This window comes from Gavia stellata, chromosome 9 (genome assembly GCF_030936135.1).
Source record: "Gavia stellata isolate bGavSte3 chromosome 9, bGavSte3.hap2, whole genome shotgun sequence".
In the NCBI taxonomy this organism is placed as follows: domain Eukaryota; kingdom Metazoa; phylum Chordata; class Aves; order Gaviiformes; family Gaviidae; genus Gavia; species Gavia stellata.
This window is the reverse complement of record NC_082602.1, coordinates 21,876,883-21,948,971: the sequence shown is the minus strand read 5'-3', so window position 1 is coordinate 21,948,971 and position 72,089 is coordinate 21,876,883. Positions and strand designations below refer to the sequence as shown.

The following is a 72,089-nucleotide window of genomic DNA, read 5'->3' as shown; positions in this document are numbered from 1 at the left end:
ATGGGAAAAGACATAAACTGAGAAAAAGGTTACTGGGTGCTGAAATTGGTAAATGTTACTGTCAAAGAATACATTTACTATGCAATTGGTAAGATACTTGGTAAGTGAAAAGAACTGGGAGTATCTCTAGCCCTGACAATTTCATACCAAAAGCGGAAAGCAATGTTAAACAGGGGCCCTTCAAAAAGCAGAGTATTGACAAAAGTGCATCATTGGATACCTGCATGTTGTCGTCTGTCTTGGACATTTCAAACCATTCAACATATGTAACCACTATACTTGAAAGATAACTCTTATTGTGATTCACAGCAATGATCTACATGAAGATCTGGAGGTGACCTACATGACCTGCACACTACCCTAGCGACCACCCATGGCTGTCTGTCCATCTGCATGTTCCTTCTCATCCCCACACCTCCCAGTGAGCATTTGAACCATCTTTGCAAAGTGGAAAAAAAGTCAATCGGACAAACTGAGAAGGGTATGGTAATTAGGTCTGCGTTTGAAATGGAGAAAAGAAGTGAACCCGTGACCACTGGTGAAGTGTTAACCAAGGTGATCTGGGACAGGGAATCTCCACTGGGGCCTCTTATTTTGTAATTCCAGCCTTCTGTTTCTTTGGCTTTATTACCAATGCTCCCAAATCGGGATGTTCTGTTTTGGATCAAGCAAAATGTTCTGTTCTAAGCAAAGTAATACATGTGCTTGTTTATTCCAGAATCAATAAACTCAAAACTGATCTTAGCTGATCCTATATTGATCTTCAAGGTGTTTTCCCTACTTTGGCCGCCACATTATCATCATATTAATAGCCACATTATTCTTGCGACCTTAGTGCAGATTCACCAAGTTACTCTCCACGAGTGTTCAGCTCAATTAAAAATCACTCTGCATATTCACTTGCTTAAACTCAAGCAAGGCCTAGATGGAAAAACAGGGTTATCTTCAGAACTGGCTTCGGCATAACAGAAACAAGCTATAAGAAATCGGAGGGAGGAAAACAATTATATCTTCTTCCTTTTGCTAAGAAATGTAAAGCTATTTATAATTAAGAGCCACAAAAGCTCTTGAAATAAATTTATTTGAAAAGACAGTTATGCCAAGTGCAGATTTCCTTAAATAGGGAAGACTTTATATAGACAGTTTATCATATAGTCATTGGCACAAAGATAAACTAATTTACATGAGAAATAACCTCTTTTAGTAGCACTTGCCAAAACTGCTTGTATTTATTATAAAATTAAGTCCATGTGAACATTATACTTGGTTATACTTTGACCACACCAGGGAACAGATGCCTCTGGTTTTTCTGGTTGTGGGAATACAAACCTCCAAAAGCATTTTTATCTACCAGGTAATAGCTGCGATTTCAGACACATCCAAAGACATTCTTCATTCAAACTATAGTTCAGAGAATTCTTAATATAAAAAGGTGCCTCTCAGGAGAACCTTACCACCCAAGGCTTACCATACTTGTTAACACATTTAAGCCTCTGTTTTCTAGTCAAAATAAATTATATAAATAATAGCTGTAGACCATGGCAATTTAAACCAGTTTCTGATTTGTATGAGAAAGATCCAAAAGCCTTGAGAGAGCAGAAATTTGGGTGAGGCAGAGAAGACCTGCATGGAAAGTGTTGCTGCTCAGAAGCTGTGAAGAGTTCAGGACAGAGGGATGCTGAATAATTATAGAATTGTAAGATTAAAAGAGTTAGAAGAGCTCCTTTACTGCTCATACATCTGCCTGCTAATTCAGACTATCTCCCCACATCCAGGTAGCCACTTCAAATACAGGGAAGGTCAAGGCACTTTACAACAAGACCTACTAGCTAGAAACAGCAGAATGATAGAAATGGCAGTAATTGCCTAATTATGCAGTATACTCTTGGTTCCAATAAACCAAATTGCTTTATTTTCTTAATCACTTATTCCCAGCTCTCATGTTTCTTCTGTTGCTTTCCCCCCCCCTTTCATGGCTGTAGAAGACAAGTTCTTTGGATGGCTTAAAGTGATTTCAGCTCTTTGGAACTGGCCACTGATACTCAACACCATGTCCAAAACTGGTCACCTTACAGCTGACTCAAGCTGTGCTTTCCTGGGTGTTGATGAGGCTCCTCTTCAAACTGAGCTGTGAATTTCACTTGCCCTTCTTACAGCCCCACCGGGTTTGCTGAGTAGGATCGTTTCTAAATATTTTCACCTCGCAGAATATCTTCTGAGGGCTTCTACCTTCTCTTGAGGAGCACCTGAGATGGCATCATGTGCTGTCCTGCAGTAGCATCGCAAATAACAAGAGCGCAGTTACCAACAGCCGTTGCTTAAAGGCACTCTGCCATTTACCTGCTTCAGGTTTGAAGGGAACCCAGGCCAGAAGGATTCCTATGGAGATCAGACTGACTGGTCCCTTCTCAGTCTCAGATTTCTTTCAAACTGTTTAGAAGAGGCCAGAGTATTTAACTGAACCCACTAAGTTGTGTTTGTCTAAAACATCTTTTCAAGAAAGGCCCAAAGACATCAATTGATGAGCTTACCTGTTCCTGGAGTGTTATGCTAGAAATGCTTAAGCCAGCCTTCTAGGTCTAAAAAGCGATGCCTAGTTTCCCATTTGAATTGCCTTGCTCTCTGCACTCCTAAATATTGCTTCAGGTCTTGCATTTTTCATTAAACTCAACATACTGGTGTCTGACACATAACCCTGCAAAGGTGCTCAGAGACACTGCATTCCAGAAGCATTCCTCCCTTTTGTGAGTGTGACCTCGCATGCATTGCTGCTAGATACTGAACTTTGCATTTGTTTGCAGTTAAAACACATTTCAGTTAAATGGTCTCGGCTTAGCTCTCTGATTTACCTCTCAACATAACTTAACAACCTGAAACTTCGTGAAAGATTTCATGTAACCTTTCTCTGTTGTTTATAAAAAACACTGAGTTGTATCAGACCTAGCACTAGTCTTTATAGTTCCATTGGAAATACTGCTGTTTAAAGATGATTTTCCACTAATAACCGTTTTTGGGGATCTGCCAGTCCCTACACTATTTCTCCTAGGCTTTGCTATTACCATAGAGTGCTATTTCTTTTTGGTTGGTTGGTTTGGGGGTTTTTTTGTTTAGGTTGTTGTTTTTTTTGTCAAGTGACACGGTGAAGTCCCTGGAAATTTCGAAATTGCTGGGATGCCTTTGAGAAACATTACTGAATGGCATCTCTAGCTCAGTTTACAGTCCATAAGAGGAAGCCTCCTTCTCAGGATGTTCTCTCATATAAAAGTGTGTGGGTTTATTATGATGTTGTGAAATGCATAAATGAAGGGCATCTATAAACTCCCACATTAAAACAGTCAGCATCTAAGTGCTACTACGACTTGATCTGCCCCTTAGGACTGAAATTATCCCATGAGTGCTACAGGCACTGTAACAGAGGACTTTTTACCTGACAATGATTTAGGGTTTTGTGACAAAGGAAAACTCATCAGTGCACAAGGATACAGTCGGATTTCTGTGCCTAACACACTGACAGAAAAATCAGAAGTTAACCACCCTGGTCAGTGAGGATTACCCAAGCATGGCGAGCTCAGGCTGCCTTGGGAGAGGTTCGAATTTGACACCATGAGATACCGCGCGTGGGGACCCCGAGCTGGAGCATTGGCTGTAGGAGAGACGTCACGCTGCTCCATAAACAAGCTGGGGTAGCTTCGCCTGGTACCATGATGTGCTCTGGCATCCATGTTTGAGACACAGCTTGAGAGACTTTCTCTCTACTGTAAAGAGAAACTGCTAGGCTGATCAGAGACTGAATTCAGGTGCAATTTTTCCTCTACTAGGAGAGCCTGCTTTGCAATCATAGATCAGATTATGTCAGATATAAGGTGCAGACTGCTTCTGTAAATTGCTGTGTTTCCCCTGTATTTGACAGATTTTAACATTAAGAAGTATCATGCTAATTGGTTTACACTACAGATACTCCCGCAAAAGAGTCGATAATCCCTCGGTGTTCAGGACGGAGCCAGAATGCAACAGCCTTCTGAACCCTCAGCCCCACTCGGGGCTCCAGTGGAAGAAGGCACGTCCCCTCCCCACATGGGAAAGCGTAAGCAGCACGCAGGACGACAGCCATTTCGGACATTTCCTCATTGACAGGAGTCATTGTGCGGACTTTCTGTGCCCTTCAGAGAAAGATACACAGCAACGGGCTAAAATCCTCAAGGGATCAGTGCAGAAAATGTAGGGCAAAACAGATATGTGTCTTCTTCAAATCCAAAAGCACTCAAGAGACTGACTGAAGAAGAGGCAACAAAATTAATTTCACCTTATGGAGAAAAACCATGCACTGTTTGTGCCTTCAAGCAGACATTCTTTTTCATAAAAAGTCTGTCAACTGTTCCTTGCATTTGTGTTTGGTTTGAATTGTACTTTGCCTGTTTAAATTGCACGTGAGGAAAATTTCACTTAATTCTCTGATCCCCATTTCCAACAGTGCCAAGATCCTGTCAGAGGTAGAGAGAACACTGACAAGAAAAAGACAATTTGCAATAGGGCACCTTGGAGCAAATGAAAGAAGTTTTTTCCTTTCCCTGCACCGGTACATGTATCACGCTGACAAGATGTTCAAGACTCCTTTGTAACCAGCTTTGGCCAAACACTCGATAGGACAGTGTCCATAGTTCTGACATTAAGGCCAGCAGAAGTCTGAATGAGGAATATCATACCAACATTCACCGTCCCTCTCCCATAGGGGACTCACTTCTTCTGTGGCAGGTTCAAATCTAATTCTTTTCCAGAAAAACAAACAGTAGTACCTAGAATTGTTGATGTAAGGCCAACTTACTTCCAGGATTCTCAAATTCAGTAGTAAACAGTGAAATACCATAAAATGGGAATTCTAGATCTTACCAAAAAAAAGCATTAAGTTTGGAAAGAATCTATAAATTTCAGACTCTTAAAGTAAATTATAACACATACTTACAGCCCTTTTCTAATCATTTACACCTGATTTTGAGTTCAGGCTCCTTCTTCTCATCCTCCATGACACAGAGGGAAATTCTCCTGAAGATCCAATTATACCATATAGTGTAGCAGCTATAATTAAATGAGAGGAAGCTTGATCTGTGCTCTGTGCTGCGTTGTTTAAGAGATTTGTGAGTAATTGGCTTAACTGAGAACAGCTGTAAAGTTATGCTAACAAATCAGACAGAGCAAAGATTTGGCAACTGTAACAGAAATTGGAATTTAAAAGTCTTTTTCTTCCCCAAATACACACACACGTACACTTTAGTTTACCTTTTTTTATGCTGAAATATCCTGAAATTTAAAAAGGAGTTCCATAAAATCTGAATTTAAACAGTAAAAAATTCCAATAAATCTTACCCATAAACTGCCTCAGATTAACTCCTTTTGACACATCAACGTTTTCCAATAATCCTTTCTCCCATTCATTAATGGAAATTGGGACACCAAACTCTGAAGGAGAAAGTTTAGCTGAGAGTTGGGACTCTCCTAGATTTTTCAAAGATAGCCTCATGTCATTTTTCTAGTAGTTTTAATTAACACAGTTAAAATAAATCCCAATACCGCCAAAGATAACAAATGATGCTACACTACACATACTTTTTATCTATTTTTTTGAATCAAAAATAGATTTTCTCCTACATTTTTTTATAAGATTTCTAAGAGAAAGATATTTACCAAGGTGCACACCTCAGCACACATCAGATTGTAAATGAATTCAAGCCAAAAAAACGCTTCGTACACGAATTGTGTGAAGACAGAGATAAAGTAAGCTGCAAAACCTTTACTGGCTTTGCATCGTGATTTTATTTATCAGTTAACACAGGCTTCTAAAAGGGAGCTCAAATGGGCTGAGACAAAGGCAGAGCCGTATGATCTCTTCTGGAGTATTTTTGCTTGCATGGTTAAGATAAGTGACCAAGGTCCACATTAGGGACAGTTGTTAGATCCACATGAGCCCTTAATTTAGCATTGTTCCATGGGCACTAATATATTTGCCTTTTAAGTCCTCAGCTCAAGGAAATGAGCAACCATCAGTATCTGGGAAGAGTGGACAGTCCTTGGCTTAACCTCGGAGTAAGGCCGTAGTAAGGCACTTCAGCTGTCCTTTCCACCACTCCAGCTACCTGTTGGTACAACCAAGGAGAAGCAAAGCCTGTAACCAGGTAGGAAAAGGGGTATGTCTATCCCATCCCCAAACACCGTAACAGAGCAAACACTCAGCCAAGTGTTCCCAGGCAGCGTCAGCAGGAGCCTCCTTGCTTTGTTTACACTTTCAACAGACTTCAGGTAAAGCGAAAACCGCATTTGAAGGAAAGGCTTTTCTTTGCGGAGTTTAATGCAATTTCTCCCTCCTTCTGCATGGTTGGGTAGAAGGTGGGTCAGGAGACAGCTCTTGATCCATGGCCAGTATAAATCAAAGGGGCCACTGCTGGGCTGCACACAATCTCATTTGTCTGGGATCCCCAAAAGAGTTTGCCAAACACTAGAATATTAGCAGTTCTCACTTACCTAGATGACAAGAATTTGCCTTCAGCACTGACAAGTATTCAGAGACTATCGGGGCTGACTGCTTGCTGTGTTTCTGCAGAACTCTGCGGATTAAGAATTCACAGAAACTTTTCCCCAAAACAGAATTATAAAGGGCAGTACAAATGCTGCTCTCTCACAATAAACTGCCTGAAGAATATTCAGAGGTATCCTTTACCACAAATCTACATTTTTCATTTGTTCATAATTACATTTCTATGTATATAATGTTTCCATACACTTATCAATGTATCAGTGCTTACCTGAAGAATGTAAGAACCAATGCTGTTGCCTACCTCCACCTCAGAAAGAGTGTTACAGGATATCAGCTGTTCCAAGTAAGCCAGGAGCACATTAGCTCTTCAGAAACATTATTAACCATTTCAGAACTGAGCACTATTTTAGAATCCAGTTAGAATTCTTGTCCATAATTCCAACCCTCTTCCCATAATTCCTGAGACACCAACGGCACAACTAGTCATCCACCACCAAGAGCAGAGAAAACTTTTATTGCCTTTTTTACATGAAGCTGTAACTGAAATTCTAGTATGAGTCAATTCAGATATCTAGATAGAGACATACAGGCAGAAAAATAAACCAGAGCTGAAAATTAAGCTTAGCCTGGCAAAAAGGGAAAGGGCACAGGTAATAGACAGATCATATAATAACCTTCCAGAGCAAGGTTATTTCCACTATCTTTCAATATAGTTAGTGCATGCTAAGAAAAGGCTGGTAACACTGCAGAGGGGAGCGTTAATTTTCACAGAAAACATGACTGGTACAGGGTGATCCCCACATTCCTCCTGCACTCTGGCTTTTTCATCCTCTTTACCTTTCATACCACTTGCTCCCTCACCAGACTAGATAAACTTGGCTAGAGGTGCCTTTGCTGCTGACTGTAATTGTTTTTGTGAAACTCCAGCCTTAACCCAGAAGCAGAGCTCAGTACTGATGGACAGGGTGAGACACCTCGGCTTTCTTCCCCTGCCCTCCTGGCTGTGCCCCTCTGTTCTTTTACATCGCCTGTGGGGCCCTGCCACCAGCTGATCCTGCTCACTGAATCAGCAGAAACCCACCTCTCACGCAACAACACCCAAAGCATATGATTAGCTGAAACATCTTGAATCTCAGGTGTGACAAATCAAGATTTGCTTTGCAGGAGCACACTACAGCCACCCAGAAACATCCATAGTGAGCTTGCTCTAAGTTCTGTGTTTGAAAGCAGAGACATGCAGTTTGTAATGCTGCTCCATCACTCATCTTCAGCTGATGCTGTTCACTGAGGTGGAATCTTGTGGACCAAAGACTTTGACATTAGTAAGACAAGTGATCAGAACTACAATTAAGAGAATAACCTTGCTTTGTCCTAGAAGAGTCTGGTGGCAGCATTTGCTGAGAACTGATCTTTTTTCTAATGAAAAAAATTTACCTTAAGTTTTATCTGCTAATATTGGAAAACTATGGCTGGAGCATATCTTGCAACAATTCTTTTTTATTCTCTCTATAGAGTAAAATTATGCTCCAGTTTACATGAAGTAAAAATTCACCTCTTAGTCAAGAGAATTTTTATCTTCATTTATAGATTTTATTTACCGTTATGTATCCCTGGAGAGCCTGGAATCTCATAGTTAAAAACAGATGAAAATTACTTTCTTAGCTTTTTCTTTACAAGCACATAAATCTCATTCCGTGTACCAAATATTTGTCTCTAGAGAAAATACATATAAACTTCCCCAGAGATTACAAAAGCTCCACTAAAGCAAGAAGCTATTCTATCACATCTAATATGACATCTAAACCCATCCCAGTCCCCTGTGAAGTGGCCAATGCTTCTCATGCCCTCTGAGTTTGGCCAGTTCCCCTGTTGCACCACAGGGCAAGACACTGCCTCGGAGCTGAGACCATGCCCCTACTCACCCTTTCTACCCCACAGCATCAAGCAAGGGATTACGGTACACTGGGAAGAAAGATGTTGGCAGTCATTTCCAAATCAATCACCAGTGTGTCTGGTCTCCAGCAAGAGCCAGTAACAAGCAGCTGACAGCTATCACTGTTAAATATTTATGTCAGCTACGGCTGCTGAAGTACAGGCTGAAAGAGATCACATAGTACCTACCATCCATCAGCACAGCTGAGCTGATGGACAGGCTCAAGGTCCCATGGACCACTCCTGCTCCGCATGTGTTCTGTACCTTAACTTTACTTAAGAGTAATTTCAATGTAACTGAATAACAAGAAGCCATTCCCCAACCAGGGATCTGATAAATTTATGACGTGGCCACAACAGGGCACAAAAGCTCTAAATTCTCATACAGGACAAGGGTTACAAACAGAAGAGATGTCACTTAGACTAGCTTGTACAGAGGGAAGAACTACCCAAGCCTTTAGACATGCAAGCCCTCCTTGGTCTTGTAAGGGCAATTACATCCTTAGACCACCATGGCTACCACAAATCTTGTATGTTGCATGGTATATGTGCTATATATATCTATCTCCATGCCATCATATAGCATGGAAGATAAAAAAAATTGCTATATGAAGCAGTAACTAAAAAGCAGGGCATGCTGTAGCTACTTGAATTTATGTAAGTTGAAGTCCCATGCCCAGGAAGTAAAAAGCTAAGATTCAAGGCTAATTCTGGATATTCTTCCCAATGGCTTAAAAGAGAAAAACCTAAATGTCTTTACCTGGGGTTTGCATTCCCCAAAATAATCTTCTCCAAGTCAATGTCACCACTGAGTAGCATACACAGTTCGTCGTGTAGTTTAGCAGCTCATAGCACCCCTCTCCCTAAAGCTTTCTCTCTCCATCTCTGCAAGTCATTTGGACTCCTTCTCTTTCTTTTTACTACCCTCTTCCCTGCTCCTCTAAGTTCCTGGTTTAACAGGACTCACATTTGATTGACTTCTACCATGATGTTCATTTCGTCTCTTCACCATGGAGAGACAGGTCTATTGCTTCCTTTGCCTTTGCTCTGTAATTTACCAAGAAAGGCAGAAAAGTAGGTCAGACCATCTTCAGCTTTGGATACCTGGGATCAGCTTTCCCACCTTTGAGAGTCCTTTGTCTGTTCCCACAGAGGCACCATCCCTGTGCTGGTGGTGAGCAGCAACACACTCCAGGGGAGTGGGAGACAGCACAGGTGATTTCTTGAAACCTTAAATCTCATCCTAAACCACTGCAGCTCTCCAATGTCAGTGGAAAAACTGACATTAGAGGGCTGCTATTTTAACTACATTGAGCTCTAAACTCTTAACAGTTTAGCAACATTTACCAGATGATTCATCTGCCCCCACTGCCAGGGAAGCAGGCAAGGACGCACGACCAGAACCATCTTCTGTGCCACCTGTCCTACTTTAACTTACCATGGACTAATTTTTCAGCAGTCAGACAAGGACTGTCCCCATGGGAAAGCCTTGACAAGAGAGGAAACATTCCAGTGTCTTCCACTAACAGTTCGTATGAGCTTGGTGATACTTCTGTTCAAAAAAACCTTATGCCTGTCAGCAAAGGTGACTACGGCGCAACCCTGGTACCAGTTCTAAATCCAAGACTGGTCCAGATGAGCAATCTGCAGACAGCACATACAGCAATGCTGTCAGGCAAATCGGTCGACATACTGAAATGGCCTGCTTAATGCTGTTCCATCAGCTCTTTGGAAATCTTTATGAATTTCCTCAAATAACGCCACTACTATGCATTCCCTAAAAATATTAATGCAAGAAATGGGCCCTTACTGACAACACTAAGATAAAGTGGAAATAAATAGGAAAATAGGAAAAAAGTGGAAATAAATAGGAAAAGCTATCTGAAGAGCCAGCTTCTGCTCCCAGTATCAGATTGGCAGACAAGCTTCAATCTTACTTCAAATTCTTGCTGATTGAAGCACAATTGCTGATACAAACTCAAGAGCTATTAATATAGTCAAACCCATAAGTAGCTGCACACTCCCATCAAGCTATAAAGCAGCACGAAGTATCATGCTTGTGACTAAACCAGGCACCATATCCTTGAATTCTACATGGAAGTTACTCAGATTATCTGAATTATGAGGAAGAACGTGAGAGTAAAACTGCATAAAAACAGTACACAGCACAGCACTTTTAATCTCTAGGAAAGGGAGAACAAATGGAATAATGGACATTAAAAAATACGTGTAGCATCACGGCTTACACAAGTAACTGTAAAAGTGACATGAGAGACAAAACAAAAGTCAGAAGAATGAAAGGCAGTGAGACAGAAGTAGATATCAATACTTCTAAAAGGCATTCAAAAGAGATGTATGCCGATAGCATTTGATGCAAAATATAATCTTTAATATAGCATTCTTGGCTAGATTGAAATACCCCATGATTAAAAAGCCCTCTTTTTTCCCTAACTTCATCATGTTTGCTGGAGAGGTTAGGGAGCCTATCAACATACCAGTTAGCTTTCATCTTGCTTTTTATCTGTAGAGCATTGACCTATAAACAAAATATTTTCCATAGTGGCTATAACATTAAAGCTATGCAGAGATGAGAAAGGTCATTTTACACAGGACTTTGAACTGTTTTTCCTAAAGTAAAAATAAATTTCAAAATTACTTGGGAATGAAATATTACAAATGTGTTTAAGTCAAGCACAACATTTCATTTCTGTAAATCACAAATAAGCAAACACGGTTTGCATCTCTCTCTATATATATATATCTATCTTGTACTGGAACACAGATTTCTAGGTCCCAGAACACTGAAATGTTTAAGTTATGAAGTACTTAGTATTTTGGCAATATCTGATCTGTATAACAGAAATTTCCTCATTCTTCAGCTATGTTTATTGCATTAGTAAATAGGAGTCACTCCTCAAATGAAATTCAACTTCAGGGTTTTTCTTTGAAAAGCTGTCATGAGAGTTAAAGAGACTGACTGTACTTACTATTTCATTTTTTATTACTCATTTGCACCACTAGAGTCTGACTATGTTTATGAAGTTTAACTTACAAGGAAGAGAAAACTTTCTTTGTGTGAGATGGTTCAAAATATTTCCTTCTGGGAACTTGGTGTTCCAGCTTTACTTAAGCAGTGTCTGCAGAAGCAAACATTTCACTGGGCCTTTTTTCATAAGCAAGAAGTTTAACAGTCAATATTAGTGATGAGAGCATCTATCTAATCATTTTAACATTATAATAAATGCTAGAGGAAATTAATGCCATGTGGGATTTCACACATCTTCTCTCTCTATATATATATCTATCTTTTTATATATGTATCTTATGCTTAAAAAGGTGACGTAAATTAAGCTCAAAGCATTTTCTCCGGAATTTGTTTTAAAATGTTTCAAGTCCATGTTTGAAAAACAAGGATTATTCAAATATATTATTTGGATAATATGTTTTAGCTGGCTAAACTGCTTGGAAAGACAGACATCCAGAGCACCTTGCATAAAGACTTTCCAAAAGCAATTGCTTCCCTAATTTCAGAATTATTCATTGAACCACTGAAAGCAAACAAACCAAGACTGTTTCTCAGCAGCTGTAGAATGCTTAGTGCTCTGAAAGCTGCATTGCAGGTGATTTACACTTCGTGAGGGGGAAAACTAAAACAGGCTGGAAAGTAGGCTCTTTCTCCTGACCCCCCATCACAGTTAAGGAAAGACAGAAACACTTTAATGAGAGAGAAGCTGGAATGTGTCTGAGTGAAGAGTTTCCTGGGATGTTTCTGTTGGTTTTTCCTAAGAGGAATGCATCATATTTAAGTAGTCACATGAGCCTCACATTTAAAGATATTAGATCAGGGCTACTGAGATTTCTCCCTGTCAAGAGAGGAAATAAGCGACTTTTTCAAATACCTGTGAGCACAGAGATATCTCTAAAACCACTTTTCTCAGGAATTCAGTCATTGCCTTTACTTCAACCCCTAGATATGCTCAAAGCATAAGATTGCCTCAAAACTGCTTTTCAAAGACTTCCCTATTACAGAAGCAATGTGCTCCTCTGTGGGGAGCTACGGCACAGGCTTTTTCATCTGTTCTCCAAATGACTCTTCCTCATCAACATCTTAAATCCTGAATACAAAGATACAGATAAAACACGTCCAGATTGGCATGGGTCATAAAGCTAGAGCTTCTCATGGGAGAAAGGGAGGATGCCAACCTGTGCAGCAGCATCTTAGCTGTCACTGAAATCTACCTGTTCCCACAGCTGATCACAAAGCTTTCTTCCAATAAGGAAACACTTGGATCTGTGATCGTAACATCTATTTCAGAGGAGGAATTTGTGGCCTCATGTGTGTGGAGCAAAGTCTGAGACCTCCGAACACCTCTCACATTTAGAAGTCAAATCCCGGTTCCACTGAAGTCAGTGACATGGTCTAAATAGTTCATCAAAAACATGAGAAGTAACATCATGTGAAATGCCGAGAGGCCGGGGTAGCTGGGAGTAAGCGCAGGTAACTTCATTCCACTTACAACTGGGCAATAGGGAGCTCAGAGACTTTGCAGAAGGGACAAGCCAGCGAGTTTATCGGTTCCTCAGCTGCCTGTTAGGTGGTACCCATGGTCTGGCTCTGGAGGAGAACACTGTAGCATCCCGGAGGGTTGCAGAGAGAAAGGAGCCAGCACTGTCTAGTTTGCTAGGAACATCTAGTGGTAAGAGAGCAGCACTGAAAAGAAGTTGTGTAGTAACAACATCTCTCTTACCCTTATCACCTCACAAAGACTCAGCTCAGACAGAACCCACTGACAACATGGTGTCTTAAAAAAATTTCAATAGCTTTGTAAGTCACAGTGGTTAAATGTCAGAGGTTGTCAAAATGATAAAACTGCTACGTTAAATGTTTCAATTAAAAAAAAGTGAAGCAACTTATTTTCCCTGCCCGTTATGCATTATGAAAATGCACACAAATAAGTCTGAGACTCATCAAACATTGACATTTTCTAAAAGGTCAATTTTGTAGCAGCAAAGCACAAGATCAGTATAGTAAATGCACTACTGCTTTTTTTTGTAGTCAAGATAGCAAATTAGGCTGTTCTCATGATAAAAACGCTATTTAAAAAAATAGTGCTTCTGTGATGTAATTGTATATTATGAGATGTTTGATACAGATGAAAGCTCTATTAACATCTCTTGTTCCAAGTTGTTCACTCTCACCCCTACGATGCCTTTGCCTCTAATATTACATGGTCAATAACTTGCAGGTTTCTGGAATGGAAATATTTGCTCAAGTAATTTACAGATGGCAGTTAATCAGAGTCAGCTTCAATAGCCTCACTGATCATTTCAAGCTGTAGCGTCTCATTTTGCAATCTGGTCCTGAGGCGTTCTGCTGCCTACTGGAGGCATTTGCCCAAGTCTCATTAATGCTGGAAGGAGATAACAGTTTTTATCTGATTGGATTCCTTTTTTCTAGGTACTTTTGCCTCCTGTGTTTAATAGTAATTTTTTTTGCTTTCTAATGCTATCCTAAAACCCAAACCAAAATATGTAATATGGAATAGATGTAGTACACACATTTCCCTGTGGAGTAAGACATCGCATGCATCCCCTTAGAGTAAGTCAAATAAAACTTTTGAAACAGGTTTCTGCTGAACTTCAGACAGTGTTATCTTGTAACTGTTATATGTGGAACAGGTTAAAAAAATGGTAAGGACAATGATTTCAAATGCATCTACTTCTACACAAGTACCTAAACAAGGAATTTATAGGAGCTGCCCATCTCTCCTTGGAGTCACGAATGTTGCATTCCTCTAGAGATCAGTACTAACCTCCACGTTGGCATCCACATGCAGATGTGTCTGGCTAACACCAAGCAGTTAAGCTTCCAAAGTTCAAATTTTAATGAGGTATTTAAATATAAACACATAATTTCTGTGACTTTTTCACCAATCATTTTCTCCAGAACAAACCTGGATATCACAAGTCCACAAAGCAAGGAAAAAGGTTATTTGTACAGCAACAAATACCATGATTCTGTCTTCTTCAGAAAATAAAACCGTATCATTCTATTGCCAGCTGCTTTTAAGGCAATTCACTCCTGTCAAACACTCTCAAGTACTCACTCATGTCAGCTGCCTTCCACGTTTCTATCCTTTGAGCAATTGAATCCATAGGAACTGCTGGACCTATGAGATTGCGTGAGGACATATTTCCAGCCAAGAACCTTTCAGCTGGCTCATCTGACTACACCCGAAGTTTTAAAGGTCACTGAGGTGAGGATTCATATTTGGAGTTTTGCACAGAATCTGTGCACTCATTTTTACTGTTGCTTTGAGGCATTAATACATGTCAGAGTAGAAATACTATTTAAGGGCTATTCACCACAGGTGACAAGGAAAGAACACCTAAATCTTCCTTGATTAGTCATGCACACAGAAGCATAGCTAGATAGCTTTCTCCAAACATACACAGTCAGAATTATCTACTTTGTACGAGGTCTCCAAGACAATGAAGTATACCTGCTCCTAATGTACAATACTTTAAGATCTAAAATAGACATGCTGTTTAATGTACTGAGGTATTTAATCTACACATGCTGCCTCTCCTTTATCCACAGGGTTTTTTTAGCCAGAATTTTCTATTTTCTCCAATCTGACATGAAACAGCTCTGATGGATCACATTAGCAATTCATCTATGATTAAAAGGACTCCTTTTTAAAAGCGAAACACACTTTAAACAGTTGGGAATGAATTGAAAGAGGTGCAAGTTCATTTTACCCAATTCTTCTAGTAATTTAATAAATTGAAAAAGCTGGTCTTTCAGTTATAGTCCAAAAAACCCTGTCTTTGTTCCCAGATAAGAGTTTCAGAACTCATCTTTCAGCAGCAATTTGAGGGCACATGGACGCTTCAGCGCACAGCAGGAAAGGTACAATTTGGCATTTTTGTGTTACGAAATAAGCCAAAGCTTGCTTCTCAGAAGATTCTTTATTCTGAAAGATCATTCAAAAGTAGAACAATGTTATAGCACTTACAAAAAATGCATTCTAAGTCCCTATAGCAGAACACTGGTTTTATTTAGTGTCAGCATCTGTGGAAAAAAAGTCCGACATCAATACAAAGATCTATAAATGTTAAATCCAGCAACTTTGGAAACAAACTCTTCCTTAACAAATCTGATCTCATACTTTTACTTAAGCCTTGGAGGACCTCTAGTTCTGCCTAATGAATTTTTCAATGGAAATATCCTTTATCTTCATTAAATGAGAAGAGTATATAAACTCCTGTGATATATTAGTGTGCAGCATTGGATGAACAGGTTACAGTAGACACCAGTGCATATAAACCAATACTTCACCTCAGAATCCCGACCTGAAAAACAAAATACAGTATGACAGGGCTATATGCTGATTGCTTGTGTGCATAGATGGTACCATTGTAGCAGGAAAAAAGATCTGGAGGACTAGGACTTTGCCAAGAGAATGTAGTCCAGCAAGGACCCGTTCTGAACTTTTCATTAAAAAAATTTTCATAAAAAAAAATTTAGCCTGGCTAAATAGGATGAAGAACGGGACGGTCTAAAGCAAAAGTAGAACGTTTCTGCTCCCCTGCACCTCCCAGCTGAAATTCTGTGTCGAGACCCGAGATCTCCAGCAGTGTCTCACGCCATCTCCTGGGGATTGTGCTGTCATACACGAGACACTCACATTAACGGGCTTTGTAGAGACAAGTAGGCATGTTTTATTAAAGTATTTTTATGTTTCTTCTCACAGCACTAATCAAGTTTCAAGAACGTTCAAGTACTTGCATTATCTACGGAAAGCTATCCTATCACTGAAAAATCACCCCAAAAATATTCTGCTCCCTTTTCTCACAACTGCAGAAACACCCTCACTTCACGAACTGATCGAATGATGCCACTGTTCCTCCTCATTTTCTTTTGCCGAAGAGAAAAGCTTGACCTGTATGAAGCAGTGTCCTCGTATTTTCCTTCCAGAAGCCTTCATTACGTCTGTAATTGGAGTGCCATGAGGATGGCAAGAGAAAAAGAATTCACCCCAAATGACCTGAAGCTGAGCAAGTAATAGTCTTTTCAAGGTGAGACATAAGCATTGGAAAAGTTGGGGCAGCTTGATACAAGTATAGCATAGGCTATTTTCTAAGAGTTATCCCTCACAGCATGACATGCTCAAAAGGAACTATTCAAAGACGATGGTGTTGCTGTACGAGGCACTCTGCAGAATTCAGGTGTTACACGAGAAAGAGAACTGTTTCACACTATGGAAGAGTTTCCTTCCTTGAGTGGGAAAACAAAACACCAAAAGAAGTGAGGCCAAATCTTCAAAGTCTGTTATTAAAGTTATAAGGACCTAAGCTTATTCTCTTGGGAAAAGGAAACTTTGTTTTAAGTATCAGAAGTTTTCAACACATGGAAGAGATTGATACTGAGCTAGGTTGTCCTATTTCAGATAGTTTCAAAACTAGATTTACTCAAATTTGGGGGGGAGGGAGGCAAAACAGTGCAAGTCACTGTTGCTACCCCAGGAGACTTTTCTTTGTGGGATTTGAGTTCTCTTAGGATATCAGCACTGCATGACCTGGTTTCATATATAGAAGCTCTTATTCCCCTCTTCAGCCAAAGATGCAGTGATACACGCATCGCACAACACTGTCGGGGTACCACCTTCCTACAGCCAAGAAAATTCTGAAAAGAACAAAGAAAATTTAAGTATTACCAGATGTCTTCTCCATGTCAAAATACAGACCAAACTTCCATTAAATGGTGCTTATCTTAGTCTTTGTAGGTAAAGAATTGAGCTCTCCTCTGTTAATGGACTAAAACTATTCTCTTTGCAAGCTAATTGATGAATGTTACACTAAGGTAAGAATAAAATAAAGAGGAAGCATATTCATGCTTAGCTTTTAATTAGCTGCAGTACTTACAGCAAGAATCAGAAGGCAAAAGGGGAACGATGTCCTCAAACACCTTTTCGCTTTGTTCTCCAGAGGAGCTGAAACAAGGACAATACTGAGCTAGCCTGTCTCGACCAGGAAAAAAAGTATTTCCCATTACTTCCAAAGAACTGAAAGTAAACATCTTTCTATGTGATAGTATAAAAAAAACCTGCTTTCTTGGATTATTTCTTTTTCCCTTCAGATCACACCCATATTCTTCCTGCTCAGGAAATAATTGATAATCCTGACATAGACAAAGGAGGTACACAAAGTATGACCCATTTTCTAGACTACCAACATGTAGGTTCAAACTCCAAGAGCTGTTGGAAATACAGAAATCACAATCCCTTGACCAAAGCAAAGGGAGCATGCTTTATTTCTGTATGTATTAAAAATCTGTAACCATGGAGTTTGATAATCCAGCCTACACCTATGAGGTAAGTTAATTCAGTGCAGTTCTTGCAATTGCAAAGGCTACCCTAGGGACAAAAACCTAGAGTAAGTGAAATATACATGCACAAAAAATTTTGTTTATGTAGCTACTCTAATGCTCAGATTATATTGAAAACACCCATTCAAATGACTTCCACAAAAAAATAGGTTTTCATATAGCCTCCAGATAGCTCAGCAACACGGATAAAATTCTAGTAAATACAAGAACTTGGGAAAATTAGCAATATAGATAGTACAGTAGCATTCCTGAGTGTCATAGTGGCTTGACTAAGTTGAGAGATTCTACTTCCTAGTTAGTTGCACAGATAACTAAATAGAAATTTACCAGAGTAATTGAAATAAACTGTTAACATGCTTTGTCACTTGTTATTTACCCACGAAATCAGAAAGACGCATTAGTGATTTGAAACTATGAAATTCTGTATTTGGTAGGGAGAAGAACAAGCACTATCAATCAGCAATTTCAGAGACAGACATCAAATGGCTGAAGATTTTTCTATTACTTTCCACATATTTGAATCAATAAAGAAATTACACATGCAACAATCAAGTAATTCAGCATCCTTCCAATCCAGCATTTACCTTGCAAATGTTTTTCGGTTAAATAAGAGCTATAAGGCCATTTGATGATTTAATGATAAGCAATCAAACTGACATTCAAGGCAACATGATGGCATATGAATTCCACTGCAGGCAAGTGCAAGGTTACGCACAATGGAAGGAACAATCCAGCTAAACAGGCACATGCTGATGGGTTCTAAAATTAACTGAAAGTATTCAGAAAAAACAAGTTAAGGGTCAGGATGAACAGCTGACTTGAGAACATATGCTAAAAATGGAAAAAAAACAAAGTATTAAGAGAAAGACAAAGAATATTCTAAGTCATGTCCCATTGTTTTAGACTGTTATATGACTTTACCTTGTATATTTACTGTCTCCAGCTATGAGACTTCTGTAAAATCAGCAATTTGCACCTACATGAGGTAAGAATCTTCACTGCTGTGCTCTTCTATAGCCCTGAAAGAGATCAATCCAGATATCTGGACCACAGATAGCAGAAAACAGAAGATCTGGGGAAGGACAAAGAGGCTCAAAGTAGAAAATCCTACCTGTGAAGAGATATTAAGTGACATTGCATTTATTTTTATTTAGAATTGTCTGACGATCACTGGATTTTGTTTTTCTATTAGAATTAAAAGAGGGAAGAAAGAAGATGGCAATACCAAGCATGAGCTACCGAAGAGGAAATTCTTATTCACACAGACAGAAGATGAAGACAGAAAGTTGAAGCAATGGAAGAGCTGAATGATTTGTGAATCAGGCTCACTTTGCCACTTTCAAGTTAGAAAGAACAAAACATCAATCTTTCTTTGTTAAGGACAAGATATGGTACAGCATAGGGGTAGAACTCCTTTTTACAGTTGGGGAAACTAGAGAAGCAACTTAGTGTTAGAATCTGATCTTACAAGTCAGGATCTACAGAACTGAACTATGCGTTATCCTTATGAAGAGACATTTCATGCTCAGACAGTCTACTGGAGAACATTAGAGAAAACCGTACCAGGAGTTTGTTGCCACTAAACTGACTCACAGCATTGTTGTCCACATTTAAGCTATAATCACATAAAAATTAAAGGAAAACTACTTCTACTAAATAAATGACTAATGACCATTTTTACATTGATTTGCATTTTTAAAGGTATCATATTCATTATTAAAGCTAAACTGCAACAGGCATCTAAAGTGACTTTTTTTCTTTCAAGAAAAACAATTTTAATCTCATGTTTGTGTCAATGAGTCAATTTTTTTTTCTTCAAACACCAGACAATACACAGCAGCAGTCCAAGAAAACAAACAAAACCCCACTTATAACTGTTAAATTATGGAATCATGTCTGAAGGACAGTAAGGTTGCAACTGTACTATCAAAAATTAGTAGCACTTATCTGGCTGTACAGACCTCTACAGACCAGCTGGTTGTTGCTGATGAACCAGTATGGCTTGGAAGAAGGGGAAAACAAAAAAATCTCTGATTGGATGTTGACAGAGAACTTCTGAAAAAATTTTTGTGGTCAGGCCAATACCAAACTTCAAAAGGCAACACCTTGTAAACAAGATACTCTTCCTATGGTGCTAAACACTATGTATGTGCAAAACAGATTTATAAGGATCTCTGAACAGAAAGGTATCATAGAATCATAGATACGATGGGTGAAACAGACCAAAATGCAGTAATAATCAATATAATCCCATAGTCCAAGTAAAACCAATGTTGTATGGTTGGCACTCATTCAAGAAAATAAAAATAAGAATGCTGCATGAGCAAGGAGTTAGAGAATAAATTATCACTTAACTGGGATTGTTTTGCTTCATCTACGTCAAGAGCAGGTCATTGTCAAAGTAATTTCAGCTTTTTCTGAAAGATGACCAGTACTGTTCTTCAAACAATGCAAAATACTATGAAATACAGTCACTGCCTATGACTTAAGTAAATGCTACATTGATGAAAACAAAGAGGTGTTTTAAATGTTTACTCCATCACTGATTATAAGCTGAAACCTTACTATATAAAAAGTAGCTGTTCCAGTTGAGCAGAACTGGATGATGAGAATAAAATGTCAAATGTCTATCCAAGAGTGGGTCACTTCTAATACCAGATTGGAATTATTTATGGATATTATAATACCCAAAGAAAGAGTATTATGCTTATAAATTCATTAATTTAGAAGAGTAAATAGAAGACAGTTAAAACCACACAATTGATGGAAAACATCATCTTTCTCCACATAGTGCCAATTCCTTAATTTTGTTCCTTCACAGAATTTTTTAAAATCTTTTTAAAGAATTTAAGAATATACAAGTTTTCATGTGTACTAATTTTTTTCCACTCAAAGTTATGGTAGGTAAACTGGCCACCAGAAAAAAGCAACTGAAACCATTCCACACAGGCATAGTTATTACTGTACAGTGGGTAAATTACGAGTACTTTCAAAGACACCATTCCTAAAAAAAGATTCAGACACAAGCTTTCTTGAACAGTATTTCAGCTTTAATGGAGTCAGAACTGGAAACCATCAGAACAATTCTATACATCTATATAAACCTTTGGAGCATGACTAAGTATCTATTACTTCCTATATACAATCAGCTGAAATGATACAATGGAAATATGCTCTAACTAGGAAATACAAACACGGTTTTACAAGATTATTTAGCTGGTTTTGATCGTAGCCGTCGCTTGATAATTAGATGATCACTTTCCTTCTCTTTTTGTTCTATAAAGATCTGAAAAAGACAATATTTCAAGAGTTACTCAGCATTTCTTCAGAGACAAATAACATGCACTTCTACACCCATGTAACCAACAACATGGTTTTTCCCAAAAGCTGTTTTCAGAATGAAATTTGCTTATTGTCTTTTAGTCAGACGTCTCCAGAATAGAGAGACCATTTTAGTGCATCATAATAAGCAACAAATACTGGGAACATACAAAATTCCATTTTTGCTGAAACAAATACCAAAGTCCAAAGAAAAACGTGATCTGAAAGCAGCTCTCACTTCTAATCTCTAACACTCATTTTGTGAAACGAGAAGTGTTCAGAAAACATTTTTAGCTTAAATTCCTTTAGCTTTCTCCGATTTTTCCCAGGATTCAGTCTTTCACTTTTCCTTTCACTTCCAAGCTTCTTAGCTTCTTTTGCTCTGCATTTCTGTCATTTTCTTCATACTCCTATGGACAGCATTTTGGTTTCTGCCGCATCCTTTCATACAATTTACAGAAAATTCAACAGGCTATCTCAGTATGGACAAACGCTCACCATAATGAAGGGAACAAAGGACTGAACAGAATTAAGAGATGTACTTCAACAGAGCAAGAGTATGCTCAGCACTATAGTTACTGTCAAAACAATGAAGTTAGATTTCAGAAACAATCTATCAAGCCCTGGCCTATAAGACTCTTTTTAAGCTGGCTTAGACAGTGCAACACAATTTAAGCACACCCAGAAGGCTATCTAAACTGTGCATTCGAAAAGCATGAACGCATCAACATCCTAAAGTAACCCAAATATCAGCTGGGCATAAACAGAATCAGAAATTATCTTAGGTGCTTGCTTGCCCTGCAAAGTTAATTGTACATGCAGACCTTTATCTTTAGTGTTTCAGTCATGCTATTCCAAATCTATGCATCCCTCAATGATCTCTATTTCTATTCTTCCTTTACGATACACTTAAATGAACACCAACTACTGGAAAAACAAAAGTAAGACTCAATTGCTGTAGTAGAGGAAAAAAGTAATCCTCCGCATACCACAGCTAAGATATCTATGAATCCAAATTTAAAGATATCTCTGTGATTGCTGTATCACCTATACAGTAAGTTAGCAGTAAGAAAAAAAAACAAAAGGAATGGTTAAGTAGAATCAAGAAATATGTCAGTATTTTCAAACCTTTTCTGCAACTTGATCAGATCTTCAGGTTTGTTCTGCCTCCCTAATAGTTTATTTTAAGTCAAGATTACAGAAATATGTTACAATGGACAGAACAGTAACCTCTAATCACTTACCGAAGAAGCAGGGATATCTAGAGGGCAAGAAATGTCAGTCGAATACAGCTTTCTCTTAGCTCGTTTTGGCTTGAGCTCCTTTTCTTTGACACTTTCTGGTTCTGCAGACTTGGGAGAGCTTATTGTCGCAATCAGCTGCTTTGCTAAAAGAAAACCTTTATTGTAAATCAATGTCTTACTGGTTTTGTGAGCCTCAAAATTAATGAATAATGCAAGCTTTATTAAAAACAGTTTGAAAAGGAAACAGGTATAGTCTTAAGATTAAATATAAAAATTAAGAAGTGGTATTTGACTACCACAGTTTTCTATAGCTGGAAACAGTTTTCAACAGCTTCATATGCAAAAGCTTAAAGGACACATTGAAATGGCATATAAAAAAAATAATTAGGATTCAGATTTCACTGGAAGTTAAACACTTCAACAGGAGTTGAACAACAGGCTTAACTTCTTTCTCCTGGCAGAAGCACAGGGTAGAGTCAATTTTCTCTATATACTTGTATAGTTTTATCAAACTAGTACTAGATCTATAAAAAGAGATGAGTATGTGTATATTATGAGCTAGAAGAAAAGAAGAAATCCCAAACAATACTAAGTTATACAAAAGAGGAAAAAAATACAGGACATGGTAATAAAGGTTACAAACTAGAACTCATTTGCTCAAATTAAGTATTTTCAGGGTGAAATTTTGAGTAGTCTGAATTTGACTTCCACTGATAGTGATATGTTGTCCTCATGGAACCAATCTGACAAACCTGGAAAATTTTAAAAATCCCACTATCATAATCTAGACTGTCTTACAGCAGATAAGAAGTACTCTGTTGCAAGTCAAGTATTCAAGTTGGTACAGAGATCTTAATTTTAACTGTCTACATTGAATAATGACTGACCTTGTTTTAACCAACCAAATAATAGTGTCTTTTAGACTTTAATGCTGGCAATTCCTTGTGCCCTCTGCTAATTTTAATCTTTTGTTTAAAAACACAGTAACTCAGAGATCATGTCTTACTGTAGGAAAGAATAAAAATATATTCTTCAATGGAAAGTCCTAGCAATTAATATTCCCAAGGCTATACTTAATGAAATCCATTAATTGCTTCACAGTCAGTTTATTGAAGTCTTCCAAGTATTTTCATGGGACACCGGCTTTCAGATTATGTAGAACTAATCTTCCCCTCCCACATGCGTACATCAAAAATCATTAATACAGTTTCCACAGAAACAAAGCAGGTGGGTGGGGGGTGCACAGGGGGAGTGGGAAGAGGGATGGCTTATAGAACAAGGTAAGATTTGAAGTTTGGATTCAGGTCTTGATTTTTTTTTGGAGCAGTAGGGCAAGTTTCTGAAATTGCTTTAACTTTTACTGCAAGCAAGAACAAAGCAACTTAGACATTTTGAGCTTAACAGTTATCATTGCTTTTATGATAAACTTATATGCACATATTCCACACTGTGTCCTTTCATTCCACCTGGTTTACCTTTCGCACTTAACCTAAACTTTAGAACCACGTGGTCCTTGCAATCAAACGGTCTTTTCTACTCTGCAAGATTCAATATAGCAGGCCCCAGTTCAGTCTTCATTATTTCATAGACAAAAGAATAACTTAATGCAGTGAACATGTCTTTTAACAACATATACATTAACAGATTACAGTAGAAAAAAGCCATTCTACAATGCCCAGAGAACATGAAATAAGCCTTATTTGTTCTGTACAAACCTTTAGAGTGAATAATAGTAGGAGAACTTTGGAAAAAATCTCCAATTTTTTGTAGTGTACCATCTTTCTTTTTAGCTGACTTTTTACTTGAAGTAGATTCTTGCTTTCTTAAGGGGTATTCTTTCCTAAACAACTGTGTAGGAGACACCTGTGCAGAAATACAAGATCATTGTTTAAGCTGAAAATTCACTTATCTTCAAATTTAATTCCATTTTATCTGGCTTCAGTGTTATTTTCAAACTGACATTTTGAGCTTTGCTACTGATGCCCCTGTTCATTATGCTAACAATACTACCACAGCAAGAAATGTAGACAAACTCATTTTATACCCAGAAGAAAACAAATTATCAAAGTTTCACAGAATACATTTAAGAGCATGAGTAATATAGGAAACAAATAGTTTCTTTAAAAAAAAAAGATTCAAAGTTGTAGAGTATTTCATTAGACATATTATTCTATAACTATTCTAGTTATAAATAAAACGGGAGGAAACTGACGAGGAAAATAAATTTACCATCTACCCTCTGAACCTGCCCAGGTTACTACTATCTTTCTATAATTGTCACGCGTATAGATGACATGAACCTCAGTTGTACTTCAAAGGCATTGCTTATAGCATCATGTATACTAATAGTATGTTCAAACTAGTCTTCATAACTATTCAATATGCAACATCCTTCCGTTTGAATCATTGTACACTGCAGCTAGTACGCATGCTTGGCAAATACAGACTTAGTCTCTTTCTTTAGCTTATGGAGTTTAGTAGGAAGACAATGTAAGTGTTTAAGAATCCTATTCAAGTACATAGGTAAGGATAAGATACTGCTGCATAAGAACGTTTGCTCCTTTCACAAATCCACCTTTACAGAAAAGGCCAAACTAAACTTCAAAAATAGAACAAAACCAAACCATTTTCTTGTTGCTTGTAGAAGGTGAATTAGTCATGGCAGGTTTTGCATTTTTCTTGTTCTCATTTTTCACAAAATCCTAGGAAAAATAAATAACAAATTTTAAATAGTATTCTTCTGGAAAGAACAATGATTATTTATATTACAGAAGCAGCCACTGTTTAAATGCTATGACCAACAGCAGGGAGGCATTGGCTAACACTGGATAGAGGTAACTATTCAAATGTGAATTAAATGCTAAACAAACTTGTGGAAGGGAACTAGAAGTACCTGTAGTCAAACCATCCTGACATTTACTATTTTCTTCTCTCCATTATTTCCTATACTTTTGGCTTTAAGATATTTGACAAGCGATCACACAAATTGAAATTAACTCAATAAATCTAAAAGTAAGTTCAGATTTATGGTGACAACTACAAAAACCAGGTTGGTAGCACAGTACCATTGTTAAGCTGTCATTAAAAGACATTTATCTTGTGAAGTGGTGCCAAGGGATTTCAGATAACCGATAGCCATACCAACTGGTAACAGTGTCAGAAAAGGGAAACAGGATTTTGTTCTTTGTTTAATTGGAAGGGAGTCTCTGCAAAAGATTTGGTTTTGTTTGTTTCTAAAAAACAAGGGGGGTTTTGTTTTATTTTTTAAAAAATTGAGATGAGCAGTATGTGGTTATTTTAGCACCATAGGTTTTCCCTCAGTCCTTAGTTTTAGTGCTGACAATGTGCTTTTCAGTTTTGGGAAATTTGAAAAACAAGTTGTGTCTTCAGTAGACTTCTGATGGTTAAAGTTACTGAATCATTTTATAATCTATTCCTCTTTGGCATATGTAACATGAAAATAATATTTAAGAGTAACATTCAGATGAATAAAATAGCAATAAGATACTCTTAAATTTAGTTCCATGTTATTGAAAAATTACTTAGCTAAATGTTATCCCATAAGGGTATGAACATGGACAACTACACTATGAAAGGATTTAAATGGATTGGTAAAACAGTATTCTCTAAAAACATGGATAACTACGTTAGATGAAATATATTTATCTGTAAATAAGGTTCGGTACTTTTTCAGTGCTTTCAGAAGGGCAGTTATTTTTACACCTACTTTTCCAGGAGCCTGAGAGAACACCAGTCTAAGAAAATTGGTTCAAGACACAAGAAGTTTACATCAACTCTGGACATTATTCTAGAAGGAAGTGTTGAATTCCAGATGAATTAACTTACACAGCTTTTAACAGTTACTTTTGCAATCCAGCTTTAACAAAATTAGTTTATTGAAGTACTGTTGAACACTAATCACTGAAGTGATTATTTCCCTTAACTATTTTACTAAGTGATTAAAAAAATATATCACTTGGGAATGCTTGAATGAGAAATGCTAGAAAAGCATCAGATATTTTACTCTCCAGCTGAGACAAACTCACTGAAAGAGATCACTTACCACCTAGCCAAATCATCTACAGGTTATCTCCCCCATACCCACCTGTCAGCTTCAAAAGTCCTTAGAAGTATAGAGATTCATAAGCCCCCATAGTAGGATTACTAAGTGTCTTAAGAGATAGCTGTGTTGATGCTGATAAAATGCAGAGGAAAGGAACACACAGTTCAGGTAGGAGCAGTGAAGATTTTTACCAACTCGAACTGCTGTGGAGCCTTAGTCTCACATTAAGAAGGCTGGAGCATATAACCTAGCATAACTGAAGGAATTAAGGAGGAATTAAGGTCTACAGAAAACAGGGATGTTCAGGTGCTGGGGCGATTAGTTTTGTATAGTTCCTCTAAGTACGAAAAGATCAAAGACAACACAGGCTGGTCTTGAAACTCTGAAATGCATTGATTAAGGCCAGGGGCTTAACTTGTAATTGCCTATTAGAAGATATTACAATTGATACCAATGATTGCCTAAACCAAAAGAAGCAGTTCTACAGAACTGGTCTGTAATCCCACAGATCAGAGCTAGAGACGGGAGCAAATGGTACCAGCAGGGAGAGAGAAATGTAAAAGGTGAAGAGAAAGTGCAAATCAGAGACAAGGGGCCAGAATCTGGCTAAATTGAAGTCTATGACTTTATTCAACACAGGCCAGAGATCCACCACTTGTGGGGGGGTGGGAAGGTTTAAATATACACTAGATATATCCTTAGGATCTCAGAGAGAATCAGAAGATAAAGATAAGATTTTAACAAATGACCAGAGTAATACATTGAAAAACTGCACAATGTATTTTTTCAGTTGGTCTAGGTCATACCTCATCCACCTCTTCACTCTTCCTTTTCTTTCTTTCCTTGAACATTTTAACTGTAACTGGTAAGGTGCTGCCCTGCTGCTTCACCTCCATCTTATTGGGTTGCAGAGGTGTGAACTGGATTTCCATCTCTGGTTTTGGGAACCGACTAGTTTTTCCATTTTCTGTGGACACTTCAGAAGAGTCAAGGACAATTTCTGAATGGTCCTGCAAGCATATGGAAATTTTAAGAAAACAAGTTTTTTAAAAACTATGTTAAAAAACCTATAATACATATCCCTCCCCCGTGGACTGCAAAGTAAGCATTCCATTTTCCAGCTGTTAGCTTTCAGAACACTTACAATAGAAGTGAAGAAATCTACTTCAACTATAGCAGTTTAACTCTTATTTTCTAAAACTTTTTTGTTAAATTTTAAAAAGTTAACATTTCTATCTATGAACACGGAACTTAAAGTTTTCCTTGCTGAACTCAGCCTGATACTTCGTTTCCAAGCCAGTTTCCTCAAAGGCAGAGACAGCTAGTCACGGCTTTCACAGCTAGCAGTAGTAGAATTGACATGATTTTCTTCATTTTAACTCTGCTGCTTTTGAGAGAAAAGTATAATCTTTCTCTAGCTTATCTTCAGGGAGCTTTCCCTTCCTCTTCTACACTAGGGAAGTTAATTGTTTACGTAACAAGGTCCAACTGGCAAGCTACAAGCCAAATTCAACCTATGAGAGACTTCTACATCACTATCTGTTCTCTGGAGAAAAAGCAGGCATTCAGGCAGCACTATTGCCTGCAAGATGAAGACCTTATCTTGTACCTGCTTATAGCCAAACCACAAGAACTGCACAGTGAGGGTGGCATGGAAAGGTCAATTTGCTCAACTCCTCTTCCCCGGCAGCACTTACCTTCCACCACCCACCCAACCCTGTTTTTCTTAGCAAAACCAGCAAGAAAGTCAGAGCTGTTGTGTCCCTGGCTCCTGCATCTCTGTGGCAGCAGTTCAGTTGCTGGCTAGCATACAAAAATGAATTGAGCAGCTGTTTGAATGAAACATGGAAGATGGGCTGCTGGAGTTGGTGGTGGTGAGAAATGGCAGCTGGTTGCTACTACTGCTGCTAGTAGGGTCCCAAACAGACTAGCTGCTGTTGCTTCTTATGCTGGTTTACCCCGAAGCATACATTCCTCCTCTCAAAAAGGAAAATGATCAAAGCTTGTGGAAAGCCAAAAGGTAGTCACCTTCTTCAACAGGCTCTGCTGTGATTTTGAGTGGGAATACCAGCACCACTGCATTCCCAAGAATGGAGTTGGCTAATAAAAACATTTTTCTTTGTAACTGCTACTTCAGGAAAGAGTTAGCTATCAAAAAGTTATATAGGAATGGTTAGTGTCATTAGCTAGCAAAGCTACACACAGGAATCCTGTAGTGGAAGAAAGCAAATCCAATTTGCCCTGCTATTGCCCATCCAATTAAAAGTGTTCATAATTTTTTTTCAGGTGACTTATCTAATTATCAGCCACTTCATAAGCATCAGTGAGAGGTGAGTTTTCAAGACCACACAGTTGAAGTCAGACATAATAATTCACATGATTATGTTATACAGCTTTTATTTCTACCAAAAGCCACTCAATCAGGTGATCTGATCACCAAGAAAGGGATTTGCAAAATAAAACTTCAGAATTCTTCAGGCAACGGGACATATTTTCTTCCCTATTTTGCATTTAGAAAAAGCCATACAACTGCATAAAATTTTCAAATTTAAAGTTTTATATCAACCTCACTTAATGGAGATGCACTGCTAGGACACTGAGATAATTAATAATTCTTTTTAACTTCATCATATCTTACTGGAATACTTTGCCCAGCTATAGGATTATTCTTACTTTGTTTTTCCCTAAACTGTAAATATTTAGAATGAGTGAAGATTATGCTAGACTGTAAACCCCAAAATATGTTGAGTTTTCTGAAGTTACAAAATAAAAGCTCAAGCGCAGACAGCTAATGAACACCTGGGCTTAAAGACAACACAAGTTTAAGTCAGTAACATCTATTCACGACGCAATCATAAGATGTGTCCTGCTGGGTCTCACCAACAGTCCATCCAGTTCAATATTCTGCCTCCAGGAGTAGCAAAGGGAGATGCTATTTAGGGATAACGTGTGATCCTGACCACCTTGTCATCTGTTCCCTCCATATTCTCCCAGCAGTCTCAGTTGTTGCATTAGAAGTGTCAGACGGTACACCTCTGCCTAATCCTCAGAGTATCCATTTACAAATACATTTATGGATTTCTACTACAATTTTTTCTAATCCCTGCTGCCAGTACCTCTTTTCCACCACTTCCAAAAGACCACTAGCTGCTTCATGTATGAATGTTATTTTAACTGTTTTAAAATTATCTCTTATTAGTTTCATCAGGTGCTGCCCAGTTCTTGCAGGATTTTAGGAAGGATAGTTCTGCCTTCTGTTTACCCACCACAACTGTGATTTTGTAAGCCTTAGCCCCATAACCCTCCGGTGGCCTTAACCCGTCCTAATCAAAGTGCCAGCTTATTAGCATCTCCTCACAAGGCAAGAGACACATATCGCCTTGATCACTTCAGTTTTTCTTCTTTATCTCCACTGTGTCTTTCCTGAGAATTATTTGACTTCCCCCCAAAACTTTACCCCATTCACTTCAACACAACCATAACAGTTTCTCACACAATAATCCTGTTAGCAGCCTCTCCTTATTCATAACATCAAGTATTGCTGCTATTGGCTTGAGGTAAATACTTCAGCACCAACTGTTCACAACGATTCTTCCCTATAAGTAATTTTACAGCAAATATAACTAATTTTATGATGCTCTCTTAGCTGCTATTACAAAGCTGTATAAAGCAGCAACCCTTCTGAGAGCTATTCTATCCTCCCTCATATATCACAAGCTTTATCTATACGGCATTAGCTGAGCTGCTGAACTAGCAAGAAACTAGCCAATCTTATTTGGCAGTAGACAGGAAAAGAGATGAAGAGATGCATTTTGGCATTCGGTCCAGTTCTGCAACAAGGGGAGAATCACATCCTCTAGCAGCCAGGGCAGGGACTGCTAGGAAATCCATTTTCAGCCCTGTTCACAATTAATTAGCAATGGAGCCACATAGCATTAATTCAGTTTAGCAGGAGAATTACCTCATTAAATAATGTTCATGTAACACACCAGGGTTCAGTAAAAGTCAGGAGTCTCAGTACAGTTGCAAGTCTTTTAGTTTTTGTTCAGGAAATATGCAAAGTTGTTCTTTTCTTTGTATAAACTTAAAACCAAACCAAAACAATATTTTAAGTGGGATGCAAGACACTGTTTTTTTCTTGTGAACCTCCCATATGGCAGCTCTAATTACAGAATCATCTCTATTACCTATCTACACTATATGTATAGATATCCCTATATAGATAGGGATAGGTATCTATAGGTGATATCATGAAAGTTGTTTGAGCTGAAATCCCCTTAACACTGACATAACCAAACTGAGATGACACTACAAATGTTATGTCTTCAAATCTCTAGACCCTGGATTAGTTAACTAGCTTTTCCCTCAGTTATACAAGTTCTATAATGTAGAGAGAGGTGGTATTCTATTAACTAAAGTACTTTTTTTCTGAGAGCAAGCATGAAAGAGGGAGAGAGAAAGAATGAACAAGAACTCAGAACTGAAGATATAGTTGAAGTTCTAAGAACTACGAAAAGTAACTTTTGAGAGATTCCCAAAGTTGCTGAAATACATACTGAGAAAAAACAAAACAAAAAGTTATTAACAACATATCATTAGTACATACTTTCTATAAATATAACAAACATACCTCTTTGTTTACAGGCTGATCTATTTTATCTTTTACTTCTTCAGGTAAAGGTACTTCTGCCAAAGACTGAAGACTTTCATGGTTAATGCATTGTTTCAATTCCTTTATAAAGTCATCTTTCTCAGCCAGCTGTTTTCTTAGTTCTTCTATATCAGTTTCCTTATCCTAATAAACATAGCAAAAATTGCCACAAATGGCAGGATTGGCAAAAGAAATTAACATATACACAAGCATTACAATTACTTGGTAGCATCAGTTTTAGAATTGCAGGCTAAAACAGTCAGCTATCCAACAAAAAGTCAGTAATTTCATGTATGAGTGGCCAGTATTTGAAGTGAAGAAAAGTGATATAACTGTCTGGGAAGATGTAAAGCAAATTTTTTTATTTTACTCTACTTATATAGTGTTATACGAAGTTCACCCCCCATTTGTTCATGAAGTCCTTGGTGCTGTGAAAAAGGCAGCAAATATGATAGTTGTTTCAGATTTCCAGTCCAACTTTGCAATCAAAGGATCAAACAGACTTGAGTGTTTATTTGAACTACTAAATATTTTGAAACTTCAATTACTATTACAAAATCAGTTTCAAAAAACCATAAAGCTTTTTTTTTTTTTCAAAATTAACTGCAAATGGTTTCAGTATGACAGTGTTCAAGAACAAATAAAAAAGAGCCAAAATGCAAAGAGCAAGTATAGTGTTTTGCAAAGTTAATGGATAACAACAACAAAAAAATCACACAGAAACAAGAGAGAGAGATGACCTTTCCTGAATCCTTTAGTGCAAGCTGTTTCAGTTCCGCTATTTCTTCATCTTTTTGTGCAGTGTTAGAAGCCAAAGTCTTGAGTTGTACTTCCAAAGCTTCTACTAATTTATCTCTTTCTTCACGCCACTTTTGAAGATTGCTGTCCTTTTCTACCAGCTGTGCAGCAAGTCTTTCCTAAATGGGGAAAAAATAGGTTAGAATTGAACACCATATCTACACACAAACTGAACTATTCTGATAGTTTGGTTTTGCATAGTTAGCACTATTTTATGGCCTTAGTAAACTTGAGAACCTATGTAGATCTTAAAGCTCACGTAGAACTAGTTTCACTACTATGCAAAAGCAAACCATGCTTCAATTAGAACATCTGTATCTGTATTTATACTCTTTGTGAAGAGAATTTTTGGTAAGAACCACCACTCCTGTTTGCTTGCTTTGTGATTTTACTACTAACAATTCTCAGGCAAGCAAAGTCACAGAGTGAAATTAGTCCAAAGCTCCTAACATCCTCCTGTACCGATTGCAGTTCCAGAAAATTGCTAACTACTTCTAGATACAAATATATTTTTAGATTTTACAGATGCATATAATAATTTCACATGCTTAAGAAATTACAACCTTGACGCAGTCCAGTGAGCAGGCAAGGTATCCACCTTGTTGTTAACTATCAGTCACTCTACTTTGAAAGTAATACAGAACCAAAACCCCAGCATTTTGACCAAATATTTTTAACTCTATATCTGGAAAGAAGCTTTTTGTTTTGTCAACTTCTGCTTGCTTTTTCTCTTCCTTCTAAAGCCTCATAGGCTTTTTTTTTTTTTTTTAAGAAAAGCCAAGCAACAAATCTTTTTTGTCGAAGTATGTTTTCTTAGCTTCATTAAGTAGCAATTCATTTAAGTGTAGGTTACTTATGTGTCTTGTGTGTCTTTACACACAAGATGAAGTTTGAAGAATTCATAGTGAGGTGTGGTAGTGATAGGACAGAAAGGAAAAGACATGTTAACTTCCATTATATACTAAGCTTTTCCATTTTGTGACCCTCCTATTCTTCCCTTTTCATATTGGGAAGATCTCATCTAGGCTTTGCCATGTGATAAAGTGAGGGGACTTTGACAAAGGCCAGCTACCCTCAAGTACCCACACTGTTATTACTTGACATGGTATTTGCTCAGTATTAGAGACTTACACTAGAGGACTCTGCTGAGACCTCCAGTCACTTACAATTTCTGCTTGTTGTTTTACATGACGTTGTCTGTCCTCTGCAAATTTTCTCATTTCTCTGTTGCGATGGGTCTCAGCTTCTTTTACTTCACTTATGAGTCTCTTTTTTTCCTCCAGCCAATTCTTTCTATCAGTTTTATACTTTGCCTCATTTTCCTATTTTAATGAATCCAGAAATAAAACCATACGTAGAGATTAAGAAAAAAAAAAGAAGTCTTAAAATCCAGACTACCATTAAATGGATTCATTTCGAAAAGATAATAAATGCTAGCACAGTTTTACTCCAGCATATTCTCAGGTGCAAGTATTACATTCTCATATATTACTTCTCTACTGAAAATAACAATTTTCAGCACTTCCTATTCAGACTGGCATGTCTTGATGGAACAGAATTTTTTTCCTCTAAAAATGCTCTGGGTAAGTCACAAACACATAGAAGTTACACCAAAAGTAATGATAAAGAGACCCCCCCTTTTAACTTACAAATTCCCAATCTTTTATGCTGCCTTACAGGACATGTTAGAAAACTTACTTCTACTTCAAGACTGAAAGGCCAAGAATGTAGCACAATTTGAATGGTAGGCAGAGACAGCACGTACCTAAGAACATCATTTCAACCCACAGTAACTTTGCCTCCTTTTCTATCGCAATCAAACCTCTTGTCAGACATTCTCCCACACAAGACAGAAGGCACCTGAAAAGCTGCTTGGGAAAAAAGTCTACTTTCTGATCCGAGGAGAATTAGAGGTAAGTCCTCAGCCTAACAGGAAGGGCTTACAGGTCATACAGCAAGCACAAGATCTTGAAAGAGTTTGATTTAGTTGCCCAAGCAACTGATAGGACAGAGGTTTGGAACTGATATCGGCAGTTGGATTGGTTAAGACAACTGTAAAAGGAGCCCAGCTACAGGAGCACCGTCCACGGTAGCATAACGTAGGGAAGGGTGCACTCCATTATGGGGCATCAGTCTTGTCATGTATTACAAAGAAACTGCATACAGACTTTGCTGCACTGGTGCACTGCAGCTTTTAGAGGAGGTTCCCTTTCCTTTCCAGTGTAACAACTTGCGATATCATGCCCCAGCTCTTGGAGATAGTGACAAAAAAAATTTAGACTCCTAAATGAAAGTTATGGCTTTAAAACTAAGTATTAATTAGGTCATCATATTTTACCTTCAGTTCTTTTTGCAGCTTTATTAATTCCTCATTTTCATTTATGTTTTTCTCCTCATTTTTGCTCATCTTTTGCTGCCAGTCACTATTGTTCTGGTTATTCATCTCTCTATATTTCTGCTTCCATGCTTCCAGTTCTAGCCAGTACACAAAATGAGATTACATAATGTATAGTTTCAAATCCATATTTGACCACATTCACATCCTTCTACTAAAGTTACTTAGATTTATCAGCTATGACCACAAAGGGACAAAAGAAGCCTTTAACTCTTAGAAGTTTGTTACGTACTACATAAAATTAATGCCTAAATAACAGTGAACCAGTAAAAACAGAAATTTAAAGCAGCTGTCACAATACATCCAAAACAATTTTGCCTCCCCACTCCCTTTCTGTGGAGAGATTACCCAGAACTAATCTGTTGGTCTCTTCTAATTTGGCTTCAAGCACTTGATCTTGTTCAATCTGAGTCTGTTCTTGTTCTTCTAATGTCATCCGCATATCTTCAATTATTTTTTCCTTTGCATGCAGATCTGAAGATTTGAAAATAAATTCACAGATGAGCCCCCTCTCAGTTCCCACCATTGTCTCCTAAAGTGCATTCATCACAAGTTGTTTCCCCCATTCTGCTCCATTTACGGAGCAGATCATCTTGAGTGCCATCACGTGGCACATACAGCATAACCAGGCGACCAGGCCCAGTCAGCATGGGTTTATGAAAGGCAAGTCCTGCTTGACCAACCTGATCTCCTATGACAAAGAAGTGACCCGCTTAGTGAATGAGGGAAAGGCTGTGGATATATAGTCAACCTAGATTTTAGTAAAGCCTTTGACACTGTTTCCCACAGCATTCTCCTGGAGAAACTGACTGCTCATGGCTTGGATGGGCGCACTCTTCTCTGGGTGAAAAACTGGCTGGATGGCCGGGCCCAAAGGGTTGTGGTGAATGGAGTTAAATCCAGTTGGCAGCCGGTCACAAGCAGTGTTCCCCAGGGCTCAGTATTGGGGCCGGTCTTGTTTAGTATCTTTATCATTGATCTGGATGAGGGGAATGAGTGCACCCTCAGTAAGTTTGCAGACGACACCAAGTTGGGCGGGAGTGTTGATCTGCTCGAGGGTCGGAAGGCTCTGCAGAGGGATCTGGACAGGCTGGATCGATGGGCCGAGGCCAATGGTATGAGGTTCAACAAGGCCAAGTGCCGGGTCCTGCACTTGGGTCACAACAACCCCATGCAACGCTACAGGCTTGGGGATGAGTGGCTGGAAAGCTGCCCCACAGAAAAGGACCTGGGGGTGCTGGTTGACAGCCGGCTGAATAGGAGCCAGCAGTGTGCCCAGGTGGCCAAGAAGGCCAACGGCATCCTGGCCTGTATCAGAAATAGTGTGGCCAGCAGGAGTAGGGAAGCGATCATGCCCCTGTACTCAGCGCTGGTGAGGCCGCACCTCGAATACTGTGTTCAGTTTTGGGCCCCTCACTACAAGAAGGACATTGAGGTGCTGGAGTGTGTCCAGAGAAGGGCAACAAAGCTGGTGAGGGGTCTGGAGCACAAGCATTATGAGGAGCGGCTGAGGGAACTGGGGTTGTTCAGCCTGGAGAAGAGGAGGCTGAGGGGAGACCTTATCGCTCTCTACAACTACCTGAAAGGGGGTTGCAGTGAGGTGGGTGTTGGTCTCTTCTCACAAGTGACTAGTGATAGGACAAAAGGAAATGGCCTCAAGTTGCACCCAGGGAGGTTTAGATTTGATATTAGGAAAAACTTCTTCACTGAAAGGGTTGTCAGACATTGGAACAGGCTGCCCAGGGAGGTGGCAGAGTCACCACCCCTGGAGGGATTTAAAAGACATGTGGATGAGGCGCTTAGGGACATGGCTTAGTGGTGGACTTGGCAGTGTTAGGTTAACGGTTGGACTTGATGATCTTAAAGGTCTTTTCCAACCTAAACAATTCTATGATTCTACTCCCTGAGATCAAAAGCTCTATTAGAAAGGAATACAGCATCTCTTCTGAACTATCCAAATCCAAAATTAAGTGATTCTCATAAACTTGATTTAGGTGAGCATTTCAGTGTTAACGTCAGCCAGACTATAGCTTGTATTATATGAGAAACTAACCATTGTTCAACTGCTAAACGTTTATCAAACCTGCAGAAACTGTTACTGTGCTGGCTCATGTTTCAGTGTTTAATTGTGTTAAAACAGTCAACTAAAATGGCAAATAAATGCCAACATTTAATAAGTTAACACTGATACAGCAAATCCACACTTTCTCTGGGGCTTATGTTTCTTATTTTGAGACTGTTTGCTTTCAGATAGACCCGCTAATAATGATTCAATAAAAATTAGTTCCTGACTGTAACATTTTAATGTCCAGGTTGGAGTTTCTCAGTATTTTAAAATGTAAATATACAAGACTCTCCAAAATCGTTAACAACATGACAACTCATTATGTCGCCATTCCACCAAAAAAAAAAAAAAAAGGAACAATAATGGCTTTTTCTGACCTTTACATGTTTTTTCGTACTGTTTGGAGATTTCTTCCAGCTTCTCATTATTCAACCGCTCCTAAATACCACGTTGAAAGCAAATTAAAGAAAATGTGTTGAAAGTAACAAATATACATGCTAGAAATGAGTAGCTTTTCATTCTGAACTTTAGTAAGTAATGAATAAAGTATTTAAGACAAACAGTCCAAAATAAATAAGTTTTTCATATAGTGTAAAGGAGCATTCAAGCTGATTAAAAAAAATGTTTAGAGGAAGACATTACTACTAACATATCTAAGTGTCACTAACCAGAATCAGCATATCTGCAGGTATTCAGTATGTATTTACTAGGCAGATTGCTCTATTTAAAACAATTTGACAGTATCCTGCAGTGAGAAGTTCTTTAAACATCTTTCATTCATCCATTAAAACTAATTTCAGATGGCTACTCTTATTTTTACCCTAATTTCTGTAAGCTTTCTCCTGTTGCTTGGAAAACTTGCCTCATAAATGGATTAGTTAAAAAAATTAAGAGCAAGTAATATTTAAAAAATAAAATACCTTTCTAAGTTGCAGGATTGTGCGCTGTTTGATCTCTAATTCTTCACTAAATTGGTTTTTAATTTTCTGAAGTTCATTAACTTTGTTCCTCAGGGATTTCTCCTCAAATCGCATTGTACACACCTGTAACAATGCACAAAGACAGCAAGCAAAGCTAACGTTTAGCTATAAGCCTTTTACAATATCTGTAAGTTATCTAAACAACCAAATACTTTAAATAAGAGTCAAATTTTTGCAAGAAGCTTAGCTAAATTTCAGGGGCTGGAAGTGCACTATACTGCACATCCCTCCTAGGGAAGGATTTTCACCATGGAGTATTACATTTGGCAGGGGAAAAAAAATTAAAAACAAACCATGAAAAAACCACCCAGCAGCAAGTAGCCTAATCAAACTACAAATTCAGTTGTCCTTAAAAAAAAAAAAAAAGGGAATGTTTTCTGACATGTGATCCCATCCACTCCTTGGTACTTCTTAAACAGAGGATTATACACTGGATGTTGAGTAGGAAAAGGTCCTCAAACGTTAGGCTGCTGGGGAAGACAGTAATACTTTAAGGCTTAACTTTCAAGCCCAAACTCTTGCAATAGACTTTTGGATTTTAAGTTCTTGCAATATCCCATGAGGTTCTAAGAAATCTTACTGCTTGATGACTAAATACTAACAATTAACATTAGCAAAAGTTATTCCATTTTTTCATTTCTTCTCCCCAACATTAATGGAAAACATAGCTCAGATTTTTAAAAGCCTCTAAAAGTTAGTGCTTTCCTTTTCCAATTAATCTACCTTTTCCTCCCAGAGATCAGCATTTTCCACAAGTCTGAAGTCTGAGGCTTTGAAGTCAGCACAAATAACAACATAAGGCTACTGTTGTTATAAAGATTATAAAGTTCTTCTCCATAACCAGATTATCCATAGTTTTCACAAGCTTTTTTCAAGTGTATTAATAAAATTTACTTGCCCCCTTCATTATCTGTACTAATGCGTGTTTTGACATCCGATCTTACCTTTAGCTTACAGTTTCAATGGCAAGTGTAACTTAAGATTCATTGTTACTCTAAATGTATCACTCAAAATAGCCTTATTAGGAATCACTTTTAACATTCGTAGCTTGAGATTTGTGAAAACAGGTTTCAATAACAACAGAACCCCAAGGATAAACTTACAGAAGAAACATTTGGCCTATGGTTACCAACCTCTTTTTGTACTTGCTGAATTTGTTTCTTGGCATCAGAAAATTTTTCTTTCAAATCCATATATTCTTCCTCTTTCCTCTGCAAATCTTTTGTCAAACTCCGTACAAGAGCAGAACTCTCAGAAAGATCTTTACGTAGCCTTGTGTTAGAAATTAAGAAACAGAAATAACATTAGTGTTACACATCTCAAAGAAACAGCTTTTACATATTAACTCAGGCTATTTGACTTCTGGTTTTATTCGTGAATAGAATCTCAGATCTATCAGATCAATGACAAGCTTTATAATTTTACTTTTGGATTTCAGCTTCTTATTATACAATCCTGAACTAACAAACTGCTCAGATTCACTTCTGAACACTGCAATTTTTTAAATTTAATTTTTAAGCGCAGTGGAGCAACAATTTGTATTATTAGGTGTCCTTACAAAGTAATAAAAGGAACAAGGCTAACATCAAGTAAGTTTAAACTTGGTATCTACATCCCAGACCTTGTAAGGATCAAAATAAATAAAAATCAAAATAAAATGGAAAAACCAATAACATTGCAACAAGTATTGCTGTTACAAGTGCTATAAAGTAATTAAGAAGTTCGATGAGTTTATTTTTAAAAGGTTGTATTTATTTAAAAAAGTTTACAGTAAGACATCTTGGATTTTTACTTTAAAATTAACTAATAGAAGGTTTTTTAGATTCCATAATTGACAATACAAAACAAGGCCTCACAAAAGGAAAACCTTTCAAAGCTTTACAAGCACAGCGTCGGGGATCCCCAGACCTTCATGCTAAATAGTACTTTAGAGTATATGCAGGTACCCACAGATACAGCACTAAAGAAACCCTAGTCAGGAGAAGAGCTACATAGCATTGTAAAGCTATTTTTACATGATTACAATTTCCTTACCATATGGCAAATATAATCTCTCAGATATATTTAACCTCTTATTTCTTGAAGATTTAAGAAGTAGAGGGGGCTGGAGGAATTTCTACCCTCCTACACCCTTTATTCCTTCAAGTTCTTATAGTAGACTGTGTTCACCTAGAATAGCTATTACCAAACCCAGCTGTTTACTCCCTAGGCTTTTTTTTTTTCCCTCTTCTTTTCCTTTTTACCGTTCAGTCCCTTCCAAAGAAAATGTTGCCTGCTTTTATGAGTTAAAGGATAGAACATGAAATTATATGTCATCTCCTCCAGAAAGGGTACACAACACAAAACTATTAGAAAACCTCAAATAATTCGTCATTTCCTTGCATGCTCCTGTTTCCCTCTACAATAGTTCCACATGATTTAGATCTATGTTTTTGAAAAAATATACAAACAGGTGAGGAAAACATAGCAGCAGAATATACAAATATAAAATTCAACTAGTGTATTAAAACTTCTTAAAGAAGCAGTTTAGTTAATAAAGTTGATAAACATGCAAAGGTGTTATGTCAAAATAAACTGATGTTCACAGAAAGTAGTTTTAACTTAAGTCTATTCTCAAAGGGCTATGAGTTGTCTCGTTATTTACTTACAATTCTATAGACTGTATTTGCTCATCCTCGTTTTTCTCTTTTTCCTGAAGAGAGTGTTTCATGTTCTCCAAGCTGTTCATCAACTGCACAACTTCCCCCTTCAGATTTGTTTCTTGATCATTTAATTCTTTCAGTTTTTTGTCTGAAGTGACACATTTCTCTTGTAGAGCTACTGTATTACTTTCTAGATTTAAAATAATAGATTCTTTTTCTTTAAGTACTTCTTCTAACTTTGTTATGCTGTCATCTTTAGCTCTAAAAGCCTCCAACAGGCATTCAAGCTCTCTTATTTTTCCCTTGTAGCTGGTAACTTCTTCCTCAAACTGTGCAATTACTCTGTGATCTTCTGCAGCCTGTCTTTCAAAATCCTGCGTTGTCTTCTGGATTTGCTCTTGTAACTGATTCATAAGATCTTTCTCCTTTACAGACTGACAATCTTGATTTGCAATCTCATTTAATTCTATTTTTAGTTGTTTATTATAATTCTCAGTGTCAGCAAGTCCCTTCTTTAAGCCTTCAACTTGTTGAAGTAGTTCTTGAATCCGTTGACTTTTTTGTGAAGAAGCCTTAATAATACTTTTGCATTCTTCCCAAATGCTTTCAATACTGCAGTGAAAGGAGCTCTCCCATCTCAGATCTGCTGTAGAAGCAGTTTCAGACTGCATGCATACAGGACTCATTTGAGCTTTCTCTGGTTCATCTTTTTGAGAGTCTGATAAATCCTTTAGATTAATTAAATCAATATCCATTGTGTAAGTCTCTAAGTGACATTTATATAACTCACCTACTTTGGATTGCATTGTTTTAATTTGTGACACTTTATCAATTATATTTTGCTTGGCAACTTTTACTTCATTATTTAGCTGAATAATCTTTTCTTCTTGTTCTCTATTTACAGTTTTCTGTTTGTTCAATTCAGAAACAATCTCCTGATAGTCAGCTCGACACTGCTGAAGTTCTTCACTTAAACCAGAAGCCCTTTCTTCAGAAGCAGAGAGCTTAAGATGCAAGTTTGTTATCTGCCCACTGAACTCTTCTCTTTTGTTTTTTTCTCTTCTGTATTGTTCTTCAAGTGCAGCTAGCTGACCTTCCAAGGTTTCAGTTCTTTCCTTCAGCACTAGTATTTCTGCACAGTTCTCAGAAGTGTTTGTTTTCATGTATTCAGTTCTCTTTTGCTCTAGAAAGTCATCTTCCCAACTCTCCTTCATATCTCCTAAAAAAAAAATCCCCCAATCATACAGCTCAGGTTAATCAAAATCAATAGTACAAGTCACTAGGAATACCAAATAGCAGTTACTATATGGCAAATGGTTACCATCCAAAAGCTACACCCTCATATCATATGGCATTTTGAAGTCTCTGAACAGTCTAATACACAGTAGGTGCCTCTTAGGTTTCTAGATATAGTTTGCAGCAAAAGAATGCTTTGCCATGGCTCTATTCCAGCCTTCTACTCTGCACCACTAGTAGAAAAAAAATAGCTAGTTTTACTAATATGTAGTAATACCTATGATCTAGATAACATTCACAGTTATATCTAGTTTCCACCTTCACTGGTTCAACAATACCTTGAATACAGCGAACCACCTATTTATTCTACATTTAGAAGAGGAATGGTATTGTATACTTTTCTGAGAAGTTTCATTCATACTCAATATCCCCTTACTTTAAAAAAAAAAGCAAGCTAAAAATCCAGCACAAGTTTTTCCGCTTAGTGTTTGGGACCTTCCTCTCTTCTTTTATCAATTGGTTTCTTAACTAGCTGTGAGGATAACTATTTATGCCCACACCTAATGCGTTGCATGCAAAGTTCTCCCAGAAAGATGTACAACATTCCATCCCAACTCCAAGTTTCCATAAATATCTTACTAGCTTAAGACTGGCTTTTCCCCCTAAGTAATGAGCAAATCTAACTAAAATCACATGCATTTCACCACCTTCAAAATTGACTCCAGCTGTATTTCACACAAGTGTTTTAGAATCCAACTGTGTCCATTTAGTAACATGCATGCTATGTTTTAGTATTAAAATCAAGCCTGACTATCTCTAAGGATTAGGTTGTCATAACTATGTATTCCAGAGAGATACTATGGATTCTTGTGAGTACTACAACTACAGTAAGTCAGAGTTTAGCAGTCATCTCACTTTAGGAGCATTAAGCACATAGGTACATGGGTACTGCACGGAAACATCCTCTACACAGATCTAACAAGTTTTATAGAGTCACTAACTTTGAGCCACTAACAAAAAGTCATACTGAAGCATTAGCAGTAGTGTTTTCCATCTCAATTCACATTTTTGTTTTTGGTTACATATAGAGTGATCAAATTCCACAAGACACTCTTTTCCTCCTGGTTTTCTGTACCTTTTCTTTTCTGTTCTAATTAGACATATCAAGTGCTCCTGCTAGGTCAGACACACAGCAGCTTTACTTTGGCTTGTAAAGCCATGTCTCTAAATCCTACAAGATTAAAAGTCTTTGATTGGGAGACAGTTTTCTCTGAAAACCCAGTTGCATAGTCCCAAGAAACCGTATCAGACAAAATATTATGTATTCCTCACACTGGACATGAATTTTACATACTTCACTAAAATGGAGAGGCACTGAGGTGTATTAAGACATATTGTCATCTAAGGTGGCAAGATGAAAACAGTAGCAGAGCTTAGTCTAACACCTATAGCAAGAAGGGTAAGATCATTCACTAGAAGCTTTGTACTGACAACAACAGTCATGCAAAGCAGGATAAATATTAGTGCAAGAAGATGTATGATATTCAGTCCAGAAGGTTTTTTATGTAGAAAGTACTAAGAAAGAAAAAGCCCTACCCCAAAACATGGGAGGCAAGCCCTAGAGAAGAGTACAAAAGCCTGAACTTCAAGACAAGATAACCTATCTTCTCCCAAAATAAACTTTGGTCATAGGCCACTAGCATATCTAAATTCTTTGAGAAAGCCATCACAGTGTAGCTGTGCTCATTGTTCTATTGTGCCAAGTATATTTAACAAGAATGGTTAAATGTAAGTATATATATATTAATAAATTTCATCATTATGGAGCATCTAACAACTCAGTTTTTAAAACCTAATGCCTTATATTCTCAACAACCACAAAAGAAATATTAACATGACTGAATAGCCTGTTCTTCTCAACAGAAAAATCCCAGTGCTGACATTAATTGGCACTGTTGGTTATCCACTTTAATGTCTTGTTTGACAAGAGCTATCACTTTTCTACTTTTTGACTGTTTAAATGAGCTTCAGTCATGACAGAATAACAAACCCACTGCTACACAGTATATCAAGGAGTCTATAACAGCTTTATTTCCCACCCCCTTCCTGTAACATTTATATAGGTGACAACATATATAAATGGTCATGCTAGGATCCAATATTCATCCCAACCAAAGATGATAGAGACAAATCAGAGATGCGTTTGGTAGAGAGACAGAAGCTTCTCTTAAGACAGACTTCAAATGACACCTGCTTGAACAAGTTGTACAAACGTCAGAAATGCCCTATTGGATCACACACCTAGCCTAATATTGTACCTCCTTTTGCTACTGTTGGTAGGCCCAGCCACTTCCTACGGCGCATTCCCAACAATTGGGAATGTTGGAGGAATATGAGAATACACCCCTGCTTAACCCTTTCAGCATTTATGTATGAACCTGTTGGCTGTTAGCTTGTCTAACCACTCCTGGAATCTGAGAATTATCTGCCTCTCCCACCTTCTAGGGCAGCATATATTAGAAGTTCACTACCCACTCTGTGAAGTGCTTTGTTCCATTAACTTAAGCTGATCTTCTACTAGATTGAGTGTTCCCTTGTTCTTTCACTGCAGAAAGTGATGAATGACAGTCCAGCATTTAGCTTATTCATCATCTGTATGCTCAGTTTTCTCTGATCACGTGAATGTGACAAGTCTCCTTTTAACACGTTTTATTTCTCTTTATGGAGAGAGCTACTTCCTGCTTTCCATTTTTAATCTTACTTCTCTTTTTCTACCCCACCCTCATCCAAACAATGCCTGGAAGATTTTCTTACTTGCACCTAATCTGCAGGAGGAAGGCAAGAGAGTAACGGACACAAAGGGAAGACCCTTTCATTGTCTTTTCACATATGCTTTCCATAGTTCTACAAGAAACTGAAGCCCAGCTGTGACCTGAAGTCAAATTAGAGGCAGACAGATCTTACAAGTACCATTTTGCACAAGTCAGTCCCATATAGCTCAACCTCACGGATTAACAGACTTCAATGAAATGGATAACGTAAGTAGTGGTGTCCTTTTAAGTTTCATCCTTATCCTTGAAGGTTTTCAACTACAGCTAATTTATTCACTTCATCCTAAAAAGACTGGTAAGCTCACAGATAAAGCAAGGAAAGCAAAAAGATTGGAAGTGTAAACCTGAGAGCTGCACGAAGTATGCCATCTGTGGTCTTAAAATAATTTTACTCCATTCAAGTGGTAAGCTTTTCTCCTTTACCAGCGCTGTCGCCTTGACCAGAGCTGGCATGTTCACACCATGCATACAGAATGAAACATCAAGCTTCACAGCAAATACTGTATGACTGAACAATTAGTAAGTCATTAAACACATTTGATGCTTGCTTAGACAATTAAAAAAAACTTGAGCAGGAGATGCTACTTTCCCAGAAGTCCAGCAACAGCAAATTTAGTACAAAAGCAACTGTTAAGAAATTGCTTAAGAACTACAGCTGAGTCTGCAAGTACATTAGCAGATGAGAAAAAGCATCAGAAAGGAGAGAGTCTAAAAACTAACTTTTATTTTAAGCATTAGGGTGAACAGTATAAGATCCTCTGCAAAAAAAGATATTTACATAACAGTAACAGTTACTTCCATTTACAGTTTAACATATTAGATTTTCTCCTCTTAATATAATGTTCACGCTTCACAACTTTTTGCTTCTGTTCTGGAACAGTAATCAAGTTTTTTTGGAAGACCCCCTGTTGAACGATGGTAGAAATTGTACCTTTCTTTGTAGGTGGCTCTTCTTCCACAGTAGGCTTATTTTCAAAGCAACGTTTTCTTCCCACTTCCAATACAGTTTCCTCACAATCCTTGAATTGGCCGCTTTCAATCCCTTCGTTAGAGTTCTTTTCTGCTAATTTTCTTTTAATGATAGTTACAGTGTTGTTCTGCATTAAAATAAGATCAATTACTTTGAAGTTTTACAAAGTGAGCACGTAAAAGGCTTAGTTTTGTAAAAATATTTGCATGTAAAAGATTACTCTCTGGGTAACATGTACAGGGGTTATCAGAGGAACGAGTGACTTACATCATTACTTAAACCAAAACCAGGTACACCTTCAGATACTAATAAGCACAGTGCTTTGCACTGTACAGAAAGCAGAGCAAGAGACTAGGAAACCACAAAATGCAAGACTGGCATGTAAGAGGAGTTTGTTTACCACCTGAAAACAATTTGTTGATGAAATTCCTGATTTGTTCAAAGGGCAAATGGTCAGCTCTACAAGTTCGTCACTTTCTTGTCATAGTTGGTAGCATTGGGAGCTTTAACCACCTTCAGCAAAGCCACAGATCATTTTTATCGTGGCAGATCTGATGCCATTTGAAAGCCTACTCAGTTCTGTCATGCATACTTAAGACTATATATTTGACTAAGAATAAAGTTTCTTTACTTGCAAGATAACACAAATGGCAAGCCATGCTGGTTGCCAAGGTCCAATTACTCATCTTTAAGTACTTCATTTAAAAAAAATAATCTGTAGAACAGACTTGAAGTTTGTGGTCACGTTTTAAGTTTCATGCCACACAGTCTCATAGAAACTCTGGGCAGAGTTGGAGCCTTGCTCTTGGAAGGAGTAGTAATAGGAAGCAGTCATCACAACTCTTATCACTCTCGGAGTATGCATACTATTGAAAAGCTAAGTTGCTGTGGGGCAGAGAGAGAGAATAGCAGATTAAAAGTATTGTCAAAGCCTTAAGTTTACAATGGAAGAGAGAAATGGATCAGAGTGCTGACTAAGTTTCATTTAAAATGTTCTCAAAACTACTTCAGGCTACTGGACATCAGACTCAAAAAAGCAAACCTTTTTTTTTTTTTTTAAACCTGTATACATTTAGCCAAGCTAGTCTTTTGACATTCAGCAGCTAGCGGTAGACTAGCCAACTGCAAGCTTTATTAATCACATTAAAAGCAGAGATACCCTGGCCATCCACTCTTAGTTCAAACTCTGCTTGTTATATTCATATTATTGCTCTTCCTTTGAAAGTGTGTGTGCGCATGGTGGTGGTGGGTGGAACACATCGATTTTTGTTGCCAATTTAAACAATCACTGTCCTTCTCACATTATTAACTTCAAACTTCAAATAAATTTGACCTTTTGCTGCAGCAGAACCTTCTTCCCCTCCTCTTCTATTCAGGTAAAAATAACGAGACAGTGACATAATCCCACTATTCCCACTGCTTAAGTCATCCCAGTTTGAGGGGTTTTTTTTCCCTTTAGAGGGGCTCTTCAGAGTCTCATGTACAGTCCTCCAATACCTCCAGATTACTGCTTCCAAGAGTCCCATTTTTCACACACACCCTGGCACATTTTCTGCTATAATGTTAGTTTCAATGCTAAACTTCACCTGCTACCATTTCAAGCAAGTAGCAATTACTTACAGAAAATTTCATTTTTCTAAAATAGTTAAGTCCATTATAAGCATAGATTTAGATTTTTTGTATAAAGAAAATTGAGATGTCTAAGACTTACATAGTCTTTTATGGTTTCTTCTAAATGGGATATCAAATCTTGTAGTCTTGTAATAGCATCATCTTTTTGATCCACAATGTTTATTAGTTCTTGAATCCTTTTATTCTGTGTATTCATTTTCTTGGAAATGAAAGAATAGTAATTCAGTCAGTGTTAAATTGTTGAACCATACCACACATTTCAAAGCAAGATCAGTTAAGCTAAGCTTGATACTAAAAAAAGCTAGACGCATACTATAATAGCATGTTAAGCTACTGGAATTTTGTATTAAAGCAAGCAGTTTTGCACAAGTTTTTCCTTGAGAAAGTTACCTCAGCTGCTTCTCTAAGCTGCTCAGCAGACTCATCCAGTTTAATCATCTGCATTTCAAAGTCTGTAACAGGAAAAGAAGCCTGAATCAAATGAGTAGCCATTACAATAGTTTACTCAGTAATCCATTTTTCCAGATCTTCTGGTACTCAGTAGCTTTTGAAAAGATTGATTTATTTTCATGCTGACTTCTACTTATAGGACACATTTCAAAAGTTGTTTAGGTTTTTTCAATAGGAGAATTGGGCCTTGCAACCCATATGAAAATCTCGATCGTGTCAGAAGACTTCTGCTGAAGTTATAGTATAAGATATTGCTACCTTTTTCCCCCTCTATGAATGTTCCACAGGATACCTGAAAACACTGCATCAGCAAAATGTAAAGTGCAGAGATTACAATATAAACATGAAATCAAGAATCAATCGTGTTTACATTTTACCCCACAATTCAGAAGTCTGCCATTGACAGTTTTAAGTTTTGTCTTAAAAATGAAATAACCAATGCCTGTGGAATTGTTCAACCTGAACATATATAAAACAATTTGTTCCTACCTATACACATACGATTTTGTTCCAAAATCTGGCTGAATTGGATTATTATTTCTATTTTATAGTAGTCAGTCATTTCTTTTTTGTGTCTTTCACATCACACTTACACCCAGCTCACCTTTGGTTTTCTGTGCCAGCTCTTCTTCAGTTTTGATTAGTTCATTCGTTTTCTTTGTCAGCTCTTCTTTGGTCTTAGTTAGTTCAGCAGTAGTTTTTCCCAGTTGTTTTTCAAGCCAACATACAGCTTCCTGGGGGTCTTCTAGGGACACAATGTATCTGTGTGCTTCTTCTGCCTGCTTTTTGATATCAATGACATCATTCTGAAGAGAATCAATAACACCCTCAAGATCAACGTAGGTGCCTGGCCCTTCATCCTGAAAGATAATTATTTGCCATTTCTAAATGGATATAAATTACGCAATAGCCATTATTTCTACAGAAAAATTGGAAGACCATTATGAATTCAAACATGTAAATACAGTTAATTCTGGCTTCAAAGCCATCTTGTGGGTTCATATGCAATTTGATTGCCAGTTTCTGTCTACCTTCACACACAGATCTCCAGTATCAAGTAATAGCTTCTTTATTTTTTATAGCATTTAATGACCCACCATCACATTCCCTTATATATCACCACAAAAACACCCTCTCCAAATTTAATATAAAAGCTAGTATTTTTTTACCCAATGAGAACATCAAATGAACACAGCAAGTGAACAGTTTTAGTAGAAATACATCTGAAATTTTCACATATCACTAGAAATTCGTGAGGTGAAATAAGTTTGTGGTAACTATCAAATTAAGTTGTACCCAAAACATCAACTTTATATCTTTCCTCCTTGTTTTTCAAAAACAAAGGGTTCCAAACTCACAAGAGCCGGCCTCAGGTTAAGAGTTTAGTTATGGCTTAAGTGTATATACAGCCCTCTTTGCTTCAGTTGTAGCTATAAAAGCCTTAAGAGGGAAAAAGTCTCTGGGACCACTCCAGTACAGTCTATATGTGGGGCCTAAGAAGTCAGCTTCAAACACTTTAAATAGGCACTTAATGCACTAGAGTTTATATCATAATGGCAGCTTTTCCCCCCAGTTTCTTTGTATACAGTAATTTTCACTTTGTGTTGCAGAAATGCAGGAAACCCCAGAAGATTCTTAAATGCGTATCTGGGGCTCAGCAAATACTCCTATAAAATGTGATAAATCTATCTTGCGGAGGATAGTTACACAACATGCAATTCCTTGAAATCATCCTTTAATCCTTGAGGCATACCATCACCATAACAGGTAGTTAGTAAAAGGGATGTTATTGGGGGTGGGTGGGGCATGCAGAATAAAAATACCAGAGGTCCAGCTTGTTCACTGCAAGGCCAATCCTTAAATTTATTTTCTTCATCTGGTTTTTTAGTGTAACCATTTACAAGTTCCTTGAAGATTTCCAGGCGTCTTTCAGAATTTTCTTCAAGCCGTTCTCGTTCGTGAGAAAGGCATTCTCTATAGTAAGAAAAATAAGTCAGCTAAAAGCTAGCCAGTATGAGCTGCTAAGAAGTTATTGGTACAGCTGCCTATAAACAAAGATGTGGGGTTTTTTTTTCTTTATTTTGGCACAATAAAACAATACACAAAACCGTCTTGCTACACAAAAATAGAAGTATATTTCCCCCGCCACACACCCCTGAAGAATGAGGGGGAGACAAATGTATACACAGATTATGGATAGCACTTAACTACAAGCATTTTTTCTAAACTTCCTGAGCCAGAATACCTGTTTGGAATATCACTAAGACTGCAGTAACCAAAGAATTTGCAAGTGTCACTCTTTCTATAGACATCCTATCAACAAAGCTGTTCTTTTAGGGAGAGCTCCACAGAAACAAACACTGCTTATTGATTACACACACATACCCCTACCCACCCCCCAAAAATCAAAGCCTTTCCTACACAGTATTTTTCCTGAACTTATAGTCTAAACAGAAACTGATATATTAACAGAGGCAGTAAAGCCTAGCAGAAGAGCGTGGTCTCTTACAGCTAAGAGACAGATTTAAGAAATAAGTGAATTTACTTTCATTTCTTTAACCGGTAAATTTAAAACCACTTAAAGCTAACTTACTTGAAATCTATTTCCCGCTCAGCAAAATATTGGGTAAATTCTTGTGTCACTTCTTCACGAATTTTTAGTTCCAGCAGTAACTTATTCTTCTTCTCAGTAATAAGTTTGTTCTTCAACTCTTCTATGAGACTCAGCAGCATCTAGAATTACCATTAGTATTAAGTTTTTCATAAAGAAATAGTTTCCCAGAAGTGAGATTTTTCCTATTCCTTAAACACTATAACAGTTTACTCTTCCAGCTGACAAAGTTCCACCAGTTCTTTTATTAGCTTATTTATACACAGGAGGATTCATGAGTAGATTGAAATACCTGTTTGGTGCTAGCACAGCAATTTATAACTTTGCACAGAGTAGGCATTTGCAAAGAACATTAAGTTTATTATAATGAATTCCTGAAGTTGTCTTAAAAAAAGAGGCTTAAGCTCCACAGGATTTGGCTTTTGTTTTCCAGATGCTCATTTTCAGGGCAATATTAATGAAACCTCCATAAATCAGTCTCTAGTCCTCTGTTCCCTCTTCGTCTTCCCTAGAAGTGACTAAAATTGCTGTTGCTTAAAGAACAGTTTTCAGAGTTCTCTTGTGCATAAAATACAAAGGAACTGTCTTCTGTTTTGCTAAAAACCAGGCACTACTTGCTGGGCATTGACCATAGGTTACCAAAAGGACAGAAAGCCAAATCTGCAATTCTTACTGCTCAGTCTCTATTTAGACACATTTCACAGAGTTTTCCCACAATAGGCACTAAGTCATGAGTAATCCCACTTTTAATTCTAAACACTCCTATTCTACCTAAATCCAGCAATCAGAAAAAAAAAAACAAACAGGTGAGAGATAGGGGAAACCACAAGACTACCTTGCTTCAAGACTCCATGCTACACTAACTCTTAAAGTAGCCCTGGCACATACCATATATTCTTCTTTTCCAATAAGAACTTTTCCTTCATGTTTCTGCACGGTTTCTTCTCTTGACGTATTATGCTGTTCCTCCATTTCATCATCATTTTCAATCACATCTTCTAAGCTCCTGTCCCATAGGATAGTAGCTCTTCTCCTTGGGATTGGCATTTTAGTGTTACTAAGTAGGGATGATTCTCTTACTGATTTCTGGCCAAATGACTGATCTTGGGGAAGAATAGATGTGTCCATAACTAAAACCTACCCAGAAAATAAAGAACAAAGTCGTCAGTATTTTTTTTTTTAAACCTCTACTGGCACTTCCAAGAGATAGCTGTTGCACTTCCCTATAGGTCTCCTGAGCATAGTAGTCCCCCAGCCTATCCTCTGTTCAGAGGCACTACTTAGACCAGTTTCCAGCTAGAGTACAAAGAAGTCACTTCATAGTCTAACAACAAGACTGGCAACAAGAGGGTTGCCACCTCACACACAAACAGATTTCTGGATTTCCTACACTTTGAGTTTCTAGTTGGATTACACGAACACCATCCTATTTCTTGAACAGCTGTATTGCCCTTACAGTCTGTTCCTTCTAGTGTTGTACTTAACCTGGTTAGATGAGCCTACATTCCAAAGGCCTGGATCTATTGCCCTTTGAACATATTTAACTGTCAACAGAAGTTTTCCATGGCTTCCATTAAGGCTGCAGCACTGATCCCCAATACTTTAGTCTTCCAACTTCACAAGGGTTATACCACCGCACTTAGTTCTACTCATTCTGCTTAACCTCCACCTTCCCACTGAAGCCTCTATGGACATAAAGATGACCTTTCAAACTCTCTTTGGTGCTCAACCTATTTTATCAATATTTCAGGTGAGCAATATTCCAAATTAAGATAGCAGTAGTATATGGGGCAGCTAGAATTGCTCCTAGGTGAGAACACATTATGAGTACAGAAGAAAAATTTACCTAGATCCCAGGGAATTTCTTCCCAATATAGCAAGTGTCTTGTTAGACTGGACATTTTATAGGAATTACGGATTTTCAGTAGATGCTCACACACCCACACTCAAAGAAAAAAGTGTCCAAAGCCTTTTTAAAAGCTTTACAAGGAAATAAAGCCTAACTAGGAGTAATTAGAAAATATGATTGCAACATGAGACAGAAAAATCCAGTAACTAAATTTATATTCTTAAAAGTGAGAGAACCTGCTCTTTAAATGCAAATCATAAGCACTGATCAACAAGATCAACTATAACACACTTACTTTTTGTGCAATGGCTGAGAACTTTAGCACATTGAGTGTTTCCTCATATGCTGAAGCACATTGGCTTATGTTTACTATCATGTATATCTTCCCCTTTCCACTGAAGTATCCTTGAAGGAAATGAGTTAACTTACTTTCCCGAAAGGGGATGTGCTGCTGCAACCTTTAAAGACAAAAGAACAGATGACCATAAATTTAATAAATTTCCAGTCAGTGTAAGAGCTATCCAGTCTGAAGACTTATAAATATTTATAAAAGCAGTAGTCTTCAAATCAATTGAAGTTGCTTTGGACTAGGTACAGTTGTTTGTGAAGAGATTGCATGGCTGTTGTGACTGCTGCTTTAGCCATTATCTCAAATAAGCTATAGAAATACAATTGATGGAGCACTTAAACCAGAAACACGTTCAACGTTTAGCCTTGGGTAGGTCACATAACCTCATGCTACATCAAACTATACCCCACCTCTCTCTCTTCCTTCCCACATTCATGAAAAGGACATATCTAGTTCTAGGCATACAGTATCCAACATTAGAGATCGATCTCACTCAGTATACTGCCTCTGAGAATGGACAACAGCAAGTGCCTAGGCAAGAAAATGAGTATACACCAAACACATGGAGATACTTCTCAGAATTTTTTCCCTAATCCCCAAGCAGTTTGGCATTTCCTAAATCAGAAGTTGTGCCCTTGAATTTAACAGCTGGTGATGTAGTTTTTGATGCTTATAGGGAATTTTATGAGAATTCCTAAAACATGACTAAACACACACTTGCCACTGAAGAGGTTGCCTGCATTTTGGACACATGACAGCTATTCATTTACATGAATAGTGCTACAGAACTCAACAAGATAGTGACACTCCTGCGGAAATCATATACAGCTCATAAGCAGCTTTGCGGCAGGACTGATAAACAAAAAAAAAAAATCATTTTAAGAAAGTTACTGCTTCCTATTCAACTTGCAAGGGGCATCTATTAACACTTTATAGAAGAAATATTCTGAAGCATGATCTCTTATTGTTAAAAATTTAAGTTATTAGGATCAGAAAAAGATATTCTGAATACATTAACAGCCCTCTAAGCAGCTAATAGTTTTAACGCATCCTTCCTATCTGGAAAGAACAGGAAGATAAGAAAGACCATAAATTCACAAAATGTAGGGTTAATCAGGAACACATGCTAGCAAAGCTTTTTCATCTTAAGGTGTGATAGACTTTGAACAGGGTATCAGGAACAGTGTTATGGGGTAAACGAATCTGGCAAAGCACATCCGGGCACACCAATCAGTTGTGACTATATACTGTACTGTTTTTTGACTGCTAACTTTTTGTATTATTTTACTCTTATTTAGATTCTGAAGCTAGGGCATAAATAGCAGGAAGGCTTTCTTTTGTCTGCATATGGTTAGCTAGATCAGGAGGAGAGTGTTAAAGTTATGTCAAGAGTTAGAAGAAACAGACAAATTTTGTCAGAGTGGACACTTATAATAGCACAGCAATATCCTGCTGATGAAAAATGTTACACTAGAAGTATGTAGAAAATAGAATTAGTTCTCAAAGAAGTAATAAAAGGCTGAAAATTTGACTTTTACTATGACACTAGTGAAAAGGGGGTTTTATACTTATTCCGAAGGTTGTTCGATAAGCCAAGCTCAGAAGAAGAAAGTTAAATTGCTAAAACCTATGATAGCATGTTTAAAGGATGTTAGAATTTGAATGATTTAAAGAGCAAGTTAAAAGATAACTTTGGTAGATCAACAAGACTTCACAGTGTAGACTTTACGAGTCTATACATCTTTTCTACCAAAAACTTAGTGTCACATTGTATTTTTAAACAATAGCTTTTAAATATTGTAGGCAATACCAAAAAGCCACAACCAGTTTGCAATTCATAGAAGGACTTACTTTGACTGTTGACAGTTCTTGAGTGAGTTAATACACTTGCCCAGAATCAGGAGAGAGGTGTTGATATTTCCACTCTCTTTCAATCTGTCACCTTCATTGCGGGTCTTGGTACATCTTTCTGAACCAGCAAGATCACACATTGACAATCTGAAAGCAGATAGGGAAAATTAACTTTATTTACCTTAGAACATGCACAAATTATTCACTTTTTAAAATGATCACTTTTCTTGGAGGAAGAATTTCTTGATCTTCGTATGCATGAACCTTCCATCCCTTTCAACATTGCTTCCCCAATCAAATTTCACACTACTTCCTGCCAAAGCCTTTCCCAACACACCTCCCCCTGTTCTCTTCCTTCTAAGAACTTACATGAGTTAAGGAGTATAGCAGGCTAGTAGAACCTTGTGCTGAACTGAGGGGACAAGATATAGAACAGCATTGCAACCTGATGGCTTGAGGTAGAGGGCCAAGTACTGTATGAGCATAGGAAGTGGGGAAACCACCATACATGCATGAGGCTCTACCAGGGAGCACTGGGTGTATAGTGCAGTACCAGTACACTAACATGGAAGATAATTGACAACTTCATCACAACAGAAGAGGGGGACTCTGCTCTGAACTTACTCATTGACTCGGGTCACTCGTGGTGCTCCTGTATCTTCAATTTTTAGTACCTTAACTGTGAATATGCTGTGACTAAAAGGAGAAGTTTAAGTCAGCAGAGAAGTGATAAAGTAGACTAAAACCTTCAAAATATTTTTAGCTTCCACAACATCCATTCAAAGCATTGTTGAATCTGTCAACGTATCTAAGCACATACTCCATCAGATACAAACTTTAAGAGATATTTATCACAGATTCACTAAGGTTGGAAAAGACCTGTAAGATCATCAAGTCCAACCATCAACTAACACCACCATGCCCACTAAACCATGTCCCACAATGCCACGCCCACATGTTCCTTGAACGCCTCCAGGGATGATGACTCCACCACTTCCCTGGGCAGTCTGTTCCAGTGTCTCACCACTCTCTCAGTAAAGAAATTTTTCCTACTACCCAGTCTAAACCTCCCCTGGAGCATCTTGAGGCCATTTCCTCTTGTCCTGAGTAGCACTTAGTTTGCTTTTTTCCTCAGACATTTAGATGGAATAAAGCTAAATGCTTTTGCTTGAAGGAGAATATTTGATAAAACGCTGTTAGCTTCTGTACAAATTCATCTTACTGAAGGATTGAATCCTTTTGGCTTAAAGCATTGGGTCACATACTGCTAAAGGATACCAAAACTGAAACCTAGATATCTAGACCTTCTTAAAGCCTCTTCCCCTCCTAAAAGCCACAAGCCATATTTTAGTTTCTCTTTCCTCCCACACACTATCTTATGTCCAATGTTATTCAAAATGTTTCTCACCTTCTGCTGGAGCAAGTATTTAGTTTCGTGCTTGCAATACTCTGTTGTTTCAACCCCACTTTTAGAAGTCTAAAAGCTTCTTTAGAATCAGAAATCTGAACCCACTGCAGATCTTTAGGAAGAACAAATATGATAATCTTGTAAATATCATTATCAAAAAGAAAGAAGGGATTAGGGGGATAATGTATACACACTAAGAATACTACATTTACTTGAGATACACAAATATTTTACTAAGCCTGCTTCAGACAGAAATTATATGATGACAAATAAGATCAAGATTCCTCCTTCCATGGGAAAGGAAGGACAAGTATATTGCATCATTCCATCTTGTTGGCACACTAAAATACGTTCCATCCAAATTATGCGAACCTTAGCCTGAGCACTGAAAAGGCAAAAGGTAGGTTCTAATACAAGTATGAAAGCCTTATGTTCATATTCATCAAGGCAGAATTCTACCTGAACGACTTCTCTGTTTCAGCTTTTTAGCCTACAACCTAGGGTGTGGGGGGGAAGTCATCTGAATATCTTTCAGGGCCACCAACTTAACTGAAAAAGATCAGTGAAGAATTTTGTGTGCAATATGATGATTGTATGTCATCTTGATATGTGCTAAATATGTACAACCCTACTAACAGAACTTATATGAACATTATGGTCCCTGTTAAACTAGAGGTCACCAGAATTGTATTAGAAAAAATGCCAGTGGTGACCAAGAAAAAAAACCCCTCAAAAATCATTAACTAGTTTTCCTCAATAACATCAGGTACAGCCTTACACTTTCAAGCTTTAATAAAAAAAACTATGCTGAAGCATAGCTCAAAGCAGACTATTTCCTACTTCACATATTTTTCTAGTCTTTGAAGAAATGAAGGAGTTGGGTTTATTGTCCAATTCAGCTTCCTGAATCTATAGTTTGGCGTATGAAAGATAAAAGGAGCAGGCCAAACACCTACAAAAAAGCCTTTAATCTAGAAATGATGTCTTGATTGTCCAAAGAACAAATCAAACATGTTTTTCAAACCCTATTTTTTCCCCTGGCCAGAAACAAACATTGAACTGTTATTCTAAGTTCTGTTAACTCCCCACCCCACCCAAAACAAATTACATTACAGGTTTGATTAAACTAGAATACTGTAAAAATGTAGTTGTAATCAGACTGAACTTTCTCACATATTCTCTGAAGTCTGTTTCTTTATAGAAAATACTAAAAATACTGTTGAGCCAATTGTAACTAAAGTTGAGAACTTCTGGACTCTTTAAGAAAATGGAAAAACCCAAACCACTAACAAATTTGTCAATTGTTTTCAATATTTCTCTCATTTCAAAGAAATATCAAGACAGTGGAGTATATGCAGGCTTTTAAGAGTTACAGCCAAGAATAAAGAGAAAACACTATTAAAGGTACAAATACTTCTATGTATGTAGATTGTTGCCTTTCATACTCAAGGTAGAAATTTCTAGTGCCTCAGTGAATGCAGTTAGGAGTTTTCTAGTCTAGAAAGAGACATTATTACAGGAAGACTGACTTTTCAAATTACACATTTAGTGATTTGCAATGTATTCTAATCACCTTTTACATAAGAACATCCCTTGATGTCTTGAGCAAGGCGTAGCGTTTTCCTTTTCTTGTCACTTGATATAGGAATCAGTAGATCATAAAAACATTCATTGTAAATCTCAAAAAATGAAACCCAAACAGAAAACTTCATGTAATTTTCGACAGCTGTGCTAGATTGTTCTGAGTCTTTTAAGAGTTCTTCTGAACCTGCCAAGTACAAAATATTACAAGTCAATATAGGCCTAGTAAAGTGAATGTCATTTAAAAAGATTAATTAGTAGTGAAAATTGATATTACAACAGCCTTCTAAGAAACACTTACCCAGGCAAAAATCCACTGAATTTTTCCCCTCACTTTTTTAAGTATCTGGAAGTCACATGCTAACCCTATAAATTTGCAGGAAACACTTACTCCACCACTTCCTTTTCCACTTGCAAATTCTATCAAATATGTACAACTTGGTTAGAATTATTCAAGTCTCTTCTATATCTTTAGAAGATAGAGGATTAAACTAACAAGTACAATTCATTCTGACTTTTTTAAAGCAAACCTAGTATTTAGGTAGTTTTTAAATGCCAGAATTAGGTTTATCTAATTACATACAGGTACTCTAGAAGCCTGTCCGGATACCACTAAGGCCTATAGCATAAGTAGTACTACTTTTCCTTGCTATAGTTTCATCTCATTTAATGCCCATTCGGGTATTCTTCTAACCATTTTATCCTTGTATTTTCTGCCCAGGTAACTTGCTTGCTATCCAATTCACAGACATATAAAATGCTGAGTAGTCATTTTATTATTAACATAGGCCAGAATTAAGTTATTGACCTTAAGAGGGCTAGCTTCTTTACCAGATTTAATTGCAATTCTTTCATATAAAACGTACCCTTAGAATCAACTGGTGCTTTGGTGTTAGTGACATTTTGATGGTCTACCTACAAAAGAGAACAGAGACTTTAAGCCATATTGTTGACAGTACATCACCAGTTACTTTTGTAACAGTTCTATTCTCCTACTAGATAGGAATACAGCGTAATTGCAATAAGCCGATACAAAGACCCTGGCTACACATCATGCCTAGTTCAATGCACCTGTACACCCCCATTGCAAGGGTTGTTCTTACCTTAATACTCATTCCTGACACTTCCCTTACATCAGGCCCCATCACAGTATATAGCATTTCAGCTTGCTGAACCAGAAGAAAACTAGCCACAGGAAACCAGAGAGGTAGGAGCCCACACAGAAACAGGGTGATTTAACAGGATGATTTGCAGGAGTCGAGCTGCAGTTTACACATTACTCTTAACCTGGTGAATCTAGAGAGTCCTGAAATTTTTTGTTGTTGGTATTTTGCTAATTCAGGATTCCATATCTTATGGCTTACCAGGTCAACCCTCAGAAACAGAGGTAAATGTAGAACACCCAAGCACTTAAGAAATTAAGTAAGCAACTTATTACTTCATGATACAGGCTGTAGAAACCTCTCACAGTTAAAATAAAGTCTAGTTTTTAGAAAAAGAAGGAAAATTTTCTTCTGCTGAGCTCTTAAAAAAAGAGGTAAAGCTCTAGCTGTAGGGATTTGTTTATGAGGTTCCTACACATACACTCCATTCCCAGTCTTAGTTTTGGTTGGTTGGAGTTTTTTTTAGGTACAGAACTGCAAAGAAGTGCAACTCATCTACCAAAACCAGTATGCTTGGATTAAAAGAAAAAACAGGTGTAGTTGGGTTGGTTTTTTTCCAATGTTTTGTCAAGAGTATATTTCGTGTGAAGTCAGGATTCCATAAAGTGATTCCCAAAATAGCTAAGTATTTATGTAAACAAAAGTTTTAAGTTTAAGCTTTACACACATAAAACACCCACGCAAACCTGTCTCTGTTGAAGTGGATGCAAACTTTGCCACCAAATTTTATGCTGAAGTATCATTCTTATAACCACAGTTTTAGAAACTAGAGAGGACATGTATGTGTATTCAAACCGGTGACAGGTTTTTCTGTAGTCCTTAAAGACTGCTAGAGCTAGATTTAACATATGCCTGTGCTTTTGAAGTGAAGTCTTGAAGAATTTTGCTGCCACCTGCCTTCCACACTGAAGAAGTCCAGTTAACTAACTCATGGACAAAACAAATCAAGCTAACAGATGTATTCCATCCCACAACAGCCAGAATACCCCATTATAACCTAGCATACCACCAGGGAGATGCTTAATTCTTTTCATTAAAAATAAAAAAAGCACAATAATTCCCTTCTGTTTCAAATTTCTAGCATATGCTCAGTTTTTTTATTATTCCACTCATTTCAGAAATAACACCAAGAAAAAGGTATGCTTATACAAGTCCCCCGTAACTGTAATTGGACTAAACAGCTTTAGAATTCCAGCCAACTCATAAAACTGAAGTGTATTTCTAGACTGCTCAGTGATCTGTTTAAGAATAAAGTCCAGCAGAAAGCCATTTTAATTCAAAAATTTAGGAGTCCAGTGGCTTTATAGATCTTTTGTTTCAAAAAAAAAAATTTTGCTTCCTTCGAGAAAATTTGCCAAACTGGAAGAGGGGAACAACCTCAAAATCATTAATTTCTTTCAAGTATCCTGAAAGACAGTAAATTGTTTAAAGAACCAGACCTACTTAGCGTCCCCACAGATGGAGAGACTATTTGTGTTCAGTCCTTATTAAGCACCAGTATACCCAGAGGATAAGTTAACAAGTGCCCAAGCTATAGAATAAAAAGCTTAGAGTTTATATCCTATCAAGTATTCAGCCACAAGACAGAAATCCACAGGAGAACAGGGTTCATCAGCTCCATTGCTCACTTTACTGCTAATCTGAATAGCTGTCTGACAACAAATAGACACATCCATGCTTAAATACAGATAGCTCAATGTTACCCTGTTCATTCTTCAATGGGAAGAGACTATCTAAAGATGTGTGTACTCATCAGTATAGAAAGAAGTGCTCCTCTACCTCTTTTGTTAGGCGAAGTATTGAATTTTTAATAGCAGTTTCTTCTCTCACTTGGTCTTTAGTCAGCTTTATATAATCTCTACACCGATGGGGTTTGAGATCCATTGCTGTGTATAGCTTTCCTTGAATACTTTTAAACAACATATCCATAGTCCTTGGCAGAATACCAACATCATCTTCTGTCCCTGTAAGCAACATACAAAAGAAAGAGCCTAATTATTACTCTGAACAAGGTATACAGATAAATGAAGACAGAAAGATAAGCAATTCTAAACTCAAGGCATACATGAGGAATTTGGAAGCCACTTAACAGCATGAAGCAGTGGTTTTTTGTACTCTCAGGGTAACAGCACTGTTAGAATGTTTTGAAAGGTATTTGGCTTTCAGCAATAGCTCATGCTCTACCCCTTATACAGTAAGGGACATAACATAAAACAAAAACTGCTGGGGTATTCTGCATAAGCTTAGCCTTAACGGAAAAAACAAACAAACCAACCAACCAGCCACAACCAATAGAGATTTAATAAAGATTTGCAGTTTTTCCAATCACATTTCATAAGCTGCCTTCACTCTCTCTGTCAAGGAGGCAATCTTGAAATACAACTGATGACTCATCTCTCAGCTGCAGTCCTGTACTTATTCCACAGACCCTACAAAAAAGTTTTAGAAGCCTTGTGAAGACTCCCTCCTTTCCCTGTCCCAGGCCCTTTTCTCAGAGCATACTGCTTTTGACTCCTTTTTGCCTTTCAGGTGCAAATAAAAGCCTCAGTGCACACCTGATCTTTCTAAATCCAGTTTAAAAAGGGTTCACTTAACTTTCATTTCTAAACCAGAAAGAAGGGGAGGGAGGGGAGAGTGGAAGAGAAACTACTGTCCTGTCTCAGACTCTGAAAGCATCATCTTCCAGCCTCTGATAATCTCTCCTACTCCTGAGGCAGATGGGCTTTTATCAGTTACAGTACTAGCTGTGTTGCCTAAGTCAGAAGCTATGTAAAATCTAGTTGGCACTCAAACACCAAGCTAGTAACCAAATAACATTAAGTTAAAGTACTGTTGCATTACATTTGTTTCTCCTCATTTTCTCTCTAATAATTTTTTTGTTTATTGTAATGCCACTTGTAATTCAACTTCACATGAACAAAGTAACAGTTCTAAAAAAACTGCTTCATCCTCCACTTAAGTCCTTTGCCATTGACAAATTATGCCATGTAATCCAATGTAATGCCATGTAATGCCAGAGTAGAAAGGCTATATTGACAATACTGGGAATAACAGAAAAGGAACTCACGGCACCCAATAGGCAACACTCTGCCCTGCCATCTATCAACTTGTGATACGAATTAAGTACTCAAAATATAATACCATGAAAAAGTCTCTGGAGTCTGAAAAGAATCAAAAAAATTGTTGAAAAACCACACCACACAATATACCCCAAACTAGTCAAGCATGGGGGACTGTACACATTGTAAATAACAAAAAAACCCCAAAATTCCCAAAGAGCATCGGGTTATTGCCCCACATTAATGATGACTGGAAGTACTGGCAACAGTCTTCAGTTATAATCCACCTAACAGAAGATCACTTAGAAGACAATGTCACTTCAATAAAGATCAGTTTCATATGGCACAAAATTCATTGTCCTTCTAGAAACAATACTACTTATTCTATACACAGTAGTAGAACTGTCACGTCTTTACAGGAGAAATCCTTTCCATGTGAATCAAATCACCTCATTTGTTAAAATTCTTTGAAAAATAATTAAGAATGACATCTTCTGGCCAGAAAGGATATTGAGCTTTAACAGTACAGAAATACTGCATCAGGAGACAAAGTCTCCTAGGACATTATTGATAAGCTCAGAAACTTGAGACAAGACAGAAATACTTGGAAGTAACCAAACATGTTTCAAAACATTTATTCTCTGCCTATAACGATTGAAACAGACTCAAATACTATTCCTTATCTGAAGACAGTGCATATAAGACACATATGACCTTTATAATAATAATAAAAAATAAAGTGCTAGTCTGGTGTAGAGTGACTTACACACTTTTCACATCCCAATATACAGAAGATGTATTTTCCTAACTCCCCCTCCTCCCTGACATTCTAGATACTTGGAGGGGAAAAAGTCACACACACCTGGTTGAAATTATTACAGCCTTATGAAGCAGTATCACTATACATTTATGTAAACTCTGGCAGTGACTCTGTGGTCAGTTTAGTTATATTTGTTATGGAAGGAGGCTTTCAAAGGCTATTTATTAACATTCAAGAGAAGCCAATGTATAGGGCCTACAGTTGAAAAAGGAAGAAGTTATAATATTTCTGCTAGAAGTAATCCTCACTTTAAAAAAAAAAAAAGGAAGTTCATTCAAGGAGAACACATTTCTACTCATACCTTGGAATGTGTAGGTTTTCCCAGCATTTGTAACACCATATGTAAAAATAAGACGATTATATCCGTCTAAGAAATCTTGCACTGGTTGCTTCATGGTACCTTCAAAGAATTCTTCTTGAGTTGTTTCAGGTCCAAACACCTGAGCATTACCAAGAAACATCTTCATTTTGTTTAAGAAATCATTAGAGCCTTTTGAAGAATATTTTAAGTTCTATATGTTTATAATCTTAAAGACTATTGACAGTTAAAAATATTATTTAATACCAAGCAAACTAGGTAAGTTAAACAACTTTTTCCAGGAATAAATTAAAAACTTTTAAAGACAATTCATTTACTTGTGAAAAAGTGAACTTCTGTATCATCTGTCCAGCAGTTTTTTCACTTAGTCGACTCAAAGAGTTTTTGGGGGGCTTCAGTATGATGCTTGTTGAGTCTTCAAGTGAAACACAGTCCTATTAAAAGGAAGCACAAGCAATGCAGGCATGAAAAGAGTATAAAGACCTCAGCTTACAGGAAAAAATCCAAAACCATACATTTAAAGTATTTTTAAACTACAATGTCACACCTGGAATTCATTTTCTCTTTCCAGCGATGTAAATGGCCTAATACGCAGGCAAACTTGTATGTGTCCCTTAGGCTCCAAACTGCTCCTCTTAAATTAAAAGAAACATAAATTAAGGAAGTTAAACATTTGACTAGATTCTTTGATTGATAGCTATCATGTTAAGACAGTTTTATTTTCATCAGGCTATTTTGAACAGACTTACTCAATGACATGGGAAGCAAAAGTAATTCACCACATCAGTTTTTACTGATGCTTAGGCCCCTGCAGAAGTTCTCTGTGCTAATAATCTTGCAGCACATACACACTACATTCAGGCCAACTAGAGATCAAGAACAAAACCCACAAAAACATTCTATGATTCAGCTGCTCTGAACTTGCAATTGGCCTCATTTACAGAAGACTGATGATACTTTATTGGGTGCAACACAGTGCCACACAACTTAATCTAATCCTATGTATCTCCTCCAAATTAGCAACATACTAAAGATGATTTTCATCTTCCATGTAAAATTCTGACTATCCTTATCAATGAAAGGACTAATGCTTATGTAAAAAAAAAAAATATCCAAACAACACAAACATTAAAGCTTTCTTACCTGGCTTGTGTCTGAGCTTGAAGAAACCAAAGAAAATTCAGCAGAGAGATCTGTTTTAATATCTTCCACATTTACTGGTCCTGTTCTTTCAGGCAGCTCAACACTAGCAGTATAGGATGGTGTGAAAAATTTCTCATTATCCAGAGTCAGTTCCATCCTGCAAGATAAAATAAAACTATTTTTTGCTCTCTGATCACATAATAGAGTTTCTGAAGTCCCTTAGAAGACAAGTCAATTTGAGACCGATAGTTGCAGTTTCTTTAAGGAGAAAGCTTTCTTCATCCTGTTCATAATTTACATAGCAAGATTCTGATAGCTGGGAGACGGTCTGCAGAGAGGTTCGCATTATGATGAAACAAGAACAGCCATTCTTCTTTCAATGAAAAGCAACTGTTTACCAAGGAAAAGCCTTACACATATACCACAACCTTGCTAAAAAACATGTCTGACGAGGAAGATAGTAGTTTTAAAAAAAAAACCACACCAAAAAACCAAACCACAAAACAAACCCAATCATATTGTTCCACATCCACTTCTCCATCATCCCATTGCAGTGTCCATTTAGAATAAAAGCTCATTGCAAGAGTAACCTAAACTTCATCGTTATTTCTGCAGGACCTGATAAATAGTTGGTATTATAAAGATAACACAGTGTAGCTTAATAAAAGACAGACTTCAGAAACATTCTAAAGACTAATAGATAGTTTTAGCTATTAAGGGCACACTGGAAAATTAGAAGACCTCATGCCAGAGTACAAGTTAAAGTATTGCTTTTTAGTAATTTTTTTCATTCATTTTATAGATCAGTAACTAATTTATTAATCCATCATTTAATGATTTTTGTGCATCTCTATCTGGGCAGTGAAAATTTGCTATAGAAAGTAAATTGATTCAGTATTGATAGTAGACAGGTAAATTTCAAAATAACCTTTAAAAAGCACATTTTATTTGAAAAATATTAGTATCTTTTGCCTGCATTTTACACTCCTATTGCTTTTTCCTGTGATATTACAGATGCGACTTGGCAGCTTTTGTTACAGATTAACTTTAAAATAACTCATAGGGCAATTACTCAGACTATGGCAGCAAGCGTTCTAGCAATTAGACACCTAACACATGGCCTCCTACAGTTCCGAAGCTTTGGACACAACAATTCAACAGCCTTCTAATACTACATTCCCATGTCTAACACTACAGCGATGCATATACGTTGTCTCTTTAAGTACTAATGGAAAACATGCAGTGCTTATTAAAACAACGGACAGACCAGGGCCACTTCAAAGTCCCTTTGCTCAGGAAGAGTGTTGTCTATTAAGCAGTTAAAACATTTTTGTTCCCCTCAGCATAAAACCTGGAACAGGTCAGCACTTCGGTGTCAAAACACTTAACAGCTCAGCCTTCCTATCTAGACAGATATAGAACTTCATAAAGCTAGAAAAACATCACCAAGCTGCAAATGAGGTAAACCTATACATGAACTAAGCAGCAATGTTTTCTTCTAATCTACAGCTTTTATTTTTGTCAGGCAATTGTATGAAAACCAGGAAAAACTTGGCCGGAAATATTATCACAGCTTGAACAAACACTGACCTGTGAATAAGCTGGAAAGAAACATACCTGTGCTGTCACGATCTAGAAGTCTTACTTATCAGCTACACAAAGTCACACTGCAAAGCTCTTATCAGGCCTTGACAGGAAACATATTTGTTAGATAACTGACATTTTAGTTGCTTTAAGTATAAACTTATTTTAAAGTGTGATTTGTCAAGATTATGCTCTCATTCTATGCCTCTTCACATAAGAGGGAAAAGACAAATATTAAGCTATGTATACAAAGCTGGAATTGAAAGCGTTCATATGAGCCCAGCATTCAGACCAGTAATGTTAAACCACTGACAGCATGCATAACCCAAGATGCAGACTGTCCATCTGTCTCCACATTATCATACAGCACTGTTATTACCTTAGATGTTCTAATGTAAACAGGTATACTGTCTGGCTGTAGCCACTAAAAGGTACTTGTATACTGGGATACATTATTGTAACTCTGCTTATCATGACAGCAGATTTTAGAGTTGCAGACACCCTAGGAGATGGAGATCCAGAGTGGCACACGCAGCATAGTGTGGTCACAGTACACACACAGCCTGTAGCACTGTCAGGCAGCACACGAAAGGGTAGAAAATGCTCCAAGCGACACAATAAGCCTGGCAATTTATATAAAACATAAAGCATCAGCCCTTACACTTAAAAAAAAAAAGAAAAGGAAAGTTTTCCCTCTGCAAATATCAATCTTTCACTTCAAGGCTTTGCACTATTCTCCCGTTCTTACGGGACACTGCCGCATGACTTTGTCAGCATCACGCCCCTGGGCCAGCCGCTACCCACAACTTGCACGCCCCACAGCAATACCGAAAAGTTTTCACCCACCCTCCGTGACTTTTCACCCGCCGTAACGCTAGTAACCGCGACGGCGGCAGGGAAAAGGGAGGGGAAGGGGCCTCAGCACCGCCCGCCACGCCCACACCGCTTCCCAGCTCCGCGACCCCTAGGCCTCAACCACCACCTCCTTCCCGCCTCAAGCGAAAGCCCCGCAACCCACACGGGCTTACCTGAGAGCCTACGCCACGCCGGGCGGGCCCCACCGTGTGAAGAAAGCTCCGCTCCGCTCACCTTTACAGGCAACCACAGCCCCTCACCGGTACAGCATAACCGGTACAGCATAACCGGTACGGCCGCGGCTTCTTTTCAAATTCGACCAATGGCAGTGCGCGGCGCCGCGCGGCCTTCTGGGAGGGCGGACGTTACTGCGGCGAAAGGCTCGACGGGAAGTGTAGTCTTGGTGGGGAGGGTGACGGCGGGGCGGGGCGGGGCCGACCTGCCTGCCTGGCGGCGCCGGAGGAGGTTTTCTCTCAGGTGGTGGCTGCGCTTTGCGATGGGAGTGGGCTACGAGGGGGTGTTTACTGAGACTTCTGCATTACGCGCACCCAGAGCCGTCAGGGTCTGCCCCCTCAGCGGCAGCAGCACCTCAACTGCCATGGGAAGGCGTCCTGGTCTCGCCGGGCCTGCCCCGCGGCCTGCCCTCACCTGCCCGCCTCAACGTCTGCAGTGCTCGGGCTTTGCCTCCCTCAGGTCTGGCAGAAGGATATATGTAAGTTCAAGCTTATCGCTACTCCGGGTGATTACAGTGATGCTGTTTCGACAGGCGTTTTGCAGGCAGAGAAGCAAGCTGAGGCTTTGCAACCTGTATATAAACAGGATAATCACTGTTTGCAAGCTGTGAAAGGGAAGAGGCCAGGTGACCTGCTCAAGCTTCAGATGCCCTATAGCAGAGCAGGGATCAGCAGAATTGGGAAGCTCCTTTTTTATGTTCAGGCTCTGCTTGTCCCTCACCCTGGGTTACAATACTGACAGAGTGACAGCTGTGGAAAACACTTAGTAAGGTATCTTTGCTTAAAACCTTCCCCAGGTGGAAATTATTGTTTAGTACTAGGTTTGCATCATAGGGATTTAATTTCTTAAACAGTAATGAGAGAAATCCTTTGGCTTTCTTTTCAAACCCGTGTCGTAATGCCAAACAGGTTATCCTTTTCTAGAATGTCAGGGTATGGAAATGTACAAAAATGGTAACAAAGATCACCGTAAGTTTCTCTTTAGACTCAGACAGGAATTCTTTGAACTTTAATAAGGAACGTCTACCTGTTTAAAATGGAAATAAAAGGAAAAGTAACTTTAAAGTAGTCAGTAATTGCCAAAACCAAATGTTTATCTTTCATTTGAAGAAAAGAATGCTGGCTAGTGCAAGCAATTCTGTAAAACAATAATTCTACACAGATCCTGTATCAGCTGCTTTGATGAGATTGTCTTTAAGATTAAATCCCATCTTTCTTTAAACAGAGGCTATGTCATATCAGTAAAAAATGTGTACTTGATTTCAGTTTGGATGCAGGCCATGTTGCAAGAGTTGGTCTGTTTTAACAGCAGAAAATGATGCAGCTTTGAATTTGAAATTGTTTGCCAAACAAAACTGAAAAGCTCTTGTAGACATTCTTTAAGACTTAGGCTAGCTTTTAAAATAGTATCTTAGTTTCTATCCTGAACAGAACAGTGAATTCAAACTACTGAATTAACCTAATGCCAAACCATCTTTTTCATACCAGGAGGGAACTGAGAATGGCTCTCAAAGAAAGGGAAAAATTAGCTCCTGGGAGCAAACCTGAAAGTTGTTCTCTTCCACTTGTTGGAAAGGAAAACTGAAGATCTTCTCAGAATATTTTGCAAGGTATATTCCTAAAAAAGTTGGGGGCTATTTCCTGCAGAAAATTGTTCTTGCTAAGTTGGGGCATAATAAAGCTCATGGTACAAGCAATATTTTGGTTTTGTTTGAATATTGGATTTCTGAAACTGTTTTTGTAATACTGCACTTGCTGCATAATTTAAACTAGTATCCCAAAGGACTACCATTAACATACTAAAAGAGCAAACTAAAACACAATCTAACATGTGCTCCTAGCCTCACACAAATCCTGATAAAGAAATCATTAGATCAGCACAACCAACCAGCCTGTTTTGGAGTGGGAGATGATGAAACTCCATCTACGTAAATAACCTTTATGGCTTTACGCCAATATATTTTTCTTAAAGTGGTTTGTGCAAGGACAGCCAGTTGCAACAAAAATACCTGCTGCCAAAACTGTTAACTCAATAGCCCCTGAAATTTGATGATGTTTCTTTTCAAATTCTCTATAACTTGTGGAGCAAGGTTGCCACTTCCCAAGGGGAAGAGATTTTTTATAAATGACTTCTTACAACTCTCACCATTACCCTTGGAAACTTATGCTCCTTATATTTGGGACAGGATTCAAAAGTTGTGGATAGTCTACTCATCTGAGTGATGAGATGACGCCCTATGAGGCAGCATATCTCAGCTAACTTTTACATTGCTGTCAGAAGTAATTAGAGACACAGTCAACACTGCTGGGACTTAGCCCAGCATCCTTCAGCACATCTGAGCAGCAGCCAAAGCGGGACTGGCTTCAGCTTCTTTGTACTCAGCTCACCTTCCCCAGGGAATTTACAAAGTACTTCAGTTTCCCCTCGGCACTCCTGGTTCTGCAGTGCTTCCCCATGCCCTGACAGTGCTGCCTTCCCATCCTGGTTGGAGGCAAAGTCCTTCTTCTGCAGGGTTCCTTTCGAGCCGACTGGCAAGAAAGCTCCCATTCCTTGTCACAGAGGTGTCTTGGAGGAATGTGGTGCGTTGCATTATCTTCTTGGTAGTCTGCCACGTCAGCCTCTCTTCACCCCTATCTTTCAAGGGAGTGCTTGTCATTTATCTTGTTATTTGCACAGTCCTGTGGATGCATTTCACACTTCCTTTCATTTGAACCTATATAGTGGTACCCTCACCGACCCACTCCCAGCAGTGGCCTTCAGGTGACATTATTTCTAATGCATATACAACCGATTTTATGAACTCGTGACTTTGCAGGCTGTTCATTTGCTTATTTTTCTTTACTAATACAGGTATGTTTTCCTTTATGATCTCTTCTAAGCAATGAACTGCTTCTTCAGTCCCACATTTCCCAGTTCATTCACTGCAATTTTTCTATGGCTGACTGACTTTTGATTCTTTACTTATTTGCTTGTTTCCTGCTCCAGACTAGCTTTAAAGGCACAAACTTAAGAGAAAAATGGCTTGGGTTTGTCAGTGTAATTTTTGTGCTTCACTGTGCATACATTCAAGCTTTCTCTTGAACCGAGCGGCACAGAGGCAGTGACCTGCAAGCAAACAAATGTTCGGGTTTGCCAGTTGACTAGCACAGCGTTTCTTCCTTCAGACAGACATCAGTGTACGTCAAATGAATTACGAGAGAGAAGGTGACGCGGCCCAGAGCGTGAGGCTCGCAGCCATGTCCAGAGTTGGCGCCTCGGCCCCGCCGCAAAGGCCCTCCCGGCCCCCCTCTCCCCCCAGCGCTGGCGGATGCCGCCTCGGCGGAGAGTAAGGCCGCAGCCCCCCCTCCGCCGCTCCGACCCCGCCGGGCTCTCGGGCGCGGCCGCGGGCGCCCCCGGGCTCGGGAGGCTTCGCCCCGGGGGCAGGTGACGGCGTCGGGGCCCGGGAGATGGCAGCGGGGCTGGGCGGCCGCGGCCGGGAGCGGGCGGGACCCGGCTCTGCAGGGTTGGGGGCGGCCCTCAGGAGCCCCGCGGCAGTGCGGGGCCGGGCGCCGGAGCCGGCCCCCCGCGGGGTCTCCAGCTGCCGCAGCGAGGCGAGCGGCGACGGGCGGCTAGCCGGGGCGTCGGGGCCCCTTCCTCGGCGGGGCAGGGGCTTTCTGCCAGCGCCCCGGCCTGCAAAGGCTGCGGCTGTTTTGCGGCTAATTTGGTTGACTGAGTAATTGCAGGATTTCGGGTGGATGGGAGGAAGCCGTCATTGGAAGGAGCTTGCAGATGGTCGTGAGGCCACTCCCTTGGGGTGCTCTGGGAGCATAAAATACAGTCTGGAAAATGAATCATAGACTCACCGGCAAAGAGAGGGTTTGAGGAGCACATGCCAGTGTGAGGTAGCCAGACAGAAGCCTGGGGAGGAACGAGGGGATCGCTGATGGGCCTTGATGCTTGTCCTCTGGCCGCTTCCCAGGGCCGGGGCTGGCTGCTCCAACAAGTAAGGTGTTGGGGTTGCTTGTGCGCTGTGGTCATGGTCAAGTATTTGTCCTATAAATGTATGAGCGGTTTTGTCTGACTGATTCATAGTCATGTAGCGAACAGAATCACAGAATCACAGAATCAGTACGGTTGGAAAAGACCTGTAAGATCATCGAGTCCAACCTGGGAAAAAAAAAAAAACAAAACAAAACAAAACAAAAAAAACCACAAAACCCACGCCACACAACAACAACAAGCCACAACCCACCCAACACCACACAGCACCATGCCCATCAAGCTACATCCCACAATGCCACATCCACACGCTCCTTGAATACCTCCAGGGAGGGTGACTCTACCACCTCCCTGGGCAGCCTATTCCAATGTTTCACTACTCTCTCAGTAAAGAACTTTTTCCTAATATCCAGCCTGAACCTCCCCTGGCGCAACTTGAGGCCATTTCCTCTTGTCCTGTCACTAGTCACTTGGGAGAAGAGACCAACACCCACCTCTCTGCAACCCCCTTTCAGGTAGTTGTAGAGAGCGATAAGGTCTCCCCTCAGCCTCCTCTTCTCCAGGCTAAACAACCCCAGCTCCCTCAGCCGCTCCTCATAAGACTTGTGTTCCAGACCCCTCACCAGCTTCGTCGCCCTTCTCTGGACACGCTCCAGCACCTCCATGTCTTTCTTGTAGTGAGGGGCCCAAAACTGAACACGGGATTCGAGGTGCGGCCTCACCAGAGCCGAGTACAGAGGCACGATCACCTCCCTGCTCCTGCTGGCCACACCATTTCTGAATCAAGCCAGGATGCCGTTGGCCTTCTTGGCCACCCGGGCACACTGCTGGCTCATATTCAGCCGGGTGTCGATCAACACCCCCAGGTCCTTTTCTGCGGGGCAGCTTTCCAGCCACTCATCCCCAAGCCTGTAGCATTGCCTGGGGTTGTTGTGGCCAAAGTGTAGAACCCGGCACTTGGCCTTATTGAACTTCATCCGGTTGGCCTCGGCCCATCGATCCAGCCTGTCCAGATCCCTCTGCAGAGCCTTCCTACCCTCAAGCAGATCAACACTCCCTCCCAACTTGGTGTTGTCTGCAAACTCACTGAGGGTGCACTCTATCCCCTCATCCAGATCATCAATGAAGACATTAAACAAGACCGGTCCCAAAACTGAGCCCTGGGGGACTCCGCTTGTGACCGGCCGCCAGCTGGATTTCACCCCATTCACTACAACTCTCTGGGCTCGGCCATCCAGCCAGTTTTTTACCCAGCGAAGAGTGTACCTGTCTAAACCACGGGCCACCAGCTTCTCTAGGAGAATACTGTGGGAGACAGTGTCAAAGAATAGTGTAGTTACTTATCTATGTTTAAGATACATGTTGTGAATAGTAAAACTTGTTTAAGAAATATAGTCAAAAGTTTTCTGTGAAAGCGTATTTATACGAGAGAAGATGACTACTCTTAAATTGTGTGCTGTTTTACTATTTTTAACAACAAGTCTGCATAGATGGCTTTTCCATAGAACTGGTTGCTAAATATAGTTTCTGGGGCATTTGTGATGTGCCCCAGAAAAGTAACTCCATCTCAACCAGACCCAGTACACTGTCTTACTTTGGGTTGTGGTCATGCTGAATCATGTAAACCAGGCATTTTTGATCTACTGGTAATCACATAATTGGAAAACTTGACAGAGAATCCACAAGCAGGAAAACCGATGGTTGGTATTGACTAGGTGTGTAATATTCTTCCTTCCTAGTCAACATTATACTGATGTCTCAGGACATACTGTTAGAAATGGCTCTACAGGTGGAATAATAAATTGAATCCTGTAGTTAGAGAAGTCAATATGAGTTTTGCCACTTTTTTGACATAGCCAGTATCTTGCATCTTAGTTTGCCTCTGTATTTCAAGTCCTTATATCCTTTGGACATAAAAATGGAGTAGTATTGTTGATACAGAAGGACAGATACAGTCCAGGAACACTGGCTACTTCAGAAAATGTTTGTATATATGCTGCTTATATTTCATGAACTGTGTATCGAAAATTTGTTTGGTTCCCTGAAATGCCCCCTCTTTTTACTTTTTTTTGTTTTAATTTCTAAACCTATGCCTAAGTTCTGCAAATATTCGCATAATGTCTTTTTAGCTCCAAGTCTGGGACTAGGCCTGTTGCCA

At 38.5% G+C, this 72,089-nt stretch overlaps 1 protein-coding gene across 1 annotated transcript; it reads right to left on the bottom strand.

The window, feature by feature from the left end:
• Positions 1 to 20,994: 20,994 nt before the first annotated feature.
• Positions 20,995 to 63,436, bottom strand: KIF20B (kinesin family member 20B). The gene is given in 33 exon segments (XM_059821079.1): positions 20,995 to 21,135; positions 22,415 to 22,557; positions 24,130 to 24,277; positions 25,039 to 25,116; positions 27,284 to 27,487; positions 29,044 to 29,166; positions 31,108 to 31,266; positions 31,869 to 32,045; positions 33,093 to 33,248; positions 34,265 to 34,401; positions 34,670 to 34,795; positions 36,764 to 36,824; positions 37,307 to 37,429; positions 38,500 to 38,638; positions 40,015 to 41,227; positions 45,007 to 45,172; positions 46,757 to 46,876; positions 47,068 to 47,129; positions 47,732 to 47,987; positions 48,951 to 49,101; positions 49,721 to 49,860; positions 50,627 to 50,875; positions 51,883 to 52,045; positions 53,788 to 53,934; positions 54,412 to 54,483; positions 55,196 to 55,307; positions 56,769 to 56,963; positions 57,643 to 57,691; positions 59,719 to 59,903; positions 62,120 to 62,258; positions 62,455 to 62,571; positions 62,685 to 62,771; positions 63,281 to 63,436. Coding segments are annotated over 33 exon segments (5,631 nt in total). The 3' UTR covers positions 20,995 to 21,057.
• Between the last annotated feature and the right edge of the window lie 8,653 nt (positions 63,437 to 72,089).